General features: G+C 40.0%; 2 protein-coding genes across 3 annotated transcripts; both read left to right on the top strand.

The window, feature by feature from the left end:
- Positions 1 to 26,751: 26,751 nt before the first annotated feature.
- LOC121856946 (RNA-binding protein 8A-like) lies at positions 26,752 to 33,418 on the top strand. 2 transcript variants are annotated; one of them, XM_042352735.1, is made up of 5 exons: positions 26,752 to 26,892; positions 30,580 to 30,717; positions 31,179 to 31,315; positions 31,687 to 31,811; positions 32,997 to 33,418. In XM_042352735.1, the coding sequence occupies exons 1-5, from the start codon at positions 26,832 to 26,834 to the stop codon at positions 33,022 to 33,024; spliced, it is 489 nt and encodes a 162-aa protein (XP_042208669.1). In that variant the 5' UTR covers positions 26,752 to 26,831; the 3' UTR covers positions 33,025 to 33,418. The 2 variants fall into 2 exon arrangements, with proteins under 2 accessions (XP_042208669.1, XP_042208668.1); XM_042352734.1 differs by having other exon boundaries at positions 26,755 to 26,892; positions 30,577 to 30,717.
- A 3,728-nt stretch (positions 33,419 to 37,146) lies between these two features.
- Positions 37,147 to 52,515, top strand: LOC121856938 (exosome RNA helicase MTR4-like; the record flags this gene model as incomplete). The annotated part of the gene is given in 10 exon segments (XM_042352724.1): positions 37,147 to 37,366; positions 42,526 to 42,645; positions 43,160 to 43,760; positions 44,143 to 44,337; positions 44,997 to 45,294; positions 45,935 to 46,095; positions 46,363 to 46,488; positions 48,133 to 48,283; positions 51,978 to 52,150; positions 52,378 to 52,515. Coding segments are annotated over 10 exon segments (2,067 nt in total), but the record flags the coding sequence as incomplete, so codon positions are not given.
- Between the last annotated feature and the right edge of the window lie 4,227 nt (positions 52,516 to 56,742).

Raw genomic sequence — 56,742 nt, 5'->3', positions numbered from 1 at the left:
ACAACACCTCGTGCTTGGGAGGGGTGATGATTCGCCAGGTAGATACAACGGCTTCTTATACTTGAAGGTTAAGAGAACTTTTATTAAACCTAAGAGACTCTGGAGGTTTTGTTACCTTGAGGAAATAAACAAATTTGGGGCTTCTAAGTGAACCAAAACATCCTATTGGGCAGGTGTCAGGGGTCAGGTAGTGAAGTAACCTAACCTGACCTGACCTAACCTGACCTAACCTAACCTCTCCTCTCCTTATAGCCAGACCTTCGCCACCATTTTATTACCTTAAAATTAAATATCCTAATACATAGAGTAAGAAGCTACCCTAGCTGTGTTGAGTTAGTTGAGCCGCAGATCTATGCTACTACTACTACTACTACTACTACTACTACTACTACTACTACCACTACTACCATAATTTCAAGGTATTTACAAGCACTTGACACCCCCACCACCACTACCCTCACCCACCACTACCTTCCCTCAACTCCACTACCCTCCCCCACCACCACTACTTACTACTACCACTACTTACTATTAATATCGCCTCACCTGTCATCAACTTACCACGGTCCTTACCTACAGTAATGATAGTGGCTCACCCTCCCTCCCCTCACCTCCCACCCTCACCACCAATCACCTTGCCTTGTCCTTCTGCCCCTCCCCCCTCCCCCCACCACCGTCTTCACCACCATCCACACTCTCCCTCTCCCTCCCTCTTTCCCTCCCTCATTCCCCCCACCTCAACCTTCTCCACCACTACCAGCACCATCTTCCCCACGTCAACCATACCCCCTCTTCCCAACTACCCTCACTCCCTACTACCACCACTCTGACCTCCCACTTAGCCCCCACCATTTCCTTGTTCATCCGAATCCAGGAAAAAGTCACAGAAAAAAAGACACGGATAAAACCTAACCCTAACCGAACCCAACCTAACACTTACCACCTGGGCCCCACCTCCCCCTCCCACCACCTTCCTCTTGTCACCCATTCATGCCTCACCCCCACCACCTCCTCTTGTCACCCATTCATGCCTCCCCCACCACCTTCCTCACTTGTCACCCATTCATGCCTCACCCCTACCACCTTCCTCTTCTCTCACCCCTTCATCCTCCCCCCACCACCTTCCTCTTCTCACCCCTTCATGCCTCTCCCCCACCACCTTCCTCTTCCTCACCCTTCATGCCTCTCCCCCCACCACCTTCCTCTTGTCACCCCTTCCTTGCCTCTCCCCCACCACCTCCCTCTTCTCACCCCTTCATGCCTCCCCCACCACCTTCCTCTTGTCACCCCTTCATGCCTCTCCCCCCACCACCTTCCTCTTGCTCACCCCTTCATGCCTCTCCCCACCACCTTCTCTTGTCACCCCTTCATGCCTCTCCCCCCCACCACCTCCCTCTTCTCACCCCTTCATGCCTCTCTCCCCCACCACCTTCTCTTGTATCACCCCTTCATGCCTCTCCCCCACCACCTTCCTCTTGTCACCTTCATGCCTCTCCCCACTGCCTCTGTCACCCCCTTCATGCCTCTCCCCACCACCTCCCTCTTCTCACCCCTTCATGCCTCTCCCCCCCACCACCTTCCTCTTCTCACCTTCATACTCTCCCCACCTGCCTCATGCCTTCATGCCTCTCCCCCCCACCACCTCCTTCTCACCTTCATGCCTCTCCACCCCATCACCTTCCTCTTCTCACCCCTTCATGCCTCTCCCCCCCCACTTCTTCCTCTTCTCACCCTTCATGCCTCACCTCCCCCACCCACTGAGGCTACTACCATTATAATTATTATCACAACCCCTGCCCTACCCCCCCTTTACCCCCTTCCCCCATCAGTCCACTTCCGGCCTAAGTTTTAAATATATCTGGTCTTCTTTTTAGCGTCACAAAGCGTAGTATCTTCCTGTTGTTGAGGGCCACAGGAATGCGTACACGTGAAGGATTTTTTAAGCGTATCTGAGTGTAACGTAAAAGTCGATAACGCAAGTATTTCCGAGCGGTATGTTTTATTAGCGTTATGGCCAACAGTTTATCCCATATATGTTTTCGTTGATGGTTTCAGATGAATGTTTATACGCGAGGTAGTTGAGCGTATCTGAGCGTATCGTAAGTGGTGTTGTAAGACGTCACCAGAGGGAGTAAGATGTTGTGAGTATTTTATGCGTCACTGAAGCAACACAAAGCGTATATTGATGTAGGTTTGGTGTTCAGGAGTGCGTATACGTGACGTGGTATAGAGCGTATCTGTGTGTGTGTGTGTGTGTGTGTGTGTGTGTGTGTGTGTGTGTGTGTGTGTGTATGTGTGTGTGTGTGTGTGTGTGTGTGTGTGTGTGTGTGTGTGTGTGTGTGTGTGTGTGTGTGTGTATGTATGTATGTGTGTGTGTGTGTGTGTGTGTGTGTGTGTGTGTGTGTGTGTGTGTGTGTGTGTGTGTGTGTGTGTGTGTGTGTGTGTGTGTGTGTGTGTGTGTGTGTGTGTGTGTGTGTGCTCGATTTAACATTAAGGTTCAGTTTTATTTATTTTTAACGTTTAATCTTTTCTATATGCATTTGGGTTAGATTAAGCAAGGAAGGTTAGGATAGGTTGGGTTAGGTTAAGTCGCATCATTTCAGCTTCCAGTGTCATGTGCATTACCTAACTCTCCCTCATCCCCTCACTCCCCCTCCCCTCCTCCCCCCCTCCTCCCCCTCCCCTCCTCCCCCTCCTCCCCTCCTCCTCCTCCTCCCCCTCTCCCTCCACTCCTCCTGACTCCCCCCTCCCCCTCACTCCCGTACCAGATTTACAGATTGCCCCGGAGGGGGCTAGTTTATTGGGCACCCCCTTACGTCCTGTGCAAGGTGAAGCGCAGAAGCGTTTACAGTGCCCAACTGGGAAGCATGCACTCACTCCCGTACCGTGTGTATGTGGCGGCACCCTCCTTGACCTTTTGGCAGTGTATGAGCCCACCTGGTGATTAACAACGGTGCGTCCCTCCCTCTGCTACCACACCTGCCGTCCTGGGGTGTGTGTGTGTGTGTGTGTGCGTGTGTTCTCAGAAATCTCAGAAATTTGTTTGTTTCTCAGTTTAAGTTGCCACCCTACCCCCTTCCCTCCATATCTCACCCCCCCCCCTTCTCCTGGCAGCTATCTTCAGTTATTGTCAGTAGATACTTGGGTTATCGTATTGGTTAAGTTACACCTTTAAGTTATAACTCCACAAATCTCAACTTACTCCAATGAAACTCCTTCACACCTGTACACACCCTACATAATCAATGGTGTTACCGCCACAGTAAGATAAGCTAGAAGAGAGAGAGAAAGAGAGGGATAACCATAATAAGATAAACTAGGCGAGAGAGAGAGAGAGAGGGGGTGAGATAAGAGATATAGTGTTGACAACGAATTTGCTGACCAATCTGCTGAGGTGTTTCAATACGAAGACATATGGCCCTCGCCTCCGGGCTGAGATTGCCCTCAGGGTAGTCTACTGATTTCTACAGGACAGACAACACGTTGGTTCAGACCACTAGACCCTAAAACGTGAGTGATCGTGAAGTATTAGAATCTGCTAAGAAACTCTAAATAGCTTTAATAAGTATATTTGTGTACTGTAATTTGATCATATTATACCAATTGTCTCCTGTATCAGTAGTTATAACATGCGAGTTATATTTAAGATGTTAACAAGGCTATGTACTGTATATTGATTGTATTATTCATACTATGTGTCCTGAGATAACAGCATTTGTTATTTGAGAAATGTTCTTTAACAGGTTTTGGCCGAATTATATGGTACCCGTCAACGTTGAGGGTTTATTTCTTCAGCAACAAACCAATAACGCTCCTATGAGCGTTAATAGTCAACACTATATCTCTTATCTCACCCCCTCTCTCTCTCTCGCCTAGTTTATCTTATTATGGTTATCCCTCTCTTTCTCTCTCTCTTCTAGCTTATCTTACTGTGGCGGTAACAAACGGGATTCATGCGTAATAAATGCGTCACATTTTAACCTCAACATTTACCACCGAGAACTTGCTTTACACGCCTACAACAGCTGATTTAACATAAAGAACGACAGTCATGTGTTTTAATGTCTGTCTGGAGATTCCGGGTTCCTCATTGGCTAAATATGATTCAATATGGCCGATCTGGTTGGCGGACATTTTGAATTTTTTTAGTTTTTTCTTAAGACTCGATTTTTATTATACTACTACTACTACATTTTTTCAACATTGCTTCCAGTCTCCCCCAATAGCCACACCTTCTCAGCCACTACTACTACTACTTCTTACTCCACCTCCTCACCTGCACTACATCACTACAATGACCAGTTTTCCTCTTAAGTTACCTGTACTAGTTTACCTTGCTTGTGGCCTTGCTAATGTCACACAGTAGCGATGACAGTCCCGGTGGTAAAGAGTCCAGGTGGCCACGCCGCCGTAAACACCGCCACCCCCTGATCTTTGTTCGGGTAAGGCAGCAAAAACGTCAGCACTGACACTAGTGCTGGCGCCAGCGGTGAAAACACTCCCAGCGATGCCAGCACTTACGCCAGTGGCGATGACACTCCTGGTGGTACACACCGCCCCCTACATCTGGTGTGGTAACAGGCCGTGTGGGGGGTGGGGGAGGCACATGGTTGTTGACACCAACGATAAAGCCAGCGGCGATAACACCCTCACTCACCCGCCCTTTAACTCACTCATTCACTCACTCACTCTCCATTCATTAAGCTATTATTTACATCATCTCACAGCGCCAAAAACTCTTGCGTACCCTCAGTCACGGGGAAACACAGAATATAAACAATGAACTGAGCCAAGCGGTGAGAGGTGTCAGATACTTACTTCCAGGGAGGAAAAAGTACAGTACTTATAGTGTGATTATTTTGAAAGATGAGGTTAAGTGTGTGTGAGGGGGTATGGGGGGATAGTGTGTGTGTGAGAGTGCAGGGGGATAGTGTGTGTGTGAGGGGGTATAGGGATAGTGTGTGTGTGTGGGGGGTATGGGGGGATAGATGTGTGTGTGAGGGGGTATGGGGGGATGTGTGTGTGAGGGGTATGTAGTGTGTGTGTGTGGGGGTACAGAGATGGTGTGTGTGAGGGGGTGGGGGGGTGTGTGTGTGAGGGGGTGTGGTGTGTGTGTGATGGTGTGTGTGTGTGGGGATAGTGTGTGTGTGCAGGGGATGAGTGTGTGTGTGAGGGGGGTGTGGGGGATGGTGTGTGTGTGAGGGGTGCAGGGATAGGTGTGTGTGTGTGTGGTGCAGGGGGGATAGTGTGTGTGTGTGGGGTGCAGGGATGGAGTGTGTGTGTGTGAGGGGGGTATGGGTTGATTTTGCCGCTTGCAGCGGCTACTTTATTGTGCACCCCACACTCATCCTGTGAGCGGTAGCGCAAAAGGATTACAGAGTAGGGTTTACAAAGGGTCATAATAATTAACCCCGGTTGTCAGGATATTATGGCACTGAAAGTTACACAGTATTTCATTTACATTATTTGTTTAGTTCTATACATAAAGGGTAACTTATTCACAAATGCGTGAGAACAGGCGTGTGAGGCAGTATGGGGGGGATAGTGTGTGTGTGAGGGGGTACGGGGGGATAGTGTGTGTGTGTGTGTGTGTTAACGTAGGTCCTTAAGGAGTAAAGTCAAGAACATAATCACCTCGAGTGAAGTTTTTGCAAGTTAATACACACACTTACGCCGAGTTGTTGTTGTGCGTATGTTGAGTGACGCACGTACACACAGTGGGGTGTGTGTATGTGGAGGAAGATGGTGTGCATGTATGTAATGGGTTAGGTTTAGGATAGTTTAGGTTTGCTTAGGATAGGATAGTTTTGTTAGGTTAGGTAAGGCTATGATTGCTTTAGAATAGTTTACGTTAGGATAGGATAGCATTTGGTTAGGTTAGGTTAGGATAGTTTTTGGTGGTTAGGTTAGGTTAGGATAGGATAGTTTTTGGGTGGTTAATCTTTAGGTTAAATATGATATCCTGTTCTGTTTCCTGTAACCTTTAGTGTCCGTCGGAGTGTTTGTAAGTTGTGTTGACCTTTGACCTTTCCGAGGAACTGATATAATATTGTTCTGCTTGACGTGGCTCTTATCACATGAAGATTAAGCACCCAGTTTATTTTTTTCTTGACGTTTGAACCTAACCTAACCTAATGCTACCATGAAGGACTTCAAAATGACCTGTAAGTGCGTAGGAAGGAGTTAAAGTGTGTTGTAAGTGCGTCTCATGCGTTTCAACCACCGCCCACGCCATGATGAAGATTTCTCAAGTTTATCATTATTATTATTATTATTATTATTATTATTATTATTATTATGGACACGCATCTCCTCCTCTCATTGTATCTAGTTCATGCGTATTGTTGGTCTGACTGGTGATGCGTAGATGCGTAGCTCGCGTGACTGGTATTACATTGCTTGTTCTGGTTGGTAGTGAGGCATTGTTTATTCTGATTTGGGGTAATGCATTGCTATTATAACTAAACCTAACTTAATCTAATCCAACTTATTGCTAACCTAACCTAACCATCAAATTAAATATGCAAGAGGGAGCTAATCTTAAGGTGATCCAAATATGGGGTTTATCATAGGGCCTCCGTTTTGTGTGTGTAGGAGGTCGTCACGTGCGGGGCCTCTCAGCCTGTGATGTAACCGGCTGGGTCCTCCTCCTCACTCCTGCTGCCCCTCCACCAGGTGTTGTGTGAGGGCAAATCATCCCCAATGTGCTGGTGTCGGCCTTGGCGAGTATTATCACCCGTCTGTGTGTTAGTTCCTTCTCTTTGTGTTTAGTTTTGAATGTGAATTTTGATAGAGAAACAGATACACCTACACGTACCCCTATCACCTCTACTACTACTGTTCTGTTTACGATCACAATTCTCTTAAGTCAGTGGAGACAATAGGGTGATGTGTGTGGGCAGACCCCGCACCAGGTGGCACACTCAGCCTGGACTACACCAGCTGTGTTGAGTCATGACGAGGCCTCACGTCACTGTCACCCATCATCATTGTCATCCACACACCTCGACTAAAGGCAATGTCAGCTGGCGGCCCTACACACCCACCTCCTCCCTCTTACTATAATTATAATTTGCCCCCTCGAAGGGGCTAGTTTATTGGGAACTGCCTTGCATCCTATGCAAGGCGTAGCGCAAAAAGCGTCTTCAGCACCCAACAGGGAAGCACGCAGAATTCATGCTTGCCTAGTCGACTCATGCATTGTGTGTGAAGGGGTGCGGGGGTGGGGGGGGTGGCATCTAGGCTAACCACTCCATTAAGAGTTGGTGGGAGGGGAGAGAGGGTTGGCACTGTGTTACCAGGATTGTGGGAGACAACAGTGCCACACTAAGGCCAACTGGTGATGGTGTTCATGCCTCACTACACACACACACACACACACACACACACACACACACACACATCTCCTGATTGATTACAGTGTTTGGTAAATCACTCCCTGATTCAGCCGTGACCTGCAGTATATTCTGAATACATCTATGAGAAACATGACTTCATTGAGGAGAGAAAATTTATAGTGAGTCACAGCCAAGTAGCAACACAGAGGGGGAGGGAGGGACTTACTTGAACTTTAACTCACACACACACTCGCACACACAGTCTCTTCACACGGGTCACAACAGCCTCTCAGTGGCTCAGATCTCTAATATTACATCATCGTCTTAAAGGTTAGGTTAGGTTAATCTCTCTCTCAATCCAAGCAGTAAACATCACTGGGATCCAGACAAGTTGCCGTGTTCGAGATGCTATAAGGCTAAAAATAGAGAGCCAATCAATAGAGGGCATCACCCGTAAGAGATGCTGCGATTGGTGGTTTCTTGAGAGAGAGAGAGAGGGAGAGAGAGAGGGAGAGAGAGAGAGCTGTGACGTCATTATCTCAGCGTTATATAGTCGTGGTTTTGGTTACGTAGTCTATAATTGATATATCGGGTGTATTATTTTGTATAAGAATGTATTTGGGCCTATATTGTATTATGTATGTTTACAGTATACTAAGGCTTAGAAAAACTCTATGCATACCGGTATGAATAGCTACCTAGGTATATATAATGTGTCGAGATATTTATAAGTGTATATATATTTATGTATTTATATTCTGAAAGTATTATACATATAAGTATATGTATGTATGTATGTATGTATGTAAGTATGTATATGTATGTATGTATGTAAGTATGTAATGGCGTATACCAGGTTAAGCTTGGCGTACCTTCCCTGATCTTTACGCCAAGGCTTTACGCATTAAACCTGTGGGTGACGAGAAGAGGGTGGACGGGTGTTGGGGGGTTGTAGGGGTGAGTGGGTGGGTGGGCGGAAAGGAAGGGGTGGGAACGAGAACAGCAATTTGGTGGCATTCTGCGTTGTCCCGACTCCACGTTACGCACTCCCACCCACGATAATTGCCATCCTACGCCCGACATACGCACGAACGCGCGTATGAGGAGGGACTCATTTCTAAGCGTGTGGACGGTGTCGAGTGTGCGCCAAGTTATTCTCTTTCCTCACATACACACACACACATATACACATACACACACATATACACATACACACACATATACACAAACACAATCACACACACACGACAGCGACATACTTATGCACACATACATAAACACGACTGCACACACACTTTTGTTCACACACTGTTGAACATACTTACCCACACTTGGTATTTTGGCGGGGGAGGGTCACCTTGTAGACGGAGGGTGTCACAATCCCCCTCCTCCTCCCCCGCCTTCCCCCTTCCCCCTCCTCTTCCCCCCTCCTTAGTTTCGTTTTCTTTGAGCCTCGCCGTGAATAACAATGTTGACATTTTGAGTCGAAAGGTCACCCGCATAAATGCATTTTTTTTCTATCCGGCGTTAAGGATAGTTTTTATATTATTATTTAATCCTAACCCTGAGATCATGTTCGTGTGAGTATCTGTGTCGGTGTTATATACAAGCTTAGGAGGATCATGAATAAGGTACAGTAAACAACATAAGATAATAATACAGGAGGAAGACACTCATGGAGATATTCCTTTGACAGCTTTCTTGGGGGGCTAGTTGCTGTCCGCTATTGTTTCTACATCTCATGCTATTTCTCCACACATGGATAACACATGCGCTGGCGGGTGTTGGGGATAAATATATATAAGTCTCTCTCTCTCTCTCTCTCTCTCTCTCTTTTTTTTATCTATGAGTGTGTAGGCGGAGGTAATGTGCGTGTGTGTGTGTGGCGAGACTTGGCAACTGGTCGACCACTCCAAGGTCAGGGATACGCTACTCCCACCACCGCCTCGGCTCTCACAGTGTTGCCAATTACTCACACCCTTCCTCACTCCCTTGTTGTTTCATTCCTTACAGATCTTGTTTCTCACCCTCTTCGCTTACCAGTCTGGCATTACTTCTCTCAGACGTCTAAATAAAACCACCATCATATGAGCCATTAGATATATCAACAAAATTAGACGTTAAGAACCTGGAATAGTGTAAAATACTTAAGTTGTTTACCACGCATGCGCAATGAGCTCTCGCTCTCCCTCATTGTCTTGGAGGTTTGCCCTGAGGCGATGTTTCGTCCATAGTAGACCTACAGGTGCCTCCTAGTTACCCCTAATACCCCCTCCTACCCCTAGTACCCCCAGCTACACCTTGTACTCCCTGCTACACCTTGTACCCCCAGTTGCCCTTAGTACCTTCCACCTGTCCCCAGTACCTTCCACCTACCCCTAGTACCCCCACCTACCCCAGTACCTTCCACCTACCCCCCCCCACCTACCCCTAGTACCCCACCTACCCTAGTACCTTCCACCTACCCCTAGTACCCCCCACCTACCCCTAGTACCCCCACCTACCCCTAGTACCCCTACCTACCCCTAGTACCTTCCACCTACCCCTAGTACCCCCACCTACCCCTAGTACCTTCCACCTACCCCTAGTACCCCAACCTACCCCTAGTACCTTCCACCTACCCCTAGCACCCCCACACCAGGAAAATCGAGAGCGGAAGTCCTGCTACGTTGAATTTACTAATACTGGCGGAGGGAAGCTGTGTCGCTCTAGTGCAGTGGTCGCCAACCTTTTGTAGGCTCTGGGCGACACTTGTCATTGTGGAGGGCGACAAAACTTTGGGTCTACATTCAATATAAACAAAACTGATATACAGTATACAGTTATTTGCAGTTATATACAAGTCTAACTGTTTACCTGTTACCAGTTACACACTTTTTACATTTACTCTTGGATCATTCTGGCACTCCCATCTGTGCAAGACAGACTGGGGACAAACGGGGTTTCTCTCTCTTTCTAAAGTCGTATCAAATTATTACATATTTTCACTCTGACAGAGATTTCCAATTATTCCACATTCTTCTAATAAATCCTCTTGTGGGCTCCATAATATACAGTAGTTCCTCCCCGCAAACTACAGGTTGGGGACCACTGCCCTAGTGTATCATCCATGTAGGGGTGGTGGTGGTGGGGGGTTAGTAGTATTGGTGTTTGGTAGTGGGGGTGGTTGGGGGTAGTAGTAGTGGTGTGGGGTAGTAGTAGTGGTGGTGTGGTGGGGTTAGTGATAGTGTGTGGTAGAAGTAGTAGTAGTGGTAGGAGTAATGGTCGTAGTAAAAAAATAGTAGTAGTAGTAGTAGTAGTAGTGGAATTAAATGTAGTAGTGGTGGTGGAGCCGAGCTGTCTATACAACCCTTGTGTTGGCGCGGGTCTCGACACACTCTCTCTCTCTCTCTCTTCTTGGGCACACACATATGGATAGATAGATAGATGATAGATAAAGAGAGAGAGAGGCCAGACACACACAGTATCAGAATCGTAAGTTAAGGTTGGCCAGAATTAGGCGCCACAAACGTATGGATCACCTGAAGATTAGCCCCCAGCTTATTGCACCTCATTTGCACCAGTGTTTTGGGTTCAAGGGGCTGTAGTGCATAAAGTCTACGGCTCTCACACACCATCTCTGGTCACGATAATAATAATAATAATAATAATAATAATAATAATAATAATAATAATAATAATAATAATAATAATAATAATAATAATAACACTAAAACAATGATAATGACAATAATAATAAAAATTTAACCACCACAATAGCAACAATTTAACCATAACCTCCCCAAATACAATAACCTTATTTAACTTAAGCTTATCCTGACCTAGTTTAACCTTATCACTGACCATATTTACCCTTTTTATGTTCGTCTGGTGATAAACTTTGACCTTTCATTTCACATCAGGTCAACCACTTCCGCCTCTCTCACCTTTAACCTTTAGCCCTCAGTCAGCTGTTCTGTGTTTACTATGTACGACACACACACACACACACACACACACACCCCTCAGGTTCCTTCTTCAGGTGTTTCAGTAATGAGATAAACACCTGTAATTAAGTCTGCTGTAAGTACACCTGTTGGAGATAAAAATTATTACCAGGTTAAAACTTGACCGATAACAAGATTAAAATTAGTGCCAAGATTTACTTTATCTTGTTAATGGTGCTTACCATAGGAATGAAAACAACAATAATAACAACAATAGCAATAACTACAATAATAGGCCTAATAATAACAACAACAACAATAACTACAATAAAAACAACAACAATAACTACAACAATAACAACAACGACAATAACCACAATAATAACAACAACATCAACGACAGCACTAACTACAGTAATAACAGCAATAACAACAACAATAACTACAACAATAACAACAACGACAATAACCACAATAATAACAACAACATCAACGACAGCACTAACTACAGTAATAACAGCAATAACAACAACAATAACTACAACAATAACAACAACGACAATAACCACAATAATAACAACAACATCAACGACAGCACTAACTACAGTAATAACAGCAATAACAACAACAATAACTACAACAATAACAACAACGACAATAACCACAATAATAACAACAACATCAACGACAGCACTAACTACAGTAATAACAGCAATAACAACAACAATAACTACAACAATAACAACAACGACAATAACCACAATAATAACAACAACATCAACGACAGCACTAACTACAGTAATAACAGCAATAACAACAACAATAACTACAACAATAACAACAACGACAATAACCACAATAATAACAACAACATCAACGACAGCACTAACTACAGTAATAACAGCAATAACAACAACAATAACTACAACAATAACAACAACGACAATAACCACAATAATAACAACAACATCAAGACTATTTTTACCGTATTATTATTTCATTCGCTAAAATAAATTTAACAAGAATTAACAAAGAAATATCAGTTTTTATATATTTTTTCCATTGAATAAAAAAAGTTTCAATAAACAAAAGGAAGATTTTTTTATTGTGATCTTTAAAATGAATAAACTACGGGTCATCATTATTCATATTTTTTCACCAATTTATACGTGATGCAAATAAAAAAATATGTATATCTATATACATTGGAAAATAAACTCTGGTATACATAGCGTTTGTGTGTGTATGTGATTTGATTTTGATTTTGATTTTGCCGCTTACAGCAGCTACTTTATTGTGCACCCCACACTCATCCTGTGAGCGGTCGCGCAAAAGGATTACAGAGTAGAGTTTACAAAGGGTCATAATAATTAACCCCCGTTGTCAGGTTATTATGGCACTGAAAGTTACACAGTATTTCAATAACATAATTTGTTTAGTTCTATAAATAAAGTGTGTGTGTGTGTGTGTGTGTGTGTGTGTTTAGAGGCAGTGGAGTGACGTGATAGAGGGAGAGAGGGTGTGTTGGAGGGAGGGAGAGAGGGTGTGTTGGAGGGAGGGAGAGAGGGTGTGTTGGAGGGAGGGAGAGAGGGTGTGTTGGAGGGAGGGAGAGGGTGTAGTTGAGGAGGGAAGAGGTGGTGTTGGAGGAGGAGGAGGTATGCACCTTTATCCCCCTCCTTCTCTCCTTTCTCCCCCTTTCACACCCTCCCCCCACACTTCTATCTGCCCCACACCTCACCTCCTTACCCCCCACCCTGCACCTCACCCCAAGACCCCACCTCCCCACCTGCACCCTCACACCTGCACCCCTCATCTCTGCCTCCCCACCCCCCACCCCCTGCACCCCCTCACCCCCTGCAACCCCACCCCACCCCCCCACACCCTGCACCTCACCCCTGCACCCCAACCCTGCACCTCACCCCCACCCCCCCACCTGCACCCCCACCCCCCATCCTCACCTCCCCACTCCCCTCACCTCCTGTACCCCTCACCTCCCACCTCACCTGCACCTCACCTCCCCAATTCTCACCTCCCACTCCCCCACCTCCTGCCCCCCTCACCCTTCACCCCACCTGCACCCCCACCCTGCACCCCACCTCCCACCCCCCCTCACCTCCTGCACCTCACCCCCACCTCCTGTACCCCCCTCACCCTCCCCACCCACCACCTGCACCTCACCTCCCACCCCACCTCACCTCCTGCACCTCACCTCCTCATCCCCACCTCACCTCCTGCACCCTCACCTCCTGCACCTCACACCTGCACCTCACCTCTGCACCTTCACCTCCCCACCTCACCTCCTGCACTCCCCACCCCTGGGTAAATCACCTCCCTTAATTTCCCCCTCAATTTCACCTCACCCCCTCACTGTACCGCTGAATTATAATACTCTGCCCTGCTATCATAGTACAGTGTTGCCATATCTCACTCACGACCTCTTCCCTCTTGCCAAGTTGAATTATAATACTCTGCCCTGCTATCATAGTACAGTGTTGCCATATCTCACTCACGACCTCTTCCCTCTTGCCAAGTTACAATGGTACCGTGTTGTACTGTTACCAACTTACAGTGTTGCTAAGTTCAATTTTTATCTAGTTAAATCGTTACCAAATTGTATTGTTAAAAGGGTTACATTGTTACCAAGTTAGATATATTACCTGATTCTATAGTCTCTCTTCCCTGGTGTAGTAAGAACAGTGTAGGAAGCAAGAAGCAGCCTTGTTGTATTCCTCTCGCTATCAAGCTTGGTTCAGTTGCCCTCACCTCTTCATTTGACTGTTCTCTTTATTTTAATACCATTCACCTCTAAATATCTATACCCAAAAGGTTTTGAAATCTTCATTGCCTTCAAATGCATTTTTTGCCGATGATTACAATTTCTTACGTTCATTCCTTTAGTTTTTCATCGTCTTAAGAATGCAATTTGATGTAGGAATACTCTTAACTCTTTGACTTAGTATAATTCACAAAAAATTCCACTCTCGAGTTACACCGAGACTCTACCTTTACTAGATACTTTCACTTAGCACCAGTTAAGAGACAAAATTAACACACGGAAACAGTTATCAATCCCTAATCAGTTTCAAGGGCTAGTAGAGGTCAGGGCTATTACTAGTATTGTACCTCTAGCAGTCACTTCCACTCACCTGCCATGGTAAGGACTAAGACAAATATTACCTTAGTTTTTCTAATTGTGTGATATTACTGTTTTTACTCCCAGTACCTTCCTGTAGCATTTTCCCAGTGATCTTGAGGGGGTTGGTAGGGTTGATTAGAATAGTGGTTGTGGTAGTAATGGTAGATAAATAGTGGTGTTGGTGATGTTGGTAGTGGGGAGGGTGATAATGGTGGTGGTGCGTAGGAATAGTGGTGATTATGGTAGTAGTAGTAGTAGTTATAGTAGTAGAAATAATAGACGTAGTAGAGGTAGTAGTAATAATAGTAGAACTAATAGACGTAGTAGTAGTAGTAGTAGTAGTAGTAGTAGTAGTAGTAGTAGTAGTAGGGCTGTAATAACTCGAGCTTTGATTATGATAAAGTGTGTTCCGGTGACTGGTTGTGTCCTCACCACGGAAACACAAAATTAGCGCTTCCTGCACCCTCCTCCTTCACCCCCCCTCACCTACGCCTTTAGTCGCCCCTCTCTCTACCCCACAAACACCTCCAGCACACCCCCCCTCCCTGTCTCCCACGCACACCTCAATACACCCCTTCAGCACACCCCTCTCCTTCCCAACACACTTTGCCGCACCTCTCCCCCACACCTTTAACACACCCTGCATGCCCCACACACCCATACCATCCCTAAGTGTGAGAGACAGACAAAGAGGAGAGACAGTACCAAGAGTGAGAGACAGTACAGTACCAAGAGAGAGAGAGGTACCAAAGAGTGAGAGACAGTACCAAGAGCGAGAGTGTACCAAGAGTGGGAGCACCAAGAGTGAGACAGTAAGAGTGAGAGACAGTACCAAGAGTGAGAGACAGTACCAAGAGCGAGAGGTACCAAGAGTGAGACAGTACCAAGAGTGAGAGACAGTACCAAGAGGAGAGACAGTACCAAGAGCGAGAGTGTACCAAGAGGAGAGGTACCAAGAGTGAGACAGTACCAAGAGTGAGAGACAGTACCAAGAGAGAGAGAGTGTACCAAGAGCGAGAGACAGTACCAAGAGCGAGAGGTACCAAGAGAGAAGAGTACCAAGAGGAGAGACAGTACCAAGAGTGAGAGACAGTACCAAGAGCGAGAGTGTACCAAGAGAGAGACAGTACCAAGAGTGAGAGACAGTACCAAGAGAGAGAGACAGTACCAAGAGAGAGAGAGTGTACCAAGAGCGAGAGACAGTACCAAGAGGAGAGACAGTACCAAGAGGAGAGACAGTACCAAAAGTGAGGTACCAAGAGCGAGAGAGAGTACCAAGAGTGAGAGACAGTACCAAGAGAGATGTACCAAGATTAAGAGACAGTACCAAGAGTGAGTGTACCAAGAGCGAGAGACAGTACCAAGAGCGAGAGACAGTGCCAAGAGTGAGATCCAGTACCAAGAGTGAGATCCAGTACCAAGAGTGAGAGACAGTACCAAGAGTGAGATCCAGTACCAAGAGTGAGATCCAGTACCAAGAGTGAGATCCAGTACCAAGAGTGAGAGACAGTACCAAGAGTGAGAGACAGTACTAAGAGTGAGAGGCAGTACTAAGAGTGAGAGACAGTACCAAGAGTGAGAGACAGTACTAAGAGTGAGAGGCAGTACCAAGAGTGAGAGACAGTACTAAGAGTGAGAGGCAGTACTAAGAGTGAGAGACAGTACCAAGAGTGAGAGACAGTACTAAGAGTGAGAGAGTACTAAGAGTGAGAGGCAGTACTAAGAGTGAGAGACAGTACCAAGAGTGAGAGACAGTACTAAGAGTGAGAGACAGTACTAAGAGTGAGAGGCAGTACTAAGAGTGAGAGACAGTACTACTTACAGTCAACAAGAGAAGAGGAAGGTGCTGTCGTATTACAAAAACACTCTGTAGTTAAGATGAACAATTAATTAGTGTTCTTTCTGGTGAGTTGTTGTGTTTAAACCCTGAATAATTCTCGTGTATTAGTGCTTGATGAGTACACGAGGATGGGGTGGGGTAAGGAAATGACGGGAGGGGTAGGGTGGGGTTAGGAGGTGAGGGGTGGGGTAAATAGTGGGGGGGAGTAAGGAAATGTCGGGTAGGGGGGGTTAGGAGGTGAGGGGGGGGCGGGGTGAAGAGTGGGGGGTAAGGAAATGTCGGGTATGGTGGAGTTAGGAGGTGAGGGGTGGGGTGGGACTCTCGGGGTAATGATCACCAGGCATGATTGGCCAAATTTCGTATCATCTTACATCATTGAGTACGTGAAGGGCGCGCTGCTGGACCCCTGTGTAACCTAATGCTGTGGAGGCAGGCAGGCCGCTGGTCCTTTATACCCAATATCATAATTACTTTGTTTTATGTTTACGATTTGTAGAGTTTGGTTAGGTTAGGTTATTATTAGGCAAAGTTAAGTTGGGTTAGAGTAGGTTAGATTAGTTTAGGTTAGGTTAGGTTATTATTAGGTGAAGTTAAGTTGGGTTAGATTAGGTTAGATTAAATTAGATTAGGTTAAGATAAGGTTATTATGAAGTAGAGTTAAGTTGGGTTAGATTAGGTTTGATTAAATTAGGTTAGGTTAAGATTAGGTTATTATGAAGTAAAGTTAAATTGGGTTAAGAGTAGGTTATTATTACGTAATGTTAAGTTAATTAGGCTGGGTTTGGGTAGATTAGGTTCAAGTTAAGGTTAGATTAGATTAAACGAAGGTTACGTTATCATAGAATAGATTTTGAAATAGTTCAAATAACCATCTACCACCTTATCCACAACAAAACATTCCCGAGTAACCAAAACAAGACAAGTGACCATCATCAGTGTACTATATCCACACCGCACCTAACGCCCCCAACCAGACCTACGGGGACCTATTCTCACCTTCATTGTGTAGACTTGATTGCTGTAAGAGCCCATCGCCTCATTAACCACTCAACAAATGGTAATGCAACTCTGGGCTTTACGATCCTAGAGTTAAGAGTTCCAAGATCATCTGTCAGAGTGATGGATGACTCGAGGGGAGGGGGGCGGGGGCAAGGGGATGGGGGCTGGTGGCGGGGGGGAACGGGGGCTGTTGGTGGTGGGGGGATGGGGTTGGTAATGGGTGAAACGGGGGCTGATGGTAATGTGGGCGACAAGAGACGTGATCGTGGGGCTGGAGAGAGGAAGAAGAGAAGGAGAATGAGGGGGAAGAGGAGGAGGAAGGAGGAGAGGAGGGGAAGGTGTGGTGTCGGCTGAACAAATGGACACTAGAGGGACATCCGGGGTCATTGAAAGTCGGCAGCTACATGTTATTATCAACACAACATCCCCAGCCTTTAAAATAACTGTAATATGTCAAATGTAGTCAAATATCCTACAACAATAACTTGGATTTTGAAATATAGATAAATAATTCCAAAAACTCTTCCTTGGCCCTCTCCAATTCTTCCATGGTCCACTCCAGCTTGGCCAACAAACTCGCACACCCCAGACCACACATAGCACTGGCCATATCTGATATTATCCCTCAGGAGCTAACCCTGCCGTGACCTTTCCCCTAATATGTGATCCCTCCTCCCCCCTACCTTCTACACTTGTCCCCTCCTCTCCCACCTGTTGTAGTGGACAGGTGTGTTTATTATAGTAACTGTATGGTGTGTGTGTGACGAATGGACCTTACTCTTGTTTTACTTCCTCCTTCTTCCTTCCTTCCTTTTCCTTCCTCCTCCTCCTCCTCCTCCTCCTCCTCCTCCTCCTCCTCCTCCTCTTTCTCTGCCACAAACACTTAATACAAGCACATACAACAGTGGTGATGATGACCCCGGCTGGCTATCGCACCATCACATGATAACACCACACATAACAATATCATAACATGACACCATCACATGACAACACCACACTTGACAATACCATAACATGACAACACCACATGACAATACCACAACATGACAACAACACATAACAGCCCCCGCCCCCTCGTTTAACTCAGTAATAACATTCCCCCAGAATAAAATCACAACAAATAAAAACAGCTTTTAACAATAACACAAAAGCCACACACTACAAAAACGTTCCCCCAATAGTCTCCACACTCGCCCTTGCCCATGGACGAGCGCCTTGTCACCAAATTTCATCAGGAAGATTGCAGTAATTGCTAATGTCTTAATTTGCAACTGGTGGGGCGGGGTTGGTTGACAAAAGCCTCTGGACTGGATAGCGTGCTTGAGGACGAACCACACTGAGGAGAGTAGCGTGTTGGGACGACTCAATACAGAGAGCTGGGGTTGGTGGTGGGGGGTGAGGGGCGGAGTGAGGGATGGTGGTGATAGTAATGGGGGAGGAGAAAGAAAGAGGGAGGGGGGAGAGGAAGAGGGAGGGGGGAGAGAAGAGGGAAGGTACTATAACACACAGTTAATGCCCCGCCCCTCCCCTCTCCCTACTCAACTGTCGTCACTAAGGCAAGTAAACCCCCACCACCCCATACACCCCCCCCTCCACTGGCAGGTAAGACAGAGTTATTATCCTATCACCTCTACTTCATAGTTAAATACAGTCAAGCTAACCTCTAACCTCTCCCTCCATCTCTATTCCTTATTCTATCCCCCTCTATTTCCCTCCCTTATTCTATCCCTCCCCTCCCTCCCTTGCTCTCTCCTTCCATCTCCTTTCCTTCCCTACATCCTCTCTTCCTTCCTCTATTAATCCTCCCCCATATCTCTCCTCCAAAGAAATGAGGTAGCGAGGGTGGGAGGGTACAGTAGTAGACTTTTTTTTTATTGAAAGGAGGAGTGAAAGAAGATTAGAGGTGGGGGGAAGGAAGTTATAGTTTGGAAATTGAAGAAATTTAGGAGGAGGTAAGAGAGGGCGGGCTGACCGCCCAGCTAAGCTAATAGTGTGTTAGGTTGTGTCATGGGTTAGTTATTGTCTGTCGGTACAGGCACTAGACATCCTACCCTGTCCCATATATGGGTGTTTTGGGGCCTTATTTCATATTTCGCCGACCCTACTGGCGGATGCTGGTCGAGGGAGGTTGTCTATTGCCTGGCCATATAGATAGTGGGTGGTAATGGTGGGAGTCTTTGAAGGAGTTCTTTCTCTGATCGTTCTATCTTTTGCCAGACTCTGCTGGCCAGGGTGTGCAGCTGCTGGTTGATGGGTTTTATTCTCAGGTCTCTATGTATTTCGTCTGTGGTTCTAGTGAAGGGGTATCTTTCACCTGTGACGAATCTTAGGGCTTCATTTTGGACCACCTGTAATTTTACTATTTGAGTGGTGCTCATAGTATGAAGAGGTACTGCTGGGTAAGTTAATATCGGTGTGATAGATAATGTAACCAGGCGAAGTTTTATTTTCTCAGGAAGCGCTTTAAAGCGGTATAGTTTTCTCAGCTCTCTTCTTGCCTTTTCCTTCCTGGTGTGGACATGATGGGAGTAACCTGTCGTGGATATATGCAGGCCCAGGAGGGTGCCTCTGATTTTGTATTCTATCTGGGCATTATTGGTTACTAATGGATGGGTTTTCCTTCTGCATAAGGGTATCACTGTGAATTTCGGGAGACTGGTTTGGATTTTCCATTGTTTTTCGTAATTATTTACCATTTCTAATTCCCACCTGGTGTTGTCGTTAGTACTGTCCCAAGGAGCATCATGCTCCCCCCCCCCCCTCACAACACAAGGATAAGATGACGAGGACTCCCGGTGTAAGAAGAGGCGCTGATGAGGGAGTCGCTTGGCTTCTGCTGCACACACACACACACACGGCCGAAGCTTAAAGGTAAAAATAATCACTTGAACTAGATACTGATATTCATTCCCACGCAGTACACCTGTGACATTTCTCTCATTAATACAGTTCACCTTGTTGTTGGGGATATGATGTGAGAGGTTAGGTTAGGTTAGATTAGGTTCATTGTTAATATTCAGTGTTAGTGTCCGTGTCAGTGCTCAGTATCGCTGTTCAGTGTTTAATCAGTGTCTCAGGTAACCCTCGTGTCAACAGTAGTGGCAACAATATCTGGCACACTCCTATACCACTTACGAGTATATGATGGGAACACTTACAATTGTTTATGTTCTGAGGTTACAAAATGTGCACGCGTGTGTGTGTATGTGTAAGCTTTAAAATGACTGGAATTTCAATGTAAACAAACAGATGCGGAATATAACCGACATGAGGTGGTGACGTTATAATTTATAAGATGCAAGTCCTCTATATCAGCTGATGACGTCATTCCCATAAGATTATATGGATACACTCTTATAGATTATCGTACATAGGATCTTCATCACCTCCTTCAGGAATTATAGATTAGGGAGATATTATTTTTTTCTTTCAAAAGGGGACAGGAACAGTGAGTTTAATCTGGTGGTGATCTGAAGCGGTCTAGCCCACCTCTCTCTCTCTCTCTCTTTAAAATACAAAAAAGACCCCCTCCATCTCAACCTCGCAAAGACTTATGTAAACTTCGCCAGCCTTTGTCTGGTGTGGGTGTGATGTGTAAGTGTGGATTTAGGCTATGATCGTGGATGTAGTCAAGATCATGGGTAAAATTTTATATATCTTCTCATGTGGGGTTTGGTTTTCAATGGGTTTATAACGTCACTGCTTTCTGACGTATATTTTTGACGACAGATGACAACACCAATCGAAGGAATACGTAATTGCATTTATTCTTTTAACATATTTCCTCTTATATTATTCATGTTTATAAAATATTATAAGAAAAGTGAGGGAAAGTTTTACCGTCCGTGCCTACGTCTGTTATGTTCCCCCATAGTAAATTACCAGACTCCAAAATATTCACTGTTTGTTAAACTAACTAACTGTTAAGAGTTTTTGTATAAAAAAAGGGTTGACCCAAGAGTCCTAACGATACCCATCATGATGGTGGGTATAGGGAAGGGGTATGTAGAGGTTGATCCCCCCTTCCCCGGTGTATAGGGAGGGGGTATATAGAAGGTAAACCCCCCTTTCCTTCGCCACTTTTTCTCATACCAGTAGTATTCATAGTCTTCTAATCTTCTCTTCTTTACTTCTCTTTTTACCACCCATCTCCCCAGGGTAGCAATATGGAGAGGTAGCGAGCGATATTTACTCCTTAGTTTTAGTAACTACTGGGAGACTCATCCACTGGGCAAAATGTTCTTCCCGCCCACGTAATCAAAAAAATATTTCGCTGTCAGCTTGAACTCCAGTCTTCACCCTGCAAATACATATCGCTTGTGAAGGTTAAGAGAGTTTTGCGCTCCTAATTATAATTTGGACGATATTAACTTGTTTATAGAGTTAGCTAAGAGAGACGGCGTTGCGATATAGAATCCACACATCTCGTGGTTATTGCCCTATTACGAGGCGATTCTAGACGGGCGTGAGGGTCGTCAGCCTGAAGTGAAGTCGAGGTTTTCTTTCCTGTTTACGGAATATGTGACGTGCTTCCTGCTGTCATTTTTTGATATATTGTAGATAATTTTTTAGCTTTGTATTCCGGCCGTGTGTCAAGCGAACAGCAGCAACGGTAATATGGTGTGAGTCAGCTGTCTGGAAGCCTTCACACTGACCGACTTGATGATCTTACAGTTGACAGCTTACGTCGCGTAGACAGTTATTCTGATATTCATATAAATTGTACTTTTATTCAGCATTTATACTTAGAGTGCAGGTATTTAAACAATGTACACAGAAAGTGTAGTGTATATAAACAAGTGTTGCCTATATAATATACATGGACAGTGGAGATATATAAACAATGCACATAGACAATGTAGGTATACAAACGATCTTCATAATTTTTTATTTTCATTCAATTCCAAACAAGACTTGTCTGTTTTCTCTCAAGAATAAAACAAAACAAAACATAATATATTAGTTATCACTGGAGGAAAACATTACATAAATTTGTTTTAATGAATCATTTAGTTGGTGCTGACGATCCCCATGTTGTCACTATGCCAATCCCTTTCCTCTTACTCCTCCTTCTCCTCTTCATCATCATCCCAAGTGTATACAGGAGGAGGAGGAGGAGGAAGGGGAGAAGGTATAGTATACGTTGGATGAGTGGTTCGGGTATTGATGTTATGCTAGGCGCTGGGTGCATCGTTCGAGCCAATGGGAGACAAAAGGTTAAATAATCTGCGACAGTGTTAAATCATCGTCCTCAAAGGGTTAAATCATCTTTATCATAGAATTAAACCATCTTCATCAAAGGGTTAAATCATCGTCCTCAAAGGGTTAAATCATCTTTATCATAGAATTAAACCATCTTCATCAAAGGGTTAAATCATCGTCCTCAAAGGGTTAAATCATCTTTATCATAGAATTAAACCATCTTCATCAAAGGGTTAAATCATCGTCCTCAAAGGGTTAAATCATCTTTATCATAGAATTAAACCATCTTCATCAAAGGGTTAAATCATCGTCCTCAAAGGGTTAAATCATCTTTATCATAGAATTAAACCATCTTCATCAAAGGGTTAAATCATCGTCCTCAAAGGGTTAAATCATCTTTATCATAGAATTAAACCATCTTCATCAAAGGGTTAAATCATCGTCCTCAAAGGGTTAAATCATCTTTATCATAGAATTAAACCATCTTCATCAAAGGGTTAAATCATCGTCCTCAAAGGGTTAAATCATCTTTATCATAGAATTAAACCATCTTCATCAAAGGGTTAAATCATCGTCCTCAAAGGTTAAATCATCTTTATCATAAATTAAACCATCTTCATCAAAGGTTAAATCATCGTCCTCAAATTAAATCATCGTCATCTTTATCATAGAATTAAACCATCTTCATCAGGGTTAAATCATCGTCCTCAAAGGTTAAATCATCTTTATCATAGAATTAAACCATCTTCATCAAAGGGTTAAATCATCGTCCTCAAAGGGTTAAATCATCTTTATCATAGAATTAAACCATCTTCATCAAAGGGTTAAATCATCGTCCTCAAAGGGTTAAATCATCTTTCTCATAGAATTAAACCATCTTCATCAAAGGGTTAAATCATCGTCCTCAAAGGGTTAAATCATCTTTATCATAGAATTAAACCATCTTCATCAAAGGGTTAAATCATCGTCCTCAAAGGGTTAAATCATCTTTATCATAGAATTAAACCATCTTCATCAAAGGGTTAAATCATCGTCTTCAAAGGATTAAATCATCATCTTCAAAGGATTAAACCACCATACTCAAAGAAGAATATATCGAGAGTAGGCAGACATACAGTACATATAGACCAAAAGTATGTTAAATTAATGCGAAAAAGATGATAGTTCATTATTATTGTTACCGGACACAGACAGACAGACAGATATACAGTAGATATGAATATTGTGTAAATTAAAAAAGTTAAATAAAGTGAAATATATCGATTGTTACAAAAATGAGAGAAAAAACTTTGAGTAGTGTTGTAAAGTTATTAAAGAGTTGTTTGTGGTAGAAGGGAAGGAGGGGGTGGAGAGAGGGGACGGATGGAAGGACAGGAGTTTTGGCTGGGCACGTCTTTGAGAATGACGGAGTGTCCCTTGCCAAACTTTCTCCGGCGATGTTCAGTTGTCGATGTGATGTGATTTCTCAAGTTTGCAGCTTTTGCTATTTTTCACCGCCCTTAATGCGTTGTCGCTGTGCCAATTTCGGTGTATGTGTGTGTGTCCGCTTCCTTTCGTATACAATATTGGTCACCGTGTACATACATACAGTACATACATACATACATACATACATACATACATACATACATACATACATACATACGAAGAAAGAAAAAATCCTCGTGCGTTAAGGTACCCATCAGTTAGCTCAGTATAGGAATACATTTGGCAGACTAAAATCAACAAATACTGTATTCACATACTCGGTTACTTATTCGATAAGTTAGAGTTGTTGCTGTTGTTGCATATATTGTTGTTTGTTGTATTTGTTGTTGTGTTGTTGTATTTGTTGTTGTTTGGGTGAGACGTAGTACAGTGTTCAGGTTGTGTTGGCGTCCTTGCGGTAAAACTGTAAGTAATTTAGTAAGTGTTGAAGGTCAGTGTTACAGCCCCCGCCCCCCGCTCACACACACACAGACGTAGATAGATAAAGAGATAGATTGATACAAACAGAACCGATACATACATCGATAAATAAATTATAATTGGATATACGAAGAGATATGCAGAGAGGTAAATAGATTAATTTATGTACACAGAAGCAGATAGGATAATTTTTTCATTCGGTTTTCAATGTTCAAAAGCCAGCCGCATCTTGCATCCTATTCGTTTAAGATGGCTCAAAGTCACCCATGTTTAGTGAAACCTCTATTTAGCGGACTTTATGGAGAAACATTTCCATTATATTGAGTCAGTTAGATATGAAACCTCCAGTAGGAGTAGATAGAATCTGGGCTCAACCAGATCGCTTCATCTTATCTACTTTTTTTTTTGCTCCCTCTGGTCGTCAGACCCTTCTATTAGTATTGGTTTATTTATATGGTGCTGCTAATTATACATTATACTTCTTACTTCGCGTTTTTTTTACTGTGGTGGAGTTAAGAGTTCTCCCAGGTCCTTGTGTGGCTGGGAAGGTAGTCACATTTCTTTTTGCCAATGTGTTAGTTAAATGTTAGTTATGTTAGTCTAAAGGTACACTCTGTGGAGAGGCCTGCCAGGTTCTTAGTGGAGCTGGTATGTCACTCTCATCTTTTATTCTCTCTATTAATGTTTTATGTGTATATTGGGGCAGGAGATGGTTCAATTACTTTCTTTCTGTCTAATATGAACCAAACATGTTCTTGGATTTCCTCATTATATATATTATTTATCCAGTTTTGGTAAGTTTGTAGTGGATACTTTCCACGACACCTGCTGACTGATCACTTGCCGTTCGCTTCCCAGCCAATCAGCAACGAGTTCCACAGACCAGGCCTCACTCGCGGACGGACGTGTACAACTGCTGACCTATCACTTGCCGTCCGATACCAGCCAATCAGGAGCGAGTTCCACAGACCAGGCCTCACTCGCGGACGGACGTGTACAACTGCTGACCTATCACTTGCCGTCCGATACCAGCCAATCAGCAGCGAGTTCCACAGACCAGGCCTCACTCGCGGACGGACGTGTACAACTGCTGACCTATCACTTGCCGTCCGATACCAGCCAATCAGCAGCGAGTTCCACAGACCAGGCCTCACTCGCGGACGGACGTGTACAACTGCTGACCTATCACTTGCCGTCCGATACCAGCCAATCAGCAGCGAGTTCCACAGACCAGGCCTCACTTGGGAACTGCGCGGTGATAGGCGCCGCTCATTTCGCACCTGGTTTTCTGATCCTGGAGAACCGTATAAATACACCTCAGCCTGGCCGTTTACCTACACCAAAACTCAAAAAGAATATGGACAGAGTTAGATGATATAGAAACAGGACCAATCACAGAATGGATGGAAGAGATAGAAGAAGGAAGAAGAAAACACTCGTGGTTCCCTCGCAGTAAAAGAAGAGCCCTAGAACCCACACCAACTCCACTCTATTGAAAGATGCAACGTTACCCCAGTGACAACCTTGGCAGCCCTACCACTTACAACATTAGATCATAAAAAGACGGGATGTTCTTAGCAGAAACACAAGTACCTGCCCTAGACTCCCCACCATTGGCTAGGACACAAAACCCGAAATTGTAAGGCATAAAATTGCAACACTTGCTAAAGACACAAACACCTGACATAAATATAACACCTAAGACGAAAATTAGCTGAAATACAAACATGAGAAAACAGAGGCACTTGGGTTGAGCCCCAAGACCTAGCATCCTACTACTACTTTCCAATTTCCTCGCCTTTCTTCTTGCACTATCCACCAACCCCAAGTCCTTCCAAATTCCACCATCATTCTTCAAGTCCAGTTCCCGCACCACCAATCTACGCACCAGCATCAAGATCTCTTCATACTTTACTTCACCCATCGATTTGATTCGGACATCATTCTACTCTACTCTCCAGAACCAACAAGACCTCTCAACAAGCTTCTCACCACACAGCAACTCCCTAGCACCGAACTGTACTTACAATATATATATATATATATATATATATATATATATATATAGTGTGAGATCTCTTACATGCACGTATGTATGTGAGCCTATCAAAGAGAAAATAGACAAACAAATTTGACAACTGAAGATGTGAATTACACGAAAGCGCTTGGGAACTTCGTGTTTTCTTCTTTCCTTGTGGTTATCAGCATATATATATATATATATATATATATATATATATATATATATATATATATATATATATATATATATATATATATAAATACCACAATGTTAGTATAGCTTACCCGCTCTATAGCATCTTTAGTTTTCTATAAATACTGCCTTAGTTATGTCGGTCAGCACTAGATGACGTAGCAAACGGCGGCACTGAAAATACACACAAATTAAAGGTAGTTGAGCCTCCTCCCTTGAGCCGGTCCACAGCTGTCGCTTGTTTTGGTCCTCGGCGTCAAGCATCATGGCGGACGTGTTGGACATCGAAAATGCTGAAGAATTTGAAGCCGATGAGGATGGCGATCGTAAGTACACTTGCATTTTGGTGTGGCGTAGACGCGTATCACAAGAATGACTATGCGAATCATATATGATGGAAATTATGTAACTTTTAAGGGTGTATTCGTGGAGAATAGGTGAGTGACATGTAGACCATCTGTAACGGTGTGGACTACGAAAGCCAAATGTTTGAGCTTATTTATTGTTAGCTGCGATTTTTATGTTGAAATGAAATGATGAGAGCATAAATAAACCAAGGGAAGCTTTTAAAAGTAGCTATAAGTAGTAATCAGTGAGGCCACCTGGTATAAAAGTTAACGTTAGAAGTGAAAGTGAGACACGACTGGTCATTGCTGGGGACAGTGATGCCAAATGTGGTTGGTGAAAATCGGCTAGATTGGCCGATAGAATCCGCTAAGCACAATATTATGCACGATTCCTAAACAATATGCAAAAGTTAAGTAATCACTACTTAGTTCAGCGAAAAAATTATGCCTTCTTCTTTTACCTTTATCCTCTTCACCACTGATCCAGTCTGTCTAATTACCCAAATGTACCCAAATGTAGCCACAATGAAGTCAAATAATGTTCCTACATGAAAAAATCGGACTGCCAATCACTTCTCGACTAGTATTTGGTGTCACAAAGTCACAAAAAATTGGAAAACGTAATTTAAACTGAGTTAATAGATCGCGTGCTTGTACCGAGGGAGCGAGTAATTACCCAAATGTAGTCGCAGTGAAGTCAAATGATGGTCCTACAAGCGTAAATAGGGCTGTGAATCTCTTCTCGATTATTATTTGGTGTCATAAAGTCACAAAAAATTGGTAAACTTAATTTAATCTGAGTTGCGTTAGGTTAGGTACATGCACTCTATCTATTAACTCAGATTAAATTAAGTTTACCAATTTTTTGTGACTGTGACACCAAATACTAGTCGAGGTTAGGTTAGGTTAGGTACATGCACTCGATCTATTAACTCAGATTAAATTAAGTTTACCAATATTTTGTGACTTCGTGACACCAAATACTAGTCGAGAAGTGATTGGCAGTCCGATTTATTCATGTAGGACCATTATTTGACTTCATTGCGGTTACATTTTGGTTCATTTGGGTAATTACTCGCTCCCTCGGTACATGCACTCGATCTATTAACTCAGATTAAATTAAGTTTTCCAATATTTTGTGACTTCGTGACACCAAATACTAGTCGAGAAGTGATTGGCAGTCCGATTTATTCATGTAGGACCAGGGTTGTTATTATTTAAATCAAATGATTTAAATTGATTTAAATCAGAGTAAAAAAATCATGATTTAAATCAAAATGATTTTTTTACTAATAACTGTTTTCTCTTTTTATTCTACATGATTGAAAAGTATAGGCAATGCAGCAGGCTAATAACATTAAGATGATTAAAATGCTAAGATTAGGATATGTTCCACCGAATAGACATCAAATTCACAGAGGTCACGAAAAGGATTTAAGGTAAATTTGCTTTGTCACACCGTTCTCTGTTAGAAAGTCAAAGATATATTTTTCTATTGTATTTGTGTGCGTTTAGACCGAATATGACCTTCATTTCTGGCGGAAATTAGCCAGGTTTTTTATCGATTTTTTTCGATGGACGTTTTCCGAAAAAAAATCATGGCAAAATACACCAAAAAATACTAGAAAAACAAAAACCAAACCTAACCGGATTTAATCCTGTAGCATCCTGGTAATCTTTTACCTTAATCCTAGATTTCCACTGATTGTCAATTCGGTCAATATTTTGGATGGTACCCAAAAATTTCACCTATCTCTACTATTGGTTCCTTCACAACTCTGAGACATTCCACTACTGAAAACAGATATTTTCCTCAAGTTATCAGGAAGTCTGTTTTTTAACTTGTTACAGAGACTGGTAACACAAGATATGCAGCGTTGACAAAGATCACGCCCTACCTTTTCTGATTACTTTGAGTTGGTGCAAGTCTTTTCAAATTCATATCCTAAATATTCCCTAGGGTCAATGTGAGAGGTTGGTTTGCTGATTACTCCGTATTCTGTTTACTTTAAATTTCCGTTTTTGTTTTTTTTTTAATTTCAGAGGGAGGACAGAATAGGTTTTAATTACTAATAATCATCATGAATACAAAATCCGCTAGAACTTCCGCCAAATCCAGTGAAAATGCACGAGAAATCCGCTTTCCGCAAAAGGTCTAAGCCGTCAGCGTATTGAAAGTTCAATCTTAAATTTAGCAAATTTTCCGCCAAATTGGCAACACTGGCTGGGGATCCTTAGGGGGTATGCCCAGTGCCCATTTCGTCACCACTGTTTTCAACCCGTTTCGTCACTGCGCTCATTCCCATTAATATATACACGAAAATAACTATTGCTTGGGATAGAAAATAATAAAAAACACTAAGACAATTTAATAAAGACGAAAATAAGAAAATAAAAACATACTGTAATTACTCATGCAAGCATCTCACATAAACAATTTATTAAAGACTAAAACAAAACTAAAAAAATATATAAAATATTTAATACGCCAGCAATCATCTCACTTTAACAATGTGAAAGACTAAAATTTACTCCTGCAAGCTTGGCAGAAGACGGTGACAATTTTTTTAAGAAATTAAAAGTGATATTTTTTCTTCATATTCATCCCACATCTTCCAGATATGGGCTTCGTTTGTCATAATTTGCTTTTCTTGTACACGATTTTGCTTGTGCTCAGCAACTAGTTGTAATTGCAATTCAACCACTAAGGCTTCTCTGTGAAGAAGAGGGTAGAGCGAGATTGTTCTTTGCTGCTCGATGGTTTATGCGCTGGTGTCAAATCACCTTCATTTGTTGTATTTAGTCTTTTACCAATGTGAATCGTTTTCTTTATTAAGCAATTAATTTTTATGTATAACAATAACACAATACTTCTCGAGTCGTCTGTATACATGTGTAATTTTTATTCGTGTAATATAAGAACTTACAATTTGTCACTAATACTAGCGACTGTTAGTGGTGACGAAGAGGATATGATATTGGTGGCAAAATTGGGTGTATTCTCCTTATGTATGTTTAAATGGTATGACTTTGGAATAGGGGTCTGGGTTAGCTGACAAATTTGGAAGAGTTTTTGGTGATTGCTCCAGATTTTCTGTGCTTCTGAACTACCAGAAGTAGGATATTTGGTAATATTTAAGGAAAGTAGCTCAGGTCAACGAGGCATGGTTGAGACCCAACATAACTTCCTCGCCTAAATTCTGAAATAATCCAAGATGATTACTAAAGGGTTAGTTACTTCATGACATCAGTAAATCTAGCAATGAGAAGCAGTGCTGAGAATGTTGGTTTACACAGAGGTAAGTGTAAAGCAAATGTAAGCATGTAGTACAGTGAATTTTGCTCTTCAGGTTTTTTATAATTTTGAAACATTAGACCCTCGGTTTATATTTGTTAAAGAAAATGAAATAGAAATGTGAATAAAACAAAGATTGAGATTAAGTGATAGGCATGATAGTTTCTGGTGTATTTGTGATTATTGAAGGTACAGTATGGTGTATTTCTTAAAGGGAAGGACTTAATTTTTCTTTAACAGATGTATATATGTGTACTGTACAATGTTTAGTTTGCAGTGTCTATTCATATTTAGTTTGGGGTTGAAGATAAGGCAAAGAGAAAATATGTATTTACAATGTAAGTGGAAATTTTGAAAATTAATTTCAGAAGGATTGGTCAAACTCAAGGAAAGGGCGAAGAAGCGCAAGGGTCGTGGATTTGGCAACGAAGACCGGTCAGATCGACAAGATATCATGTATGAGGGCATGACGGTAGATGAAGCAGATGATGAACCAGGACCTCAGAGATGTAGGTGACTTACAACTAAACTTCTGGAGTCTAATGTTCCTCCCTCTTGTTCCTAGATACTAAATTTTTGGTGAGGGATAATGCTTATTTACTTTATAATTTTGTTTTAGCATGTAGCGTTATTCTGTACTGTATACAATACTCAAGGCTGAAGTTCATGGTCTTAACAGATGTTTCCACGTTAAGTTTAAAAAGGTGTTCTCAGTGCAGAATGGATACTATTAATAAAGTACCATATACAAGATCTGGAACCATAACTTTTCCAGATGATACACAACAAACCTAAGACAAACTATCTTAGGATCAGTAGCTTAGGGCAGGTTTGTGTCATCTGCTTCAGAAAACTGGTGAAGTAGGCTTATTTATGGCACTTTGTCAGCATAGACTGTCTTTTGTTTTGGATATAGTGTAAATTATTGTGTATTATATTGTTTTACACTGAATGTCATCTCCCCACACAGCTGTAGAGGGTTGGATCCTCTTTGTTACCGGTGTCCATGAAGAAGCACAAGAGGACGATATTCATGATAGGTTTTCAGAGTACGGTGAGATAAAGAATATTCATCTCAATTTAGACCGTCGAACAGGATTCCTTAAAGTAAGTTACAGTATTTTCTGTATGGTATGAGTTCTCCTTTTCTATGAATTAATACTTTTTGCTAATACACTATGAAGACCTTGATGCCTTTATTCAGTAATTCAGTTAAATCTAGATATATTTGAATGATCATACAGTGAAACCTCCGTATAACAGACTTCTCACCATATAGCCATTAGAAGGAGAGTTTCACATCAAACAGACCATTAACATAATGGACTTTCATGTCTATATACTGTAGTTCATTGAATGTAGGTTTCACATATAACGGGCCCTTGATATAATGAACTTTCCTCTCCATATAGTCCATTAAATAGAGGTTTTACTGTATAGAACTTTCCTCGTTGCTTGATTGTGTTGTGTTTCCACAGGGTTATGCTTTGGTAGAGTTTGAGACCTTCAAGGAGGCTCAAGCAGCTCTGGATGGGCTCAATGGTACACAAATTCTTGGCCAGACAATCACAGTGGAATGGTGTTTTGTTAAAGGACCAAGAAAGTAAGTGTTCGTGTAAATAATTGCCTTTATCAAATGACTCTAAAGAATGCTATTTTAAGAAGATTCTCTGTACTGCACAGTATGTAATATTGATCTGGGATTATGTAGTAGTAGCTGAAGTATCAAAAGTTTAACTTACATTTAACATTCAAGTTATTTCAGCAGTTTTTAAATTGCTCCTGGGCTCTTCAAATATGGTACTATATTGGTACGGTACTCTAGCATCTTTAAGTAACTGCCCATAGCCAGACTAGGATCGGGTGAAAGGCATCTCCTGCAACATTATACGCTGTTGAAACCATTAAATTACCTCAGAGGCTTGATATCTAACTAACTTGAAGGATGGGAAAATGATAACAGTACAGTGCTATTAAATGAACTTGTGGATATTTATATTGTGGGTCTCCTCTAACACTAATAACAACACTTATGGAGATATAATGCAAGCATGAAATTTATTCCCTTATATTCAGTAGCATGGAAGCAGTTGTCTCTCCAGATTTGTGGTACTGTATATTGTTATACCTGGTACTGTACTACTGAAGTTATGACCGGCAGAATTGTCTTCAAATTTGTGTTGGGGAGTTTGCTTTTTTGAAGGTGTCATATGATGAAATGGGAATAATAGTGGTGTCAAGTGGTAGAGTATTACTGTCAATGTTGTCAAATGAACATCAGAAAATAAGGAGTCTGCAATAGGCCGGTTGGCCTGTGCATGGCAGCTCCTGTCGAGAGTTACTACCACTCTCTATCATCCATGAATCTATCTAGCCTCCTTTTGAAACTTTCCAGAGTTCCCGCACCTACTACAAAGTTGCTAAGCTTGTTCCACTCGTCCACCACCCTATTTGTGAACCAGTTTCTTCCTATCTCCCTCCTAAACCTAAACTTATCCAACTTGAATCCGTTGCTCTGAGTCCTATCCTGCTCGGATATATAAGAACTTTATCTATATCTCCTTTATTGATTCCTTTCACCCACTTAAATACTTCTATCATATCTCCCCGCACTCTTCGTCTTTCTAGGGAATGCAACTTAAGTTTCTTTAACCTATCCTGATATGGAAGGTAGAGTATTAGTGTCAGTGTTGTCAAACAGTTGAGTGTGTGTCAGTGGTGTCAAATGGTGAAGGGGAAATACTGTAAGGCATCAATTTTTTACATAATTTTACATTTTGTTTTGCAGGAGCAAGAGAGACAGGCGACGGCGATAAGTGATCAAGTTTTCTAATGTGCAGCAAATTGATGATTGTGTGATAAATTGTAAGAATTTAATTTTATGCAATTATATACTGTACAATATTGTCAGGTATGGTGTTCTGAGTATGATATTTATCTGAAAATATCTCCATTTATTATTTCACACAAAATATATCTGTACGTTGCCAATTCTTCATAATGTATGTTGTAAAGAAATATGAAAATTTGTATTTGTTGTGAGAGGAAATTGCAGTACTGTACTGTATAATAACAACTTAATGATTACTTAATAAACTGCCAATAGAACCTATAAATAAATCTGTAAGGCAGATAAAAACACCCAATAATGATAACCATGTATTTTTGGGGACCTGGTTTTTTGTTACTCAATAAAGACTTGTCATTCTATGTACTGTTTTGTGAATTCATTATCAATGTTGGATGCTTTTTATTATAATTATTAAAGATTCATTCATGTATGCCATTTCCTATTGCAAAACAGGGTGACTGGAATCAAATGATTGTCACAATAAGGCAGCAGTGCTTATTTATGACAATGCAATACTGTAGTTGTAATTTGATGAATGTAGCCTATTTGGCTGTTCAGTGATCCTAGATTGGTACTGTTTACTGATAATTCTCATTATGCAAGGAATGTTTAGATGACATTTTTCAGTGTTTAAAAACGGAGGATATAGGGTATATAAAACATAATTGTCCCCTGAAAGTTGCCCTTGACAATTTAAATTAATTGGTAAATTGCTGTTAAACTCGGGAAAATTCTGAGTGTGTGCGTGCTTAGACCTGTAAGAGATGAAAGATTCTTCACACCATTGAGAATGTTTACAGAAGACTAAAGCTAGGATTTCATTAACTCGGTAGTGCTAAAAATAGATAACATTGAAATGTACACGGTCATTTCCATTGGCACAGTTGCGTTAGCGGTAGCATTAGTGTTATGCGTTATCAGTATAGTACATCTAAATCGCTCCCTGTACGGTTGAAAACGCACCTGCATGGAAAAGGATGTGGGAATCCCACACTGTGACATCACTGTCCCTGTGTTTGCTCTCACCCAGCAGAATACCTCGAGGAAAACATAGTTTTCTGTCGAGGAGACTGAAAAGTTGATTCTACTCAAAATACATCCCAACCTATTTTTGTAATGTAATTACTGAATATAATACATTTAATAACCTTCATATATCATTTTACGAGATCTACACATTTTTGACAACTGTTCTAAAATGAAGGTTCATGGTCTCAATGAAAGGTTCACTGGAATACAAATTTTTGTGTAACTTAATATTTATCTATGGTTCCTATTATTTCCTATTTATAAGCATGACTCACCTTATGCATATTGCAAGTTGCTGCCTTGGGCAAATGACCTCTCTGTTCTTGTAATGTTTCACTAAATCATCCTCAACCAGGGAAAGAACATGTGTGAACTGTTGTCTGCTGAGACGAAAATATTCTTTGAATTCCCTTCATCCAAGCTTAGGTCTTTTACCAGAGTACTGTAAGGTCCATATTTGGTCCAATTCAGCAGCAATCTACGAACCCACCATTTATGCCTCCATGTCCGTTTTTCCTTTGATTTACGCATGATCTTATGCAAACCCAGGATATTTAATAGCAAATCATCCTGTTCATATAAATAGCATCATATCTTCTATGTACTAGGTGCCATCTTTTCTGTCCTGTTCCTGCTAGACAGACAGCTGCATGCATATGGAAATGGGTGTTCATTTTTCAGGGCAATTTAATGCATACTGCAAAAATATACCACAAATGTACTGCAAACTCATATATGTAATCCTAGCTTAACAAAACTGATATCCTAGCTGGAAAAAACTATTACAAAGACTGTCTGAGGGACTTGGGGTCTCTGCAGCATTATTCCAATGGTGGAGTAAAACATAAGATTAAAATGTCTATTAGACATGACCATACCAAGCTCAAAGCATCAGTTACTTTTGTAATTGCTTTTCTAGTTCAATAAAACTTAAGGATTTTTACTGTTGAGAAATAGAACTCCCTGCTCCCTCTGAATGGGATGCTGTATATCATAAAGAGATTGGACCACATTACCAGCAGTACTAGAGGTCTGGATCTTATGCTTTTCAAGATATGTCCACACACCAAGCAAAGATGAAAACTCGCTGTGCATCATGACTGAAAGAAACTTCAATCAAATAGATAAGACTTAACAAGCACTGGCCAGAAGATGTTTTGTTCGATTAGAGAGCCCTGAGTACGTGCTGTACTACCATCCCACCTGCTATGTTGTAGGGTAGTGTAAGAGGATGCACCTGGGGCGTACCAATGGTAAGGAGGCGTATTTTGTCCCAATGCGATGAAGAAACTGCACTATTTGAGACAATGAGAAGCATCTAGGTGTGTGTATGTTGACAATGAGTTGAAGTTCTCGGGTCATTGCGAGAAGAAGGTAAAGCAGGCAAATAAATTATTGGGTCTTATATGAAGGTCGTTCAGATATCTAGACGGTCCGCCCCTCATAACGGTCTACAGGAGTGAAGTGCTTCCCCATCTGGAGTAGTCACCCTGTCTGGTCCCCCGAGATAAGCTAGGGACTGTCAGTTGGTTGAAAATGTTCAAAGGAGGCCCACCAGACTGGTGCCTGCACTTCGGCACCTCAGCTACCCTGAGAGATTGGAGCGCCTGAACTTGCCAAGCTTATACTGCAGACGGGCAAGGGGTGACCTAATTGAGGTGTATAAGCATCTCGAGGGGCACTGCTCAGTCGAGTGTCCTTACTTGGAGCTGGCGGACGCTCGCCCCACAAGGGGTCACAGCTCATGATTGAAGAAGCTGCAAGTCCAGAAAACTGTGAGGGCAAACTATTTTGGAGTGAGAGTTGTAAGCTCTTGGAACAATCTACCAGAAAGGGTTGTGACAGCACAAAGTGTGAACTGTTTCAAGACAAGACTTGACCAACACTGGAGCAGGTTCAGGCACATTCAGGAGCCGGTGCATACCCAGCACTTCCCAACAGTGCGTAACAGAGACGTGACCGGTCGCCCAAGCAGCTAACAAGCCGATCAGTGGTGAAGAGGATAAAAATGAGATCTGGATACAGGCATTGTGAAGCCTTCATCCAGAGTAAACCTAAGATGGTAAGCCTTGCAAATATACTTATTGGACGTACTGTACCATGATGGTGTGTGTCTGATAAGAATTTTCATAAGTGTAGTGCCATCTCACATAAAGTACTGTAATTATACTTGTTATCGAGTATGCCAGAGACTAAATTAATTGGCAGCGTACAAAGGGCTACCGAACAGTTGCCAGAACTCAGGAGCCCCAAATGCTTAATTATGCTATGGAAGGCGAGGGTAACTTAATTATTAGAAGTGCATAATTATAATGGCCTCAAAGCACTAGTGTCATGCGTCCATATAAGTTGGAGTAATGTCTTCTGGCTTGCATTCATATCATTTGAAAATAATTAGGACATAACTTTGAGCTATGTCCTTAGATTAAGAACTGAGAACTCGTGAAATAACCTGACAGCAACTGTGAACTTTAATTCCTAACTTGACAACATTGAACATGTTCAAGTAATTTCAGGAGTTTACGTACTGTACTTGTTAATAGCACAAAAAAGGACTGACAGACGCAACTAATCGCCCAAGTGGCTAACGAGCCGATCAGTGGTGAAGAGGATAAAAGTACTGTAAAAAGCTGATTTCCAGCATCTTCGTAATGTAGATTCATATAATATTTTTCTTTTTTCTTTTTAATTTCTTTTTACTCTTAGTTTTTTCGCTCCCTAAGCCCCGTTGTTGGTCCGTGACTTGTGCCCGGGTCAGCTATTCCTCATAAAAAAAGATAAATACGCTGTATGTGCTGTATTTAATAAAATTGTCATACAAGTTCACATTACATCTGCCTATATACAGTGTAGTTATTCACACAATGATAAATAGTAAATCGATTTAACCCAAATTAGCCTAAAAAATCTTTAAAAGTTTGTTTTCATTAGGAACCATGTTACCTATACAGTACTGTGCATGTACTGTAAAAGGAAACCTCAGATCGTGTTAAGTATATAAATTTCAATTATTGCTTATTAAAAATAGAGGAGTTTTCCTTCGTGTATTTTCTACAACTTAGGAATATTTTCATCGGTACTGACTAAAACATTTTGTATACAGTATTGTTCAGTTTGTATTGTAAGCGACCTGACCCCCTGAGTTGTGTAAACACGCCGTGTAGGAGAGGCGGGATGGCGTGCTTTGGTGATGATCTTTTTGATTTTTTAGAAGATGACGAGAAAAAGGTTGAAGATTTGCCAGACATTCAAGAAGTTGATGAGGGTGAAGATGAAAGGTAAGATTTCCTAGATTTGGAACAAACAGGGAAAGTTAGCCATTACTGTACAGGTACTTTACTGGTGCTATTTCATAGGTACTGTAGTTTTAATTAGGCACAGGATATGGGTACGGGAGCCGTATGTGAAACGTTGATGTCTGTTGGTACTGCAGTCTAATGTGCATGCATGGTGTGCAAATCAATGTTAATGGAGTATCAAATTTCTAGGCATAAATTTCTGGTTCAATATTCAGAAAGTGTCACCAGGGACCTGAATATTGCATCATATATGGTTAGATGGAGAAAAAATAATAGGTAAATTTGCATTGTCACACCGTTCACTTTTAGCAAATAAAAAATATATTTTTCTAGTGTATTTGTTTAGACCGAATATGACCTTCATTTACGGCAGAAATTAGCTGGGTTTTTTTAGCGATATTTTTTTCGTTTGACGTTTTCCGAGAAACAAAAGTGGCTAAGCGACTAAAAAATACACAAAAAAAACACTAGAAAAACAAAAACCTAACCTAACTTAACTGACTCACCATATGATGGAATCACCTATTTCTTACCTTATTGGCTTGGTTCTTGTTCGTCGTTGCATTCTGGGATCCTTACCCAATGCCACATATGTTGGTCTTTGCGATATTTACATTCCGTCTTGCTCTTAGTACACTTTACTGAGGTTGGAAGAACACCATGCAATAGAAAAATTACAATAGTTTTTACGTTTTTTTCCAAAAACTCGCAATCAGCTCCATATACTTTGTGACATCCATCGCAGACTTCCATGGTCGGAACTGAACTTGAATTTCAAAATATGAGAGACCCAAAATAAAACTCGATTTTGATTGGGCCAAATATACTCTGAATTAAACCCAAAATCATTTTAATTGGTTCCAAAAGCAAAAATGCTTTTGATTGGCCGCGTGACGTGTACGCATGCGCGTCATGATTTATGAAGGAGACGCGAGAGACAAGCTGTGTTGGGTGAGAGGCAGACGATAATGGCGGGAGGTTAGTGGAAGAAAATAGAAATTTTTTTGGAAATGCAATAATACCAAATAATAATTTCTACGTTTTATGTTTCTGTCGGAAATTTTTAGTTTTCGAGATACTTTCTGAATATTGACCGGGATCTCTTTCGCTTTGCTCGTGTCTGTCTCTTATTGCAGTACCGTGTATAGCGTTCAACTCGATACTGACACTCGGATTTACATTTTGGACACTTAACAGATGACTCAGGAACACCGTGAGCCTGTAGGGTTACGTGAAGTTGTCTCGCACTCAGGATGGGTGGAGAAAGTAGACTCTAGATGGTGGTTTTCTTATATAAAATATATTATATACAAAACAGTCTGATGCTGGAGATGCTGTGTGGTGAGAAGCTTGCACAGAGGACCTGTTGGGTGAGTAGCAAGCTGAAGGGAGTAGCTGTGCAGGAGCTTCGTTAGAAGAGATGTTGCGTGCCTCTGGCCTCCATGTTGAATGTCCCACACGGCGAGAATAGAGGCTTATATACACGTCCAGCGGAAGTAAGTTGCCAGTGTCGGACCCCCCCTCCCCCCCTGTCTAGACTGGTCCGAGAAACTTGCGCGACTCTAGACGACTACGCTTTAACAGAACTCCGTTGCTATGGGATGCGGCTACGCTGTTGTAGGGGAGAGATCCACTACAAGCCCTAAAAATATCAATGGCTGCTGCATTATTCTCCAAAACATGGTGAATAACGCCCCAGTCAGCTAATGTACATCATTAACACACAGTATCCATCTTGAAACTGATCGGGAATCTAAAGTTACGCCCATTGGCGCTTGAGTATTACATCACATAAACACTCACGCTGATTTGCGCACGTGACTGTGATGTAAAAAAGGTACTCCCACTGATTGGATAAATATTATAAAATAACAATTTAAATTATCTCGAAAACTATAAATTTCCGACGGTAACGTTATAGAAGAAATTATTTTTATTTGTTTTCTCTAACTAACCATATATGATTTAATATTCAGATCCCTGGTGACACTTTGAATATTGACCAATTTCTGTACCCGCCATGTTGACGGTTACTTTTCTCATTCTCTCCTCTTTACGACTTGACAACCTTTAAGTATTGGGTCGTGTGACTTGGCTGGCCAATCATTTTGAAGGCTCTTGATGGTGTGCAAAAAGTGTTCTCTCCTTTATCTAGCTGTTATTCAGTGAGTTTATCAGAACAACAGTGAATCAATTCAAATATTATAAGATCACAGTGTCCCACCAACATGAACACTGTGTCTGTCTGGAAATTATTTACTTTTAAGCAAAGACATTCTTTTGTCTGTAACCATAAGCATACCAGATCGCCCAGCTGTATCCTCCACCACAGTAACAGGTAAGCTCCAAAAAATGGTTGGGTTAGGTTAAGTGAGGTTAGGTTAGTTTTGGTGTGGTGTTTTACTCAAACCTGACTGCCATTTTGGTGAAAATTAGCAGTTTCTGTTACAAATTTTTTTACCGCTAATTTGCACAAGAAATGAAGGTCAGATTTGAGTATAATACAGTACACCGAAAACAAAATTTTTGTATCAAAACCTGAGGACAGCCAATTGATGAATATTTACAGCAGTTTCTTACAACCACCAAATCTTGATAATTTTGTTTGAGTAATTATTGATGACTGACCTGCGGCCGATTTTTCATATAAAATTATTAGAAAAGCGCCGCAATTTAACTGTGTTATGTAGTGGACACTGTCGTAGTCTGTGCAAATGTGTTAAAAAGTGGTAATTTCTAAATTAAATGTAACCTAACCTTAGTTGATACGGTATGAGAAACAAGCAGCAGAAGCATTATTAGAAGACCTCACCAACCTAACAAAAACAAACCCACCTAACTTCCGAGCGGACCCCCTGGTATATTAAACAGAAAGAACTTACTATGATATGGTGTAATTTAAATTTTTTGTGGACGTGAGAGCAGCCGTCCGTACCGAACGGCTCTTAAGCATACATTGAGCATCAGCGTTGATGAAGCCCGGTCGGCGGAATATTTTGATATACGTCAATATGATTGGGTGTTTACATCCTGGGATGAGACGTCACCGTCGCGTTACCATTACCACCAAGAGGACAAAGTAGTGTGTGTCTTGGCACTTACAGGTACACCACCGATTTTCCGGGAACTGATGGTCCGGCACTTCCTTTAGTCCATACAAAATTACAAGAGGGCACTTAACTTCCCTCCCTCCCTCCCAGCCAGGGTGAAGGTAGTTTTATGCTTAAAGTTTCTATCTTATAAAATGTCAAAGACTAAACTTAGCAGAATATAATTTGCATTGCTGGAATCCTTGTAAGATAGTGAATAATTTGAGTAAAACATCACATAGTTTGCACAAGAGATAAAAATTTTTGCCCTTGTGTAGTACAGTGATCCCTCGGTTAACGAGCGCCTCAGTTAACGAGATTTCGGTTAATGATTTACCTTCCATAAGATTCTTAACTTCGGTTAACGAGCAATCCCTCGATTAACGAGTTTTTTACAAGCCGACTTAACATGTTTTCGCTTGCATTTGGCGGTCCACCAGCTGTAGTATTAGTCCGCCAATACAGTAATCGGTTCTAGGGCTTAAATTCCTTACTATTTTAGTAAATATCAAGAAGTTTATACTATTCAATAATTTTAAAAGTTTAATATTAACTTTTTTAGTCATTTTAACAATTATTGAACATAATTGAAGGTAAAGAAACTAGTTTCTGGCGTGCCATCCAGCCTGTTAACACACCAGACAGGCGTTAGTCTCTCTCTGTTTTCAGTGGAGGTAACATCTTGCTGGAGACTCTCTTCAACTAAATGCTTTTTTCTGTGTTTCCAAGCAAATTATTGGTCATTTTAAAATTTATTTTACATATTGACAATATATAATGCAGTGCAGTGTTGATTTAAAGAAAATAATCTTGAATTACACCAAGAGAACTAAAATTTTATGGGTGAAATGGTGCCATGGGGTGACTTCTCTTCCACCCCAATGCCTTCTCTTCTCCCTTCTCCTCCACCCCCATTCTAAATCCCATCATCATCATCATCATCCAGGAGCCTTCTACATACACACCTCAAAGTAAGTGTACTTTCCTACCTTTTTTGTTGAATTTAGGCAATTTTCGGTGAGCTGCAACCAATTACCCAAAAACCCATTGAAACAATGGTTTCGGTTAACTAGTTTTTCGGTTAACGAGCAACCTGCTGGAACGGATTGTGCTCGTTAACCGAGGGACCACCGTACATTGAGTACAAAGTGTGTACAGTAATATTGCTCAAAATTTCACATTTAATTTACATTTAACATTTGTTTGATTTAAGTTTCGAGCAGTCCATGGTGCTTTAGAGACACTAGAGGTGTATAATTAGTGGGTCAGAGGTGTATTGTTGAATTATTATTACCTGACCTCAGTTGGTCTGGCAAAACGGATAATCTGGCAAGGCTTTGGAACCAAGGGTGCACAAGAAATGATTATCATATCAGAGCTCACTGATGAAAATAAAGTAAGAAGGTAAACAGTAAAACAAATAGCTCGTCCGCAGGTCAGTTGTCTACATTAACCTTGTATCTTTACAATAGGTAATTTCAACAATTCTAAGACACTTTCCTTCTATGACGTTTCCCTCAGAGATGACTTCTATATGCCGGGGATCTATGGGTGCAGAGCCCCCTGGTTAGGGGGTTAGGCTAGGTAATTTGTGAGGGAAACATAGAAGAAAAAAGTGTCTTAAAAAGTATGAACTATTGGAAAAACACATTTTCTAATCAAGATTCTACTGTTTACAAAACTGCAAATTTACACCTAACTAGATCTAAGCTAACCTGACATAACCTACCCTATAACCTAAACTAACCTAACCTAAACATAAACAGCACAGTCTGTCAGTATGGCTGCCATCCCTGTATCCACTACATTTTAATTATTTTTGGTCATATTTACTGACTGAGTTTATATTTACAAATACAATAACATAATTTGAGGTATTTTGCACTAAAAAAAGGGTAAAGATTCATTAATGGCCATGATGTGAAGTTAATAACCAAAATTGTTTTTTCTTATGCAAACATAGGACATACTACAGTGATTATACAGTATGTATTTATCACCTGGAAATGCTATGATATTAAGTGCCTTTTTTTTTTACACTGTTTATAGAGCAGCAGTACAACTCAACCAGTTACTGGGGAAGCGAGCTGCAAAGGAGGACACCAAGAAGATAAAGGGAACAGTAAAGAAGCGTCGATCACAAGTAGAGGCAACACAGTCAGAGCTGAGGTTGGTGTAATGCCAGAGAGGTGGATACAATATGCTGACTCCTGAGTTTACCAAACTATTAAGTCCATCACTGTGGTTGAATATAGTTCATAGGAGAATTTGACTACAAAAATTATTACCCTGCTTCAAGGATAGGGATATACAGATTGTTTTGTCTGAGTTTTTGCCTTTGGATTTTTTCCATCTTTCCTATAATTTACCAATATTATTTGTGAGTTTATAAGGTTAGGAACAATAATGCATTGGAAAAATAAGTGCTTAGACAGGTAAATTGTTTATATTTAAGAAAAATTTCTTTGGATCTGGATTATTAATACTCAACTTAACCCTTGGCTATGCTATTACTTCTGAATACTTAACCATTTAGGTGTACACAATTGTCTCTAAATTGTGCGAACATGTATTATATATAACTGAGTGTGTAATAATGTGTAGCTATTTAAATAAAGGTTCACTAAGGGACTGCAGTTGTTTCTTCAGTATTTATTTTTTTACTCTGCTGTTTGTTTTTCAGGCTGATAGAAGATCTGCCAAGAATAGCAGTACATGTGATAGAAACTGTAGAGGCATGTACACATGAGGTGGCTGTGCCCCCTGGGGAAATGTACATTCCACTGAAACCTCCAAAAGATAAACCAGCAAGAACTTATCCATTTATATTGGACCCTTTTCAGAAAGAAGCCATATTGTGTATTGATAACAATCAATCGGTTTTAGTTTCTGCTCACACATCAGCTGGTAAAACAGTTGTTGCTGAATATTCAATAGCCATGTGTTTACAAAACAAGCAGAGAGTCATTTACACAACACCCATCAAAGCCTTGAGTAATCAGAAATACAGAGATTTTAGTGACGAGTTCACTGATGTAGGTCTGTTAACTGGTGATGTGACTATCAACCCAAACGCTTCTTGTCTCATTATGACTACAGAAATTTTACGTTCAATGTTGTATCGAGGCTGTGAAGTGACCAGAGAAGTTGGTTGGGTTATTTTTGATGAGATTCACTACATGAGAGACAAGGAAAGAGGTTATGTGTGGGAGGAAACTATCATCCTACTGCCGCCTACAGTCCACTTTGTCTTTCTTTCTGCAACCATCCCAAATGCAAGTCAGGTCAGTGGAGATAATTTGGTTTGATTTATAGGAATTTAAGCTTCAAAAAAAAAATCATGTTTGTGCGGTGTCAGTGTATTTGCTTAATACTATTTTACTTTGATTGTGGGATACAGCATGAATGATACAGTATACAATAGGTAAAGATTAGATAAGTTTTGTTTAACTGTAACCCAAACTCTGAGCAGGATTGTGTGTGTAAGATAATTTTCAGAACAATTTGTAAATATGATATTCAGAATGATGAAGTTTAAATGCCAATTTTCACAAAATTTGTTGGAAAATCCTGTCTGACTTAATTTTTTACTCTCACTTGAAACAGTTGAAAGCTGTTTGCAGTGTAGAGGTGATTGTACTACTAATGATATACCATTTATTGCAGTTTGCTCAGTGGGTGTGTTACCTTCACCATCAGCCTTGTCATGTGGTCTACACAGATTACCGACCAACTCCTTTGCAACATTACATCTTTCCAGCAGGAGGTGAAGGGATCTACCTTGCTGTTGATGAAACTGGCAAGTTCAGAGAAGATAATTTTAATACAGCAATGACAATATTGCAGAGTGCACCAAAACAGGTACTATCTTAAATAAAGCAGTATCACAAATGTACTATATTTTTGTTATATAAAAAGTCAGTTATGCTGTGCCCATAAGTTTTAAATCACATTTATACACATGTTCTTAAAAATATAGACTATTAAGTATCTGGGTTTGCTATTAAAAAATTTGAGTAATTAATGTTAATTGATGACCGGTGAAATAATTAAAGGTACTGTATTGTAAAAACTGTTCAGTAGTTGCTTTTATATGTGCTGGGTATTGTGAAGTACACTTTGTTGTGGAAGGAAAACACCGTAAATGAACCAGTCTGCCATGACAATTGAAGCAAATTAAGGAAGGGTTCATGTTTATTCGTGATTCAGTTGAATGGTTCAGTTCTGTGATCAGATAGCATTTACTATGGTCAATGCTGAGCTGGCAATTTTCCAAATTAGTGCCCAGGTTTAAGCTAACTTTTCTCACTTGGGGGTTACCATATAAATTGTAGGAAACGTTGCTAAGAAAGTTTTAATTAGTGGTAGCAAAAATTACCTTGTCTCATGGGTATTTTACTTAATAGTAAATTAAATAGTTCCATAATGTTTTGTAAGCTGTCTGCATTAGTCATGCTCTAGTAATACAGTACTCATACTATTTTTTTAATATTCATAAATGACTTTTACTCAACTTTCAGGCAAGTTCAAGAGGCAGGAAAGGAGGAGTCAAGGATACTTCAGACTGCTTTAAGCTTGTGAAGATGATCATGGAGCGTAATTTTGCACCAGTCATCATATTTAGCTTTTCGAAAAAGGAGTGCGAAGCATATGCTCTGATGATGTCCAAGTTAGACTTCAATTTAGCAGAGGAAAAGCAATTGGTGGATGAAGTGTTCAACAATGCAATCGCAGTCCTTTCAGAAGAAGACAGGCAGTTACCCCAAGTGGTGTCAGTTCTTCCCTTATTACGACGAGGAATTGGCATCCATCACGGAGGTGAGTAATGCATGTTGAATTCATATGAACTAAATACAGTACACTGTAATTCTTGTCTAGTAGATACCGGTATGTTGTTTAGTTTTGAGCTAAAGCTTTTAATTTAAGTTGATATAAATAGAATTTGCACTGAACTTCTCTTGTTTAATTTTGTGTTTGTGGGTCACCACTTAATTTCCTGTATGAACAGTTATTGGTTATTATTCACTTTGGCTACTGAATTATATCCTAATCAGGCAAGTAGTTGATTATTCGTCAATTGAATCCCTTTTTGAGTCATTACTAGCATAGAAGAGTGTATGAGCTGCTGGCACTTAACAATATTACCCAAAGTTTGTGTTTCTATCAGGGGACTCTTTTTAAAGTTATCATCATACACTCAAATTAGAGAATTTGAATCTAATTGAATTTGACAGATAATATTTAACTGTAAATAGACAGGTAATGTTTTGCTTAATTGAGTTTAGCAGATAAATTTTCTTTAATTCAATTGGAATAGTAAAGCTTTGATTGATGAATTGGACAGGTGTAGTTCTCATAAATTATTTGACAGGTAAAGTTTTGATTAATTGCTGTTGACAGGTCAAGTTTAAATTGCTCTTATGTGATTTGTAAAACCTTGATTCATTGAATTTGACAGGTTTGCTGCCTATAATCAAGGAGACAATAGAGATTCTCTTTGGTGAGGGTTTGGTGAAGGCTCTCTTTGCCACAGAGACTTTTGCTATGGGTCTCAACATGCCTGCCAGAACAGTCCTTTTCACGAGTGTCCGCAAATTTGATGGACATGACTTCCGTTGGGTAAGTGCCAGAGATTATTTTCAGTGACCTTACTTTATGTACTGTGTGTTTTATAATGGACATTATATCAATCACTGTCCTAGGCTGTTGATGTATGAGTGTATGACAGGACTGAGGTAAATTAGGTAGAAATGCTGGTGCCTTATTAGGGAAGGGGAACACCATTGTAGAATGTAAGTTATGAAAAAAAGGCCAATTTTATATTGATTATTGTATAAAATAATGCTGTTTAAGATAATATATTTAAGAATTTCTTAAATTTTGCAGTTGACTTCTGGTGAATACATCCAGATGTCCGGTCGTGCAGGCCGTCGAGGGAAGGACGACAAGGGTATTGTTATAATGATGGTGGATGAGAAGCTTAACACATCAGTCGTGAAGAACTTGGTGCAGGTGTGTACAGTACAGTATATGTTTAGTTTAATCATAATTTTTGTATGATGCATGTTTGTAGGGAAATTGATTTTCAGAAATGTGTGCAGTTTCTCTGTAGCTTGTTTGGGATTGTCTGAATTAAGGAAAAGTAGTCTTACTCTTTAAAAGCCACTACTGAACTTCCAAGCCCAAGTCAGCCTTGGTATTACTGTATATTTTACATATATAGATACTTGTACCAGTTTGTGGGGTTTCAGGTTGATGTGACGTAGTGCTTGTGTTGGCAATATGTAAAGCATCATATGTGTTTAACTGGGTTTCTCTCCATTTTTTCTTGAATATTTGCTGCCATCCATTTCTGGTGAATATTTAAGTCTTTTGTGTATTAATATCATATTGTATAATAAAATACTCAAATTTTTATTTATTAATGTTCATAGAGGTTTGTTTTTATTTGTGCTGCAACTTTTTTATGTCTTGACTGAAAATTTTACTGTAGGAATACCTCTCCAGTTATATGATGGGTTTCAGCGGAAAAATTTGTTTTATATTGCTGAATTTTTTTCTAAAAACGTCTCTTCCATAATGTAGGGGATGCCTGTACAGTACAGTACCATCAAGTACTGTAATAAAATATATGTCGTACAATATGACTTGGTTATTTCCATAACAGATTTAGGGATTCAGTAGTGGCTTTGAAACTCAATATATTCTGAATCTGACAAATCACTGGCCTTACATTGTACTCTCTTGGCATTAAGTTACTAATATTATCAAGTGTTTAAGTGTTGTGTTATTAACTGTACATATCAGTATACAGTACAGTGGTCCCTCGGTTAACGAGCACAATCCGTTCTAGAAGGTTGCTCGTTAACCGAAAAACTCATTAACCGAAACCATTGTTTCAATGGGTTTTTGGGTAATTGGTTCCAGCTCACCGAAAATAGCCTAAATTCAACAACAAAGGTAGTAAAGTACACTTACTTTGAGGTGTGTATGTAGAAGGCTCCTTGATGATGATGATGGGAATTAGAATGGGGGTGGAGGAGAAGGGAGAAGAGAAGGCATTGGGGTGGAAAAGAAGTCACCCCATGGCGCCATTTCACCCATAAAATTTTAGTTCTCTTGGTGTAATTCAAGATTATTTTCTTTAAATCAACACTGCACTGCATTATATATTGTCAATATGTAAAATAAATTTCAAAATGACCAATAATTTGCTTGTAAACACAGAAAAAAAGCGTTTAGTTGAAGAGAGTCTCAAGCAAGATGTTACCTCCACTGAAAAGACACAGAAACTGACTCCTGTATGGTGTGTTGACAGGCTGTTTGGCTTGCAAAAAACTAGATTCCTATACTTCAATCATGTTAAATAATTGTTAAAATGACTAAAAAATTTAATATTAAACTTTTAAAATTATTGAATAGTATAAACTTCTTGATATTTACTAAAAGGGTAAGGAATTTAAGCCCTAGTACCGATTGCTGTATTGGCGGACTAATACTACAGCTGGTGGACCGCCAAATGCAAGCTAAAACATGTGGAGGTCGGCTCATAAGAAACTCGTTAATTGAGGGATTGCTCGTTAACCGAAGTTAAGAATCTTATGGAAGGTAACTCGTTAACCGAGGGACCACTGTACTGTATAATCTTTCCATCAGGGTAAAGCTGATCCCATCAACTCTGCATTTCACCTGACGTACAACATGGTACTAAACTTACTGAGGGTGGAGCAGATCAACCCTGAGTACATCTTAGAGAGGTCCTTCTTCCAGTTTCAGAATTATTCATCCATCCCATCACTTTGTGAACGTGAGTGTTTGAATTGTTTTACAAAAGCTGTGCTGAATGTGTTCATTCTTTTAAAGGAAGTTGTAACAGACTGTGTATACTGTTTTACATAAATACCAGGAATATTTTTTTTTCTCATAAATATTCATTATTTCTGTTTCTTTAATAACAGTATTTATTTATCATGTATTTACATTATTATACGTAAATCATATACAGTATACCTGTATGTTTACTTTGTAGTACTGCTGTATTATGCAGTGTCTTAAGTAAAGGTCAATATAAGTGACATGATTGAAATGCTTTTCAGTTAGGCTATGTTTTCCTCTTCATAATGGGTGAGTTGACGGTTGGAATTTTTTTGTAAGACGGCAGGTCAATGGGTAAAGAAAATGCTTAAATTCACTATGGTAATGATATTTTTAAATAAATTGGGCCAAAAAGTCTCAAAAATTAGGGTTAAAGTTGCTAAAAAGTCATGTGACTGTGAAAAGCTCTGTGATTGGTTGTGATGTCACTGGCTGGGGCGAGCCGCCCACCGGGAGGCAGCGAGCTGTAGTTGTCCAACCTTCTCGGCTGATCGGCTCTGTATGTAAATATTATTAGATAATTAATTGTGCTTTATTGTGCAACACAGTAATAATATTTTGAATATATAAATATTACTAAGTGCATAAACTAATTCAATGGATATTAGCTGCCCATACAACAAATTTCATAGTATAAACATTCCAAGCAATATTGGTATTATTTTGGTTTTGGTCATCTGGGGAACCTTAAGATTCTAACTGTGGGATTAAGTACTGTAAACAAAAAGACACATTATCTCTACAGGATTTCTGTTGCATAACATTTTTCGATCACTTAAGAAAATACAGATCATATGATGAGTTATAAGGTTAGCTTAACATACATCGGTGGGGTAGTAACTCAAAACTAGTGATTTCCGATAGAAATGAAGGTCTAAATCGTTCATAACCCATCAGAAAATAAACATAGTCTGCATATCTAAGTACAGGGATGACCAAAACTTAAAATCTACCCAATATAGCCTATCTCGAATCTAAACATCCAAATACTCATGGTAATTAAAGTAAAATTTTACCCATTAATTAGTATAATGATATATCCCAGTGGTTCATTAGTGAATCATCAAAACAATAACAGCAGTGTTGTCATGTTTAGCTAGCATCAGGCATTCTCAAAACAAAGTCCAGACAATGTCATTACTGTACTTCTAAATTTTTCTGATATACTCTGTAAATGCACTGAAAAATAAAAGAAGAGAGTCTACCAGGTAGGGTACAGTACATGAAAGCTGAGCTGGTGTGAACATGGGAGTTTTTTATGTCCAAAAGAACATAAGAATGGAGAAAACTGCAGCGGGCCTATTGGCCCATACTGAGCAGTCCCATTTACACCCAACCCCCATCGCTCATATATCCATCCAACCTATGTTTGAAGCTGCTCTTCACGGCACATTTCTTCACTTACGAAATGTCCATGACTTGACCATAAAAGAAAACACCCTTAAAACTTAACTGAACATGGCATTTGGGGTAGGAAGAGGCCATCCTTTCTACTCCCTAAGACTGCAGACCAGCGGTGTTTGAAACTTGTGACATCATTGCAAATGGTGTCCATGTTTCTAGAGAAATAAACTTATCTCGACTATTATAGCAGGACTTTAAACTTTTATTACAAGTTACCGTATATACTCGTGTGTAGTTCGAGTTTTTAAGACCAAATTTTTAGGCAAAAAATTAGGGGTCGACCTCTACATGGGTAATAGTTTTGTTAGGTTGAGTCCGTGCATGATGGGAAGGGCGAGGAGCAACTTTTATCTTTAGACATGAAAAATATTTACCATTTACTGCCAGTAAACAATGGAAACGTAAAATATGTACCAATTAGTAATGAAAAGCTGTGCATTGCCTTCAGCAGATGAAGCTCACTAACTTACAATAGGCTAAATTACCTTACAACGTGCTTTCAGTAGTCTATGTTGTTAAGTTATTAGCACAGGCTGACTTATCATATACGGTATCACAGTACTCATTGATCTACAAAATATACCGGTAATAAAAACCTTTTCGATATTTCACACTTAATATAATACCCAGTAATCCACCTCAACCTCGTATTGTTTACAACGATGCACGACGCACCACCAGCTGTTGAGTATCAGCTACACGGAACACGTGTTTTTCAAATCGTTTTCAGTTAAAAACTGTTACATCACACGTATATTTTACCTTAACTGTGCCTGAATGGATATATTCTCGGAAATAAATAGTAGTTTTGCTGAAACATGATGTATTTCAATGTAAAATACACCTGTAGGATAAAATACATGACGAAAACAAAAGACTTTACCTAACCTTCCGATGTTCAAGAGATGTTACTCATTTTTTTAATAGTTTTCTGTTAAAATACTGTTGTATTACAATGATATTCTATTCATACTGTGCTCGATATAATACATTCACGGAAATGTAATATTTTTGCTGAAATGACGTACGTGTTACAGTGAAAAGTGGGATAAAACCATGACGAAAACAATCGACTTTCGCTTTCTTTCGTTGTTCAAAAGATGTTAAAGTAATCGCTTTTTGAATGGTTTTCAGTTAAAAAAACTGTTGTATTACAATAATGTTCCCTCCTAATTGACTTGAATAAATACTTGAATGGAAATATACACTATTTTTGCTGAAACTACCCGCGTTAAAGTGGAAAGTGTCGTAATAATGGTAAACAATTTGCCTTCGGCGCTCGGTGTTTCAGGCACGGGGACCCTCAGTTTATAGGACGTAGAGTGCTTTTAGTGAAAGTTTTGCTGTTCCATTACCCTCAAAAACTTGGGTCGACCTATAAACGAGGCATATCATAAATTAATGATTTCTTGGTCAAAAAATCAGGGTCGACCTATAAACAAGGTAGAATTATAGACGAGTATATACGGTATGTACAGCTCCTCCCCGACTTACTACCTAATCAACTTACAACCACCCGCACTTATGACTGCCTCAGTTGTACCAAAATTTTGTCAAATTATGTATTTTCAAGTCCTAACGTCAGTACACAGACAAAATTTTCGTTTGTAATTCACTTTAAAATGGCTGGCAAGCTTAAAAGTGAGAGTTTTGTGGTGCTGAGAAGAAAAAGAGACACCCATTTTAGATTTTCTATGTATTATTTAAGCATTTTCGACTTACGACCTGGATTTGGGTCCCTATCCTCGTCGTAAGTCGGGGAGGAGCTGTATACCGTATCACTCTATGAACGTGGCAGAGTGTATTTCTTGTGTTTACCCAGAACCGTCAACTCGTCCATTCTACATTACTTTTGTACTTTTCACTATTTACTGCTTTAATATTCAGATGCTGTATATTATATTTAAAAGGATTTAAGTAAAAAGAAACATGTTTCATTCATTTTAATTTTATTGTATCAATGTACGGTACAAATACATGTACGTTTTTTACATAAACAAAGGTTGATTATGTTTTGATAATGTTACAGTATTTGTGGATTTTCTTATTCATGGCTTCTAGGGTTTCTCAAGAGATTGCTGTTGGAAGCATGAGAAATGGTGGCTTTGTACTTGTCATTAGAATTTGTCCCATTTTTTTTTTTCTGTTTTTATACTGTACTGTATATGGATGTATTTCCAAGACAGTGTTACTTATTATTATTATTAAAATTAATTCTTCAGGTGTGAGCACCAGCGAAAAAGAGTTGGAGAAGATCGTTGTCCCCCGAGAGTTTGAGGTGGAGAGTTACTACAAAATCAAACAAACCATTCACAACCTCAAGAATGAGCGGCATGTTTTTATCACACGACCAATATACATCACGCCTTTCCTCCAACCAGGGAGACTTGTTTATGTGAGTTGATATACCCTGTATGGTACTGATCTATTTTATTTTAAAGACTCTGCCTTTTGAAGGTATCTGTGAAAATTGCTATCAACTCTTCAACCTTCATCAAACATACAATTTCAGCACAGGTTGGGCAGTAAGATCAAATTTATTACAATCTTAAGAATTACCGTACTTTCATTTTGATATCGTTAATTTTCTCTTAACTGTTGTGTATCTTTAATCTTCAACAGGTTAAGAATAATGAGGATGACTTTGGCTGGGGTGTTGTGCTCAGCTTTAAGAAACAGGAAGAGCAGAACTCACTAGAGGGCCCAACCATAACTGTAGATGTTATTTTACGTGTGTCAGAGGCAACAGCTGCTTTAAAGGTATTGTGTGAAAGTTTCTATAGCATTACTTTTTGTCTCAGCCCATTCTAGTCTCTTGGTGCACTTGTCTTCTTCCATTCTACCCTGGCATTCTTGTTTTATCTTAAGGTTTTGTATTCCTTGACCGACCTCAAACAAAAGTGCAAATATGTGATACAGTAAGGTCGGGATATATAGCGACTTTATATGAAAAAAAATTTATATCGCGGCTACCAAAATTATCGACATTTTCCTATACAGGTAGTTCTGCTATAACGCGATAGTAGTGTTCTTGTAAAACATCGTGTTATAGAAATTCGTGTAATAGAAATAACAGGGCTTATGGAGAAAATAGGGATAGGTGCAGATTACTCCAAATCGAAAAAAAATTTCGTAGTTAGCCTAACACAAAGGATAGCACAGTCTAAATAAATGTTACATTCATATCTAATAATGAAATCATACAGTAAATGTTACACTTTACCTTGAAAAAATATGAATATAACTTGATGGGGGATAAGGGTGATGTTGAGGCTGAGGAGTCATGAAACATCAAGCTTTTCTTCAAGTGTTATAGCCTTTCTTTTACGATCACCACCGGAAATGCGATCACCAGAGTGCTTCCCAGAGATATTCTTCTTTTCCATGGTCACAAAATTGGAGAAACAGTAATCAGAATTCACTGAGGACACTTAAAAACTTCACACGTGTTTCAAACAAAGTGTGGAGTAAACAGAGCGCTCGGGTCTAAAACGCTATGTATTTTGTTTTTCTCTTATTTAAAAGTTTACATTTTACATATACTGTACAGGTATACTGTATACATAAATATTACATAAATTATTTCTGCAATTCTTCACAAACAAAACACATAAATCAATTGAACATGTGATGTCGAACGTGAACTGTAAACACTGCATAACCCCGCACCAAGCCACAATGTACAGTACACTTTAAACGCTACTTATTTTGTTTTTCTCTCTTATTTAAAATTTTACAATTTACATATACTGTACAGGTATTTCTTCACAAACAAAACACATAAATCAATTGAACAAGTGATGTCGAACGTGAACTGTAAACATTGAGCCAAGCCACAACACTGTACAGTACACTTTAAACGCTACGTATTTAGTTTTTCTCTTTTATTTAAATTTTTACAATTTACATATATATATATACGTATTTAGTGTTATATTTTAATTTTTACTCGCTCGGTAAGTATTTCTGTATATGACACAGGATGATAAGGGAATTTGGTTTATTTATTTATATATAATATACTGTAATATATTAAATATATATATATATATATATATATATATATATATATATATATATAAGCATAGTATTTTCCCCCAGTAGAGATGTCCGTTCTCTATCCACTTTATGTCCGTTTTCTTTTTGTGTACTCGCTCAGGGACTCAAGTATTTCTGTATATGACACAGGATGATAAGGGAATTTGAATTTATTTGTTTATTTATTTATATATAATATACTGTAATATATTAAATATACTGCAAGTATTTTCTTTAATTTATATACGTGTTTCGCGAAAAAGGGAGGCTACATTTATGGTGATCGTTAAGGACCAAACTCCGAATCCATGACGTGACTTCTGTTCATTATTTATATCCTAAATTTACCACTGTCGGCAGTTTCAAGAATTAATGCAGTCATTTACTGAATATTCTTTGCAAAAAAATAAATTTTAAATGAATTATTTATAAGAGATAAGTATTATGATCAGTAAATATACAGATATGCATTACTGACCACCTCCGAACACAAGGATGGCTAAAAATAGCCACAGGCGGTCACAGTCAAGGTCACTTTCCCTTTCTTGTCACTGGCAAATGGGGGTGGGGGGGATGATAATAGCAGCTGTGTTTATTACGGTATGTTAGACTGGTTTATAATACATTTTTATTATTTTAATATACCGGTAATTTTCATTTTAATCCAGCTTACCAAACGTAAGTTTCAGTATAAAATAATTAGTGGTACTGTAGGACCTTGTGAGTGGTTTACTGTATACATAAATATTACATAAATTATTTCTGCAATTCTTCACAAACAAAACACATAAATCAATTGAATATGTGATGTCGAACGTGAACTGTAAACACTGTGTGTGATGTAGAGAGAGCGCGGGTGTAAAACGCTATGTAATTTGATTTTCTCTTTTATGTAAAATTTTACAATTTACTTATAATATATAGGTATACTGTATACATAAATATTACATACATTATTTCTGCAATTGTTCACAAACAAAACACATAACTCAATTGAACATGTGATGTCGAACGTGAACTGAAGCCACAACAACCGTTCGAGTGGAATCGCGTTAGAGCAAACGAGTTCGCGCTTTACAAATATTGTTCCTCAATTCATAAATCGCGTTCGAGCAAATTCGCGTTGTCAAAACACGCGTTATAGCAGAACTCACTGTACAGTGAGTTCTGCTATAACGCGTGTTTTGACAACACGAATTGGCTCTAACGCGATTTATGAATAGAGGAACGATATTTGTATAACACGAACGCTTGTTTGCTGTGACGTTATTTTTGCTTAGTATTTCTCCAATTTTGTGGTATTAACTGTGAATATGGTAAAGAAGAATATCTCCAAGAAGCGTTCTGGTGATCGCATTCCCGGTGATGAACGTAAAAGAAAGGCTATAACCCTTGAAGAGAAGCTTGATGTTATCAACCTCAAAATCACCCTTCTCCCTCATCGAGTTATATTCATATTTTTTCAAGGTAAAGTGTTACATTTACTGTATGATTTCATTATTAGATATGAATGTAACGTTTATTTAGACTGTGCTATCCTTTGTGTTAGGATAACTACTAAATTTTTTTTCGATTTCGAGTTGTAATCTACACCTAACCCTATTTTCTCCATAAGCCCTGTTATTTCTATTACGCAAATTTCTATAACACGATGTTTTACAAGAACACAGTTATCGCGTTATAGCAGAACTGACTGTATGTATATAGCGATAATTATTATTTTTTTTTTTTCGTGAGGGAAATCGTGCAGGAAATATTTCAAATTTATCACTAGTACTACCAAAATTATCGAAATTTTCCAGTATACAGTAGACGCGCTACTTACGCGAGGGTTACGTTCCTGGGACCTCATGTAAAATAAGAAACACTCCTAAATAGCCCTTAAATCACTATATATACAGTATATATGTACATATACACTAGAACTCATAAATCACTATTGTAATGTGATACAGGTGTTTTTTTTTTTTGTTTTTTTTTTTTATTGGGCACCCCCATACATCCTTGTGTAAGGTGAAGCGCAGAAGTGTTTACAGTGCCCAACAGGGAAGCATGCTAAGTTCATGCTTGCCTTTTTATGTCTCATGAGTTAAGGGCGTAGAAGCCTGACGAGTCAAGGGCATGGAATCCTGAAGAGTCAATGGTTTATGTCATCAAGTTATTGGAAGCTCCAACAACTTGTCCCTGAATACGAATTCGCAACTTTCGATTTACACCAGGTACCTACTTTACTGCTAGGTGAACAGGGACTAATGGGGGCTAGGAAGTAAGCCCAAACAACTTCCACCGGCCCGAGAATCGAACCTGTGACATCTCGCTTGCGAAGGCAAGACCGGTACCACTCTACCACCAGCACCCCCCGTACAGGTGATTAATTTTTATCTCTTGTGCAAAATATATGACGTTCATATTCAAATTATTTGCTGTCTTGCAAGGATTCCAGCAATGCATTATATTCTGCTAACTTTAGTCTGTGATATTATATAATATAGAAACTTTAAGCCTAACACCACCAAACCCTGGCTGGGAAGATTGGGGGGAGGGAGGGAGGTGAGGTGATATGTTTGACAGTTGGTGCCAAGGTCAAGTGCTTATTTATTTATCTGTCCTTAAGAGTGACTTTAAATTTTTTTCTTATAAAATGTCACTGAACTGACCTGGGAGAATATAATTATCATTGCTGGAATTCGTATAAGATAGTGATTAGTTTGATTATAAACATGCTATAGTTCGCAATAGACAAAAATTTTAGTTCTAATTAGTAATTTTATTACAAAGGGCTAAAATTTTATCTCTTGTGCATATATATATGATGTCTATATTCAAAATATTTGCTGTCTTGCAAGGATTTCAGCAATATAATTTATATTCTGCTAATTTTAGTCTGTGACATTTTATAGAAAGTTTAGTCACTCTAGAACCTAACCCTATTTTTCCCATTGATTACAG

The sequence above is a fragment of the Homarus americanus genome, unplaced genomic scaffold (assembly GCF_018991925.1).
Source record: "Homarus americanus isolate GMGI-L3 unplaced genomic scaffold, GMGI_Hamer_2.0 scaffold44060, whole genome shotgun sequence".
Taxonomy (NCBI): Eukaryota; Metazoa; Arthropoda; class Malacostraca; order Decapoda; family Nephropidae; genus Homarus; species Homarus americanus.
The sequence above is the reverse complement of the archived record's forward strand: the minus strand, read 5'-3'. Positions and strand labels throughout refer to the sequence as shown.

Excerpts from the sequence above, each read along its gene's own strand:
- LOC121856946 (XM_042352734.1), top strand. The coding sequence starts at position 26,832 with ATGGCGGACGTGTTGGACATCGAAAATGCTGAAGAATTTGAAGCCGAT. Across the intron at positions 31,316-31,686 it reads GTCGAACAGGATTCCTTAAA|GGTTATGCTTTGGTAGAGTT; the intron begins GTAAGTTACAGT and ends GTGTTTCCACAG. Across the intron at positions 31,812-32,996 it reads TTTGTTAAAGGACCAAGAAA|GAGCAAGAGAGACAGGCGAC; the intron begins GTAAGTGTTCGT and ends TTTGTTTTGCAG.